Source organism: Molothrus aeneus, chromosome 1 (assembly GCF_037042795.1).
Source record: "Molothrus aeneus isolate 106 chromosome 1, BPBGC_Maene_1.0, whole genome shotgun sequence".
Classification (NCBI taxonomy): domain Eukaryota; kingdom Metazoa; phylum Chordata; class Aves; order Passeriformes; family Icteridae; genus Molothrus; species Molothrus aeneus.
This window is the reverse complement of record NC_089646.1, coordinates 63,197,734-63,262,243: the sequence shown is the minus strand read 5'-3', so window position 1 is coordinate 63,262,243 and position 64,510 is coordinate 63,197,734. Positions and strand designations below refer to the sequence as shown.

The 64,510-nt window shown below is 39.8% G+C and overlaps 1 protein-coding gene across 1 annotated transcript; it reads left to right on the top strand.

Annotated features, from left to right (window-relative positions):
- The first annotated feature begins 32,143 nt into the window (after window positions 1-32,143).
- MCUR1 (mitochondrial calcium uniporter regulator 1) lies at window positions 32,144-47,474 on the top strand. Its single transcript, XM_066558171.1, has 9 exons — window positions 32,144-32,497; window positions 33,527-33,637; window positions 35,083-35,186; window positions 37,293-37,394; window positions 38,105-38,146; window positions 39,768-39,839; window positions 43,325-43,378; window positions 44,542-44,656; window positions 46,000-47,474. Exons 1-9 carry the CDS (start codon window positions 32,266-32,268, stop codon window positions 46,053-46,055), a joined length of 888 nt encoding a protein of 295 aa, XP_066414268.1. The 5' UTR covers window positions 32,144-32,265; the 3' UTR covers window positions 46,056-47,474.
- The last annotated feature ends 17,036 nt before the right edge of the window (window positions 47,475-64,510 follow it).

Sequence of the window (64,510 nt, the reverse complement as noted above, 5' to 3'; positions counted from 1 at the left end):
TTTCTCTGACCGTTTTTCTCTCCTTGGAAAGTAATGGCTCCTGAGGTTGTAAAATACTGCCTGCACACCAAGGCAATTTCCTTTCAGTGGGATTTATTCCTGCTATGCCCAGACATGACTCAACCAAGTACAAAGTGCTAGAAATTCATTACTCCAGGATTAATTTAGACCAAATGAGATATTTTTGTTTTGTTTTTAATTCCTGCTTATCCTGTGGATGCAGATTCTATCCTCTCCAGCTGCCCATGTACAGTATGATATTGTGGTATCCCCTGAGGGCTGGGGCAGGATGATGCAGGAGCAGCTGCTGGGCACAGCTTAGGAAGGATGTGCTGGGCTGGGCCATCCTGTGAGCAGGATGAAGGTGAGGGATGAAGCTTTGCAGGTGTGGCTTGAGCCCAGAGCCGAAAGGGCAATTAACAGCGTGTGGGTCAACAGAGTCTTGTGGGCTCTTACATAGGAAGTGGGGCTGGGTTGGGCTGACTGAGAAGCTGAGCAAAACAGAGAGGGGAGGTTAGTCTATGCTTGGGACAAACGGGCCGTTTTGGATAAATATTTTGGGGTAGAGCTGCTGCAAACAGTTTAATGCTTTCCATACTGACCCTTCTGGGGTTTAAAATTCCTTTGGTAATTAAATTAACTCCTGCTGTTATTACAGTTGAGTACATTTACTTTCCAAATGGCAAAGCATTGAACTTCATTCTAATTTAGATGGATCCTTAGATTTGGGCATACTCCCACTGTTATATTAACTATTTAAAGCTACAGGACTGGCCAAAGTAAGGGCTGATGTCTCTGATTTAGCCGCATTGTGAGCTTTGGTAGGTCCTGCTATATTGATTATAGGCCCACAAAATTGTATATGCTAATATGATAATTGTATATGCTAATATAAAACTCTTATCCTGATAACATTATTGGCAAATTTCAGGATTGCCAGTATTTAACAATGTACCCAAAAATAGACCCTTCCAAACAGACTTGATTACCTGAAGGTACTGATAAGTTGGTCAGAGCATGATGCTGATAACACCAAGGTCAAGGCTTTGATCCCTGTATGGACCATTCGCTTGAAAGTTGGACTCCGTGATCCTTGTGGGTCCCTTCCAACTCAGAGAATTCTCTGGTTCTGTGGAGTCCAGCAGCACCCAGCCAGATAGACAAGCACAGAACAGGAAAACACAGCTTTCCACCTAAGTGGCTACACTTTAACCTGAGGAAGAGGAACTGAGGAGGTTCACAAGAAGGTAGATGTTGTTTTCGAGGGAGCTCCTTGTTATTGGGTACAGGGCCGTTTTTTTTTCTTAATTTTAACCAGTTCTAGTGGTAGATTCAACTCACTATTCCTCTTACTTTTCTGCCCCCTCTCATGAAACAAGTCTACATGAACTGTGGATAAATAGTATTTTGTAATAAAGCAATCTTTTCTACCACACTGAGTTTGCAGCCCAGTCCAGCAGGGCAAGGCTAATACAGAAAATATGGCAAATTGCTGCCAGGATGCAAGAGTGAACAGGGTGCAGAGGGTAAACAGCAGCATGCTGTTGAAACAGTTTTGAAGTCAAAGCAAGGAAAACATGGGGCTTTGTCTTGGCTGGTTCAAAATTACTGAGAGGCTGTCCCAAGCCTGAGCACCTGAACTGTCCCAAGCATGGCTCAATACCCACCCCTGCATTACCTCTGGGACAGTTGACTTCAGCTGTGCATCTTGATTTCTTGCACAGGAGTTTTACATCATGATTTCATCTTCCTGCATGGATGGCAGGCAGAGTGAAAGATTCTCAGTGTTACACTTTTAAACATTTTGACTATCCTAAGGTTTCTCAGGGTTGGCGTTTTTTTCATTTCTCATATTTATTTCTACAAAGCAAGACAGTGCACTTTATTTTAAACAGAGTAGTGCCTTCAAGGATTTAAAAAAAACCAAAAGAAAACAAAAGAGAGAAAAAGAAAAAATGTGGGGAAGAAGAACTGAGAATTTTGAAATAATTTTAAGATATTCAAAGTGATAGAAAGAGACTGAGAGTCTTTTTACTTTCATACTAGCAGACTAGATGTTATCCTTTGAGTGACATCAGTAAATATTTAGTGCTGGAGATTCCTGAGGGAGTTGATAAGTCTGCCAGACCTTAAGCACAGACCCCATACTCCACTACATTTCTGTAAAGCACCATTCTTCTTTTGCATCAACAACCTCTGTCAAAGTTGAAACATCACAGTTCACAGAGAGTTCTGGCACAAAGAATAAATCCCCAGTCTGGGGACAGTAAATCATCTTTGTAGAGACATGTGTGACAGTAGCAAAGCTTTCAGTGTTAGACCTTAAACAAAGAGAAGTCATCTTGCAGTCTGAATTGCTAGCATAAATTTAATTTTAAATCAAGTTTCATTGTGCTGGGCAGCACTACAACTAGAAAACGTTTTTTTGTTTTTCTGCCTTTTGCTATCCAAATGTGGTTTACATTTTAAAAAATGTATTAAATTGTAGAAATCAGAGATGGATAGGAAGAAGCCTAATAAGTAATTTTATCCATTTCCTTCGCCCCTGTAGAGATGAATGCTTTGTCTAGTCTGGTTTTAAATATCTAAAGTGATGAGGCCTTCACCTCTTCCCACAAGGGACTTCTCAGCCATTTAATAGGCTTCTTTGTTAGGAAATACTTGCTTCATACTGATCCCATTTTTTTTCTTCTGCATAATGTAGTCCCTTTCTTCTGTGCCCACTATTTTAACTTTTATGAAATCTTGGAAATGTATCATATTTATCCATTTCATACTGTAGCTGAATAATTCATAATCCTTGTTATTCAAGTAACAAAAGATATAAGCAAGCAGTAGCTGAGCAGCTAATACTTCACTGAGATGGTGTACCATATACCAGTGGGTATATTTCCTGGCAAATCCTGGCTGACACTGCTTTTTGTATTAGGGAGTGAAAAATGTCAAGAATGTCAAGCGAAACTGAAGAAATGCATCTTCCAAGTGCATGCATGGCAATATTACTGAAATTTCAAGAGGTGCTGAGGCAAAGAGCCTACTTCTTTGCATAGAGCTTTTCTCTCTAAAAGTGGATGATTTTATTAAAAGTACGCTTTCAAAAAGCATTTGAATTTTCTTTTCATAAGAAAACCTCTAAGATGAGAATCACACTATGTCAAAACTCTTTAACTTGTTGAGAGACAAGGCTGGATTGATTGCCACTCACTGCAAAGCAGTTTTTGCTGACAACTTAGCTCAGAAGAAAAAATGAATCCAGAGTTTGAAAAGATGCCTTTGCAACTGTGTCACTGGAGTCAGATCTGTGCATGAAAAAATGACTCATGTTTTGACAACAGTAACTGCATTTCTGATTTAATTACAACATATTAGATAATCCTCTGCCTCACTCAAAGGACAAGAAGGAGCAGTGTGACTAAGGAAACCCTAGGTGGACAGCTAGATTTTATGTGGTTTTGCATTCAAAAGCTACTTACTTCAAAAAAGCAGTGCTATGCTTTATGCTGACCCTGGGCCAGGTGGGAGGTCTGCTGGGTCTCTCTAACCTCAGAGCTGTAGTGGATGCACATAAAAAAGGTATTTGAAGAGCCCACATCAATGTAGAGCTCCTCATATACCTCCTAATATATGGCAATCCTCAGTTTGGAGATCTCTTGAGATGGAGGTTGTGCCTGTGGGTTTCATCCTTGCCTATGGACTTCTTTGGATTCCTTTAAATGTTGTGTTTAACCCACTTATAGGTGCCCACTTGGCACCTATAAATTCCCACAGCATAGGGTCCCACAATTTAATTCTATACTTGGTGGAAAAGGTCTGCTTGTCTTAAAAACCCCTGAGATACTTCTGCCCTACTTATTCCAATAAGGAAAGCAGTTCTGAGGTATGATGGCACATTGTTTCCTCTACACTCCTCAGAACTTCCTCTATCCTTGGAGATGTTAACATCAGGGTTTTATCCCTCATACTTCTCTGCAGCTGCCTTTTGTCCAGACTGTTTGAGCTCTCCTTAGGCAGCAGGCTTTCCACGTTCACCATCAGCCACTGCACTTGCCTGAACCTTTTCTACTGCTTCCTCTTTTTTACTTTGAGGTGGGATGAATCATTTAGAAATAGATTATACTTAGTGCCATTTGTTGATAAGCCATGTGACCACATAAAGTACCTGTACTCCTACAGCCATGGAAATGACTTTGTCATTTTTATTGGTCCTGACAGCACATCAGTTACATTTGATTATTGTTAGTTTATATGTTATATGGATATGCATTGATAAGTTCACTAACGTGTGTTTATCCTGTACATTCTGATATCCCTGTTAAAATTGTCTGGTTCACATGGGTGCAGGAGACAGTAGATTCCAGAGAATATTTAATTTAATCTTGGCATAGACTGTATGGATTTTAGCTCTATTAAGCACATGGCCTGACGTTGCTGGACTGAGCAGCCACTCATCATCTCTCCCTGCCATAGTGGTGGCATCTACCTCATCCACTTGCTGCAGCCATCCCAAACTACAGCCTAGAGCCTTTTTTATTGCAAGAATAAGTTTTTCTTTTAAACACCTTTTACTGAATCTTTTATTTCCTTAAACCCTGTGGCCTTTCTTGTGTCCTTCTTTCTTCATTCCAAGAAAAGGAGATGCTCTCAGATAAAATTACTAGTAATGATGCTCTTTAGACAGTAAGCTCATTGCACTGGGTTCTTCATATTGCCTAGTAGGGCAAAGGTTTGAGGTCTTTTCCTTCAGAAGTCCTACCAGATATAAGCAGGGACCTCAGCATTTTGCTGTCCTGGGCCTCACAGAAGGCTCCTTGCAGCCCCTGGGGGTCTTCATGCTGATGCTCTTTACATGTGTCCCATCTTTTAGTTAGAAAAACTGAGTGACTCTAAGGAAGCGTTATTATTGCATTAAAACTAGATAGAGCTTATTTTCTTTCAGCAAAGAATGAAATTATGAGGCGGAAACTTTTTGGGGCACTTCCAGGGTCAGCTGCAAATCTCTAACGACATTTTTGTTTGTTTTAGTAATTAAACACAATAATAAAACCAGGTCAGTGAGGCTGCATGAATCATGCAGATCGTTAATGAAGTTTCACAAGTAGGGGCTGAAAATGCTGGCGGGGGAAAGGGATTTTAAAAAAAAGAAAATGGAGGAAAAGGCTTGCTCACACAATAGGGCTTGGGTGGAAAGGGCAAACAGCTGTAGATCTTCTACAAAAGATTGCAGAAATAATGCACAAAGAGAGGTAGAATGTGCAGAATGTGTGTGTATGCTCCAGTGAATTATGGACACATTGTAGAATGAAATTCTCAATCCAACAAACTTGAAAAATGGAAGTTTTAATCATTTATTGCTTTACTTTTTACTTTGCCACAAAAAAATCCATAGGTTTTAAATTCCAGATCAAGTTGAGGCTTACCAAATGTAACATGAGTTTTATGAGAGGAGTTTGGCTGCTGTAACTTTGCCTTCTATAACTGTCTTTTTTAGATTTATGAGGAAAAGTCATAGTGTGGGAACTTCTTTTTGTTTGTATTTATTTCATGAGTGGAACAATGAAATCTACCATAATCTTGCAGACAAGGAAACTATGACATGGAAGCAACTGGCAAAAATATAACCATTCCTATCTGAAAACCAATTGTTTCACTCAATAAAACTTTAATTTTTCAGTAAAGATTTGTCATGACAAGTGTATTTCTTAATGTCTGGTTTTGAAGGTCTTTCAGATTTTATTCCTGGTATTCATTGGAACAGTTTAAAAAATAGACTGAAGGGGAGTATGTGATAGTATTTCACAGTGTTTTAAACAAATAGACAAATATTTTTTGTTTACTGCACAAGTATGTAAAGTGTTTTGTGCAAAGGAAGACTGCAAGAAAACTGAATTAAAGTTAGACAAATTTCTGGATGATCACTCAACCATGTATTTTTAAAATAAAATGACAGCATGTACAAGGGAGCATTCCAGGTAGCAGCCAGCAAGTAGTTTGCAGCATGCATTTTGCATTGGAGTCCTACATTTTCTGGCCTTATCAACTGGTTATTAAAAACACAGGGCTGATTCCTGGTTTAGAGAAGGATGTTCTTGCCTGAAAATCCTTAGTGCAGGCACCTCTAAAGCCTGAGTCCACAAGTGTTTGCTGCTTTTGGAGGCAGCCAGCTGCAGGCTGGGTTGTCCCCGGCGCCGTCAGAGAGGTGTCGGTGGAGCACGGTCTCAGGGACACGGATGGGATTTGCACACATGTGCACAGGAAAATGGAGCTGCTCAGCCAACACACTCTCCCCTGGCATGAATTATTCCTTCTTTTAGCAGGACTGCAAGGAGTAAGAGTGTTGTGTAATTCTGCTGGCTTCAGGTGCAGCCAGAACACAAAAGAATGTAACTCACAGAGGTGCGGTATGTGATCCTGTAGAAGTGGGTAGAATAGGAAGATTTATTCACATTTGCCAGTATGTGGCCACTGGTGTAATTTGCATTTTGAATGGATGAGACTTTGGTTTAGTGATGGCTAGATATAAAACTCATGCAGTGCTTCTTTATTTTTTAAATTACAAAACATTCCCTGCCATGCTTTGCTTCCTTCTTCTCTGTTAAGCTTGGATGGCCCAGAACTGATCAGCTTTCTGATATCCAGATCTCATGAGCCTCTAAGCTTGCAGATCTCTGAACCCTGGATTGTAGGCCAAACCCTCTCTGAGCTGAAAGCAACCCATCCTTGGAAAAAGGTGGATGTGTGTGGTAATCACATATCCTCTGAACAGAGGATTTTCCTGGGAAACTGTGAGAAGCTGTGATAAAGCTCAGAGAAAGAATTAAAATGATTATTATCTCAATCTCTGCCCCTGGCAGGCAATCTCTGTTTGTCAAAGATGTTTACAAGAAGGAGCTGTCCCTTCTTGACCAATAGGTGAGAGAAGGTTCCTAAAGGCCAATCAGGTCTTAGGTCCACCATTGTATCTATAAGAACTCTAGATTTCTAATAATAAAGTGCCTTTTTCATCCTTTCTGATGATAGAGTCTCTGTATCACTTTTGTCTGTCCCCGACACCGCTTCGGTGATAGATGTGTACTGTCTACCCCTCTTTCTAGTGTACAAATAAAAGCTCAGATTAAAATGTAGGCATTTGTTTTGTTCCATGGTAAATTCTAACATGAAGTTTCTTTTCAACTTCTTTTTTACCACCTCAGAATTTCATCTATTTCTCCTTGTTTGTCCTAACAAAACTTTATGCATAGGTTTAGGAAATCAAGTGCAGTATGTAAACAAATGAGAGAGAATGTGATCTTCACTTGCAAGTTCTTTGTTTCTTTACTGAACAGTACTCATAAAAGCAGCATAAAAAATAAATTGGGAAAATAGGCGGCACTGGTAGATATCCAGACTGAACTTTTAGCACTTAGCCAGCATTGCTGGAACCTCCAAAGAGGAAAATAAATGAAGCTTAGACCAATATTCTTTATACGTTAAGGCTAAAAGTCAGCTCTCTCCCTCCTCAAACACAGAAAATATCAGTAGCTGCTTATGCACCGCAAAGGGATGCAAACCTGTCCCTCTTACCATTGATACATTGTTTGAAAGGAGAATTATCTGATGATCAATTTGGCTGGTGTTTTGACCTGGGACTCTTAGTCCCAGAAGCAGGGGAGTGCACCTCAACATCACCTTGTGGAGAGGGCTGGAAGGACTGTAACACCCAGACCTTGAACAATTTAGAGATGCTTCTTGAAGGATGTTACCTGCCAGCTGTGCCTGCTTGTCTGAAATGTGAATCACAGCTGTCTCCTTGACCAAGGAGATACAGCTGAACCATGTGGTGCCAGACTTCTCTGGGAAACCCTACAGAGCAAACTGAGTGGGTTTCAAAAGGGGAATTGGGAGGAAGAGCCTTGTGGGTATCTTTACAGGGCAGCAAGAGAAGAAGCCCTGTGTTCCTGTTAACAAGAGAGTGCATTTCATTCTCAGTATTGCCTGCCTGCCTCGCTGCTGGATGGGAGTGAATTTATCTGAAATGAGAATTATTATTCTTGGAGAGAAAAAAATCTTTGCAATTTTGACACATATGGAGGCTTCAGGTTCTTTTGGACATCATAAAGTGAGAAGAGTAAGGTGTATGTCCCATGTAATCTCTGCAGGTGACTATCCCAGCAGCCTGTGCCACATGTGCTGCTCTTCCTTGTGAGCACACCCTCAGATTTTAAAAAAAAACTCCCTCAGACCTCTTTGCATGTTGGTCAGTGGTGGTTTCCAAACCCAGAAGAATAAACAGGATAAGGTGGATGCTGTACTCCAGCACTTTGCTACTTGGAAAGCGTAAGGCAGCATCTGTGGGGAAGCAAAGGGATGTGGGGGAGCAGTACTAGGGGCCCCCAGAGGGGACAGTTGTCACCATGATATTTTCTGAAGAATCCTTTTGCCAGGATTTTTCTCCTGAGAAGCTGAGAAGCCTCAGAAATGAAATGTAAACAATAATTATCTGATTGCTTTGGAATGTGGTCTGGAGGTTGTTTACAAACAGGTGCATCTTTGATTGGTTCCATGTGAATTGTTCATAATTAACGACCAATCACCATCAGCTGTGTCTGACTCTGAGGGGTCAGTCATGAGCTTTCATTATCATTCTTTTCTAGCCTTCTGTTTCATTTCTTTCTTTAGTATAGTTTTAATATATCATATCATATCATATCATATCATATCATATCATATCATATCGGCGTTCTGAGATCTTGGAGTCAAATTCTCATCTCTCACTTCTTCCTGGGACCTCACAACACCACAGACAGTGATGTGTAATGAGTAGGGAAGGCCATATGGTGGGGAGGTGAAACCAGGAGGTGGAGGCTAATGAAAACTCAACCCCATCCTGAACTGAAAAGCCTACTGTAAAGACTCTTTATGCATCAGTCTTCCTTAAGGAAAATTTGTCTGTGAGCAAATGGCTCGTAAAATTAATACCAGTGACAGGTTAAATTGGGCAAGAAAAAGTGAGACCATCACTGGTTAGCTCAGAAGCTCTCCAGTCAGTCATGTTAGATGAGTTTTTCCTAGGCTAAAGATCCTGCTAAAGCTGTCTCAGACCTATCAGTGGTCCTCTTCAAAAATTTAGGAAGGATATAAGAAATATCAGGAAGAAGGGAAAAGACAGATATGTTTATATTTTTCAAAGAGGATTGGGTAGGAGCAGAGAATTAGTGACTGGTCAGCTCTCTGCAGCTCTCTGTGGTTCCCCTGTTATACTTGAAGGCAGATGCAGGACTACCCATTGCTCCTGCTATGATTGTGTCTCTGAATGATTGAAAAATTTCGTATTTGTTATGGTAAAGGAAAAATCCAAGGTGAAGGTAAAAGCATAAAGGGAAAAATCTACTATAAAAAATACGCTGTAGGAGTTGCATGCCTCTGAATCACCTAGGATTCATTTAATAACCAATTGTTTCAGTAAAACTGTAGTAAAAGAAATTTCCTATTGACATGGGTTTACTTCAACAGCTGCCAAGCATAAGTCAAGGAATGTTTACTTTGGTGCCTTTGTCTGACAGAGAAGGATTGTTTCTGGCAAGCACTTTATATTGTTTTAAGATATCAGTCAAAACAAACAAGAATGTGAAAATTGCATTTCAAAAGTAATCTAAAGCCACAATGCAGAGTCTCAAACATTAGAGGACACAGCGAGGGTAGGTGTGTTGATATATTCAAAGAATGGCAATATATTTGCCTCTTTTATATTCTTGATGTGAGTGAAACTCTTCTTGATCCATGGATCTATTCTTTTAGCACAGACAATAGTGCTCAGACTTTACAATGGCATTGACTGTTTTTCCCTGCACCCAGATATCCCAACCACCAATGTGTTTGTGCAAAAAATTTGAGTAGGTAATTTAGCTCCAGGCAACTCACAAGTAACTCCTGTATTTCCACCATCAAATACCAGAAGGGCTAGACAATAGGGAATACAGCAGATCAAAGCAGTGCCATTAATATATTTTAAATCCTTTCCAGTTAACAATTTATATGCTGCATATAGCAAATAGCAAGTTAAAAATACTTCAGGTATGTAATTTCTTCTTTCAGCTTTACATGGTTTTCTTAACACATGAGTGTTGAAAGAGATTTTCATGAGTGTTTTTATTTTCCAGTTGCTTTGCTGTACGACTTCACCTTTAAATTCTTCAAGCTGACAAAACCTTCGGTAGCTCAGTGTACCAGAAGCTCCTGCTGATGGTCCCATTACAGCATCTTAATTGCAAACCAGAGGTAATAGCTCATGTTCAAAGAGCACAGACAGAGGTAGGACCAGTGATCTATCTGAGCTCTTTTACAGTGTGAAGTTTTTCTGGGGATGCTGCAGGCTAACAGAGAGAGAGAACAAAAATTTAAAATGATGTATCAAGAGTGCACCCCAAACCAAGGGAGGGCCATACAGCTTCCTCAGGTGTGAAAAGCTGTACACTCCATCTATCCTCAGGCACAGCACCACACCAAGATGTGCCTGTATGTGAAGGGCCTGATGTTACTGAAGTCACTGATGGGGTTTTCTCCTTCCTTTTCTGTGGGTAGGGCAATGAGTGTGTAGGATGCCTCCTACATCTAGTGGATTACTGTAAAAACCCACCGGCATGCTTTAAAAACATAAACATATATGATTGTCATCATGTTAAAGGTGACACAGTCAAAGAAATGCATCTTGCAGCTGCAGCAGCAAAGGGTGAAGAATGAAGATGGAGAATGGCAAAGTGTGTTCCCAGAACAGCTTGTTAGATCCCAGCAGTATGTGCAAGGGAAGCTCTGCCTGCCACACAGGTGAGTCCTGCTCCTACCTGAAACTTCCATGGTGCTGGAAAAGGAATCTCAACAAACTGGTCTTGGGTAAACTTCCAGTTATCATAAACCATGGGGTGCATGAATGGTAAAATGAGAAATCCAACACTCAGGAAAGTATCTTAGAGCAGGCAGCAGAGAGGTAATTTAGATTTGCTGAGGGGACCTGCTGTTGTAGCATGATGACCTAAGAAGGTTTCCCAGCCTGGACATCTCTGATGTCTGCCTCCCCACCTGTACCAGGCAGCTGCAACTCAATGGATACCAGGATGATTGGCTGAAGCTACATCATTGCTCACCAGAATGGGGCCATCCCTGAGCCAGAAGTGTTGGAAAACAGGAAGCTCAAAAGCTGCAGCATGATGCAGCAACTCACATGTACAAATGCTGCATTGCAAAGTGATGCAATATAGGATCAGAGACTTTTACTGTACAAGCTGAGGCAGTAAATCAGTGAGGGCAGCACTGTAACAGCATGATCTTCTCTGAAAGCTTCCCACTGCAGTCTCATGGGATCCATCTGACACAGGTATTCCTCCTTCCTCATCCAATCCAGCAGATAAGAGCTGAACCTCAGTGCTAATGGGGATCCTTGAGCCTATGCTGTCCAACCAGCTCACCCTGAAACTGCAAAGAGAAATGGAAAGGAGGTACAGACAGATTTGGGTCTTCATGGAGACAGATTTGAGTCCTGTGAGTCTTCATGGGTGAGTCCTCCTGCATCGAGGATGGTCCCTGTGAGGCACTGAGGTTTTTTATCTTTCTAAGTTAGTTTGCTAAATAGGTCCACATACCCTGCCATTTCCTTCAGGCAAATGGTGCCCTGATTGGTCAGCAGTATTGAAGGCCCACAGCAGAATCTGCAAAGGTGTCCAGGTTAGCACTTCTTGTGGAGTACTTATTTGAATTTGGGGTTTGCACAGTCTACTACATTAGGTAATCCTGCTATTTCCCTCCAGCTGTCTTTACTTTGATGAGCTCCTCTTATGCTTCTAATTTGATATAATCAATCACTTCCTGCTAAGACTGGTATCCCTTGCCATCTTTCTAAAATACAATTAGAAGGTCCATAAAAGGCAGGGAATTCACAATTTTACAGAACCAGATCAGCCCTGAGTCTTCACATTAGTCTCTCCATAGGGCCTAAGTACACGTGAATAAAACTGACCTCCTTTTATTGGATTTGTTTTGGAGAGAAGTGGTGGTTACCTTATAAGATTCCTGTTAGTGAGGTGACTCTGAATTCTTATTTGCCACACTCATAAGGGGTTTAAAATGAAGATGGTGTCCTTGTGGCTCTAAGTCAGGAAAATATTCAAGTCTGTGCTGCTGTGAGACATGGGGTCTTAGCACAATCTATTGTCAAGGAAATTTATTTTTAGACAGAGATGAATTTAAACAGCATGGTAAAACCTGTCTTGAACTGGGACACAGTAGACAGCATTAACCTGGCTGGATTTCCCTACTGGCATACAGTTTACCTAAGTCATTTGAACCACTAGCAAAAAGAAAAAAAACATATGGTATCAAAACTTTGCTAGCAATGGTATTTGTGTATACTGTAAATGTGTCATCAGTTGCCTTTTGATAGTGTTTGTAACACTGAACTGTTAATTACAGTCTTGTGTAATCTTGAATTAGTAATTACAGTTTGGTGTAATCTAACGCCTTAAAATGTTTTTTTTATTTGTCTTTTTGTTTTACTAAATTCACTGGTGTTGCATAAGCTTTTCATTATTACTGGTCGCTGTTGACATCAAAATTAGTAAGTAAATTTAGCACAATACACTAATGTGCAAATAGAATCCTTCTTAATGAGTCTTTGGGGGATTTTTTAGATCATCCTTTTTTCTCCCCTTAAGACTACAGCAGCAATACAAAGCATCATATCTTTACCTTCCACAAGTGCTGACTGCCTTCGTGCATTCTTCAGCCTTCTGCTGTGTTTCCACAGCAGCAGCAATCTTTGCAATTCACACAATAAAATTATTAAGTAAACTGTCATAATATTATAGTAAGATAAATCCATCTACCTGGCCACAGTTCATTTGCATTTTACAAATCATTGACAAATTTTATATGGAACATGTGAAAACAAAACACTTTTGACAAGAGATGGAGATGATTTTGGAGTTCTTTATTAGTGTGGATGATGGTAATAGAAGATATGTAAATCACTGATATACTCCTGCTCATTATGGAGATCTTTAAATATAATAATAAACACATTTGAAGCACTTTGCATTGTTTAAATCAGCTCAAATAGAAACCAACCCATAGATTTCTGTGACATTCTGTCTTAGGTGCTTAGAATCAAAACTATAGAGAATGAGGAACTGAACAAAAGGTGGTTACCTAACCTCTCTGAGTCCTGAAAGCTTGTAGATTGCAGGTTATTACAGTGCCTAAATGATAGAATATTTTTTGATAAAAACTTTCTTCTACCTCACTGAAAAGCCACAGATCAAAAAGCAATGCTGGAGCATAGGGGATCAAAGCCAATTTAGGCTGGCTGCTTTGTTTATTTTTATGTCTTTGCATTTTCAAAATGGGTTCTAATTGTTTCTTGAAATGCTCTGCCTTTAGCTCTACACTTCTGAATTCAGTTTATTTTAAGAATTTGGTCTCCTTCATTCACCAGCAAACTCCCAGTTAAAAACAATGCAGGATGCAACAGTGGCTCTTTATTTCTAGAACATACAACAAATACAATTCTTAGAGAAAGGAGAAGAATATGTTTTTTCTAACAAACTGAGAGAATTATAAACAGGAAAACCACACCAAGCTAAAAGTGAGTAAGTCTGAGCTGGGTGTTATTCTGTGTTCGCAGCTCCCTCAGGAATGAAGAGGAGGAGATTCGTGGTACCAAACAGCAGGGTCTGGTCCCATTTGAACACAACATTTATAGCAGTTATCACAAATGTCTACAAAGACCAGTCTTGTGTATGGGCTCAGTGATAAAATACAGGATTCTAAGGTATGGGATCTACTGAAATAAATCACAGCTTCTCTGAACTATATTTCACATATCATTTGAAATTACTGGCTGCAAGATTCCAGTCACTGCAAGATTCCAGTCACAGCAAGTTTCTGTGCTGTGTGGCCTCTTTGGAGTTCCAGTGGTGTAACTGAGGTGAGCTTACTGTTCCTTTTCAGCACCAGACAGAAAGCCATTGCTGTCACTACCTTCATGTTATTCCATCAGTACCCATTTCTTTGTGTCACCAACATTTCTGACCCCCTGACCACTTTCTCAGAAGCAGGACCCATCCTTCCTGCTAGCAGAACACATGCACAGGCCCTCAGAGCTGTCAATTATTTAGTGTGAACTGCCTGATGAAAAATCTTGTATCAACTCACCCCTTAAGAAGTCAGTACATCAAAGTGGTTTGAACCATACCCAGACACTCTTCCAAGATGGATTAATTTGGAGGCAACTTCATCTTGAATTTCAGATTCCCAGCTCTGCCTTAATTTTTTGTTTAAATTACTGTTTTTCAAAAAAATCTTACTGAAAAGAATTGTATCACAGAGAATCCAAGGTCAACAGAAACTTCTGCAAAAACAGAGCTAGGACTTGCAGAAGCATCTACACTGCAGGGAGAGGCAGTACATGATGAAAGAGCTGGAACAGAAAATGGGGTTGTTATCTTGCATTACTGTGTAAGAAGATGGAATCAAACTCACATAAACACCTGATGGAAAAACAACAACAAACAGAAAGAAGATGCTAATGATAGGCATGAATTTGAACCATGGTTGTCTGCAGAGCTAACAAAAGCTTCATTTCTGAAATGGATAAGAGGAAATACTTCACATAAAGACCACTGAAAAATCTGTGCAATTAGCTTCTCAGCACAGATGTTACTCAATTGAATTCAAATTAGGGAGTAACGACTCCTAAACTTGCTAAGATTCATCTGAATTTGAAGTATAAGATTCAAATGTAGATGATCAAACAACAGCGTGATTTATCTGTTAGATGTATCAAGAGAACTGAGCCTGGGGTTTGAATTCATGCAGGGCTTTAAGCCACTTTGTGCAACATGGTATTTCTGCTCTCTCTGATCATTTCTTCATCTTTCTTTTTCATTTTTTTAAGATTTCTTTTTGTGTCATGAGCAAAGTACACTGCTCATTCATAAGGGGATTGCTCAAATCCCAAGTTCTTCTTTATTTCTGATTTCATTTGCATGAATGTTTTACTCAACTCCTTCCCATTCTGGAGAAAGAGGAGCCATGTGGAGACTCCTGCTGTCTACTCCAGCTGGCCTTGGATCAGCCATGATCCAAGCCTTAAACTCTCCCCTCCTGCTCTGCTCTCAACTTGCCACTCTCAGAAATGGCCAAGCACCTTCCACAAGGATGTGAGCCACTTTGATTCCTACCAATTTGACAACACAGCTTCTTCTCCCAAGATTTTGCCTTGACATATTTCTGTGTACAGAGGGCATTAGGAATGCATTAGTGTTGCAAAGTGTTCTTCCTGAGACATTTGTGGAAAGTACTTTTTAAACATATAAGGTTGTATTTCTGAATTGCAGGAAAGAAGTGTGCTTTCCCCTAAATATTTGATTATCTGTGTAAAAAATGCTGCCTCTCTTCTTTAGTGTCTTAAGGGACAAATGCCTTTCCTCATGATAATTATTTATTATAAACAGAACTTCCCAGAGCATTAGAGAAGATGAGAAAACAAACTTGGACCAGATGTTAGTCACACTATTTAATGCATTATTGGAAGGTACTCAGATCTTTGGTGATAGCTGTCATATAAAAAGCTATGCAGAACAGAAACTAGCAAGCGAGAAGCTTTCAAGCCCAAAGGAAAATAGAGTTAAATTGTCCAACTGTGCAGCTCTGGTATTCTACTTTGTTGTATGTAGTCTGATAGGCTTTGTTCTGATCTTCAGAATACTTCATTGGGCTAAATTTGTTTGTGTGCAACTCCATAGGCTTTAATACGCTCATCGAAGAGTTTAGTTTGGTCTGTTCGATGTTGGGTGTTTTGTGCATGCAGCATCATTCCTAGGAGAAGATTACTTAAAGATAAAAATATTACCTACATATCAAGACATGGTCATCTGCTACCTGAGACCCAAGAGAGAAAAATAAAAATTTCAACAAATTAAGAGTTGGCAGTTGTCCAGGAAAATAAGTTGAAATGCTTTTCAAATTTTTTTTCCATAGTTCCTTGAGAAACATTTCTATGATGTTGGAGAAAAAGATGTTTTGTGTGAGGGTTTTGTTTATCCTATATTTAATTCATTTCTATCTTCATTATTTAAACCTTAAAGCTACAGAGACTAATTAGGCAATGCTATAACAAGGATTACTGAACTGTAATTATTATTTATTCAAATCAGTGGAAGAATTACCAGGGCTTATGTTAAAGACAACAGAAGCTAATGGAGGAAGAAGCAAAGGAGGCCAGTAGTGATTTTAACTGCATATTGTAATAATCTAACTTTGTATTGTCAGCCACCCAGCAGTGCAAAAGTAGCCATCTAATTGACACCCTGAAACCAGGGTCTGCTGATGTTGGCTTGTGAGTTATTCATTTCAACCATAATTTTTTCAAATGACCTCTTTTTAAAGAAAAATCATTGGGAAAATTTACATATAGGGTATGAATACTAGTATTACTAGCTGGTTGATGAAATAAAGTGCCTGGGAAAAGCTGCAGAGATATATTTGCCTGATATTTTCTCTGTATTTAAAATGTGTGGTTCTTTGCTCATTCTCTGAAAGACTCCAGACTGCTTAATGGCTGCAAGTGCCCACAGCTTTTCATCTGCAGTTTTAACCCACAAGCTACTTCCCAGCTGCATTTCTAGCATTCAAAAAGCCAATTCCAGCTTCATTTTAATTTCACTGAAAATTTTCAACAGTCCCCAAATGGAATAGTGCCCAGCTGAACTGCCCAAGGGTCTCCTTCCTCCCATCCCCTTCCCTCCAAACACACTCCAGCTAACAAACTTGTCAGGACTGGTGCAGTCTACAGGCACATTATGGTATAGTACCAGGGTTTAATCTGGCAAAGATCCTGATCTAGAGATAAACTAACTGATGCAGAACATCAGTATTGGCAGCCCAGATATGTTCTCCTCTGATCTAGCATGAAATACTTTGGTTCAGTGGAACAAAAACATTCTCATTCTGGTCAATCCAAAAATATTCCCATTTTACCCAATCAGGTAAAAATTGAGATTTTGTGTAAACTGTCTTGCATTTTGTTGTACTTTCTGGAAATGGGACCCAATGTCACTTGGAACTCTAGGTGCTAGTAGTGAAAAGAGAAGAGGAGGCCATTTAAAGCTGCATTTCCCATTCTAGTTCTTCCCTACTCTCAATTTCCCAGATCCCAGAATCATTTCTCTGTGTCTCTCTGGAGTCAGTGTTACTCTCCCAAAGTCAAATGAGATGAAAGCAGGACATGTGTGTGTGTGTAATTTCAACAATGTGTGCTTCTTGCCAAAGGAAAATCAATATGTAAAATCACCTTATAAGAGATTCTTTTTTCCATTTGATAAAGAAGAAATGTGCTTGCTTTCCTCCCATGCAGCCTCAGGTCATGTGCATTTCCCTAACTTCATGTGCATACAGAAGGAAGGGCATGTGACAGGGCACAGTCACAGCCTGGAAGGGTATCACAAAAGACCTGAGATGTAGAAATGGCCATGGCATGACTGCATGAAGAAAAGTTCAGTGTATAGAGCCCTGAATCTGCAAATGTGGGGACTGGTCAGTTGCCACAGGGATCCAAGAGCTAAAATCCTTTTCTCTCAATGAAAGCACAGCTGTCACTTTCAGGCTAGTGAAACCTTGGGGCTCCTTGGGGCAACCACAACTATGGGATTTGAGAGATGAGTCTGTTTGCCTTTACCTACACAAATATATGTCCTCACTGTCCGTTTACTGGAACTATGTGGTGTCTTCAGTACTAACCTAAAAATTTATAATGATTTCCTTGATCCTAGCACACTTGCTGCCTTCAGTTCAATCCTGAAGATAAAGGTGATAAAAGTTAATGTCCAGATGGGTTCTATGTATTGGAAACACAATTTTTTTTATTGTTAGTTTCATATAATGTGTCTGATTTTTTGTGTCTGAGCTCCAAATGCTGCAACAAAGATATGGTTTTGCTAAATAATCTTCTTATTTGTTTTTTAAATCTTTCATTCAGATTTATGCAGATGTTCAGTCTGCAGCTATGCAAAACTTCAGATGGTTGTAGACATAGAAAACACGATCACAAATGTGTACATAAGCAAAATGCCTCAGCAATGCTGACTTGAAAACCTGAGCTGACTGTCCCCACTTCATCTCTACATAGCTGGCTGATTAGCATTTGGTTTTTAACTTACCTCTTCAAAGTACATCAAGTGTACAGCTTGGTTCTTTTGAAGCATTTCCACATGAGTTTTTACACGGCATCTGAAATGGAACTTCAGATGTCATCACACCTACCCCATCTGTCCTCAAGCCGACGTAAAAAGAAACTGCTGACACACACACTTCCACACTTAGAGAAACGTTCCTGGGTCTTACTGACAGACATTGCTCTGTTTAAACCACTGCTGTTATAAAAGCCTCTTGGAACAAAGACATCCTTTTCATTTTGGTGTGGCACTTAGCATTGCAATGTCCCAGTCTGTAACTAGGGTCCTGAGATGCAATGGGAATAGAAATAATGTTGTAATACAGGCACTTGGAAAATTCTGCTCAGCTGGCTTTCTGGTGTGAGAATTTGGCTTTGCTCTTGATGAGGTCATGTGAAAGGAGTATTTATTTATTTATTCATTATTTTTGCATATGTACAAAATGGTTCTGGAAGTGCATCCTCAGCACCTTTTACACAGCTACAAATTATCTTTATAAAAATATCACTAAAGCAAAGTGCAGAGCAGCCACTCAAAAATAAATAGTTAAAAATACACTTGGCAAATGAAAAGCTGGAATCACATTTCTGTATCAGTGAGATTCTTCCCCGAGCGCAGTCCTGTTCAGGGAAAAATGAGGGTCTTTATACTTAACCCATAGAGTCAACAGATAAGATGTCTTTCAGAGTTTGAGACCTCAATGAGTTCCAGAGCCTAAAGGTCAGATGTAAACTCCATGGAAGGCCTTCAGATTCCAAGTGACTTTCTTAACACAGCAAAGATGGGTGGCATCAGTGTGTGTGAGATTCCCCTGATTTTCTGTGTTTCTATCAGTCAAGAAACTACATCTATTCTTCCAGCTATCCATGTCTTCAATATTATATCAAAATAAGAAGAACAAGACTCACAGTGGATAGAAAATATTGACATAATTTTCCCATCAACAGCTGTAGGAAAGTAAAGAAATAACAAAATATGCTGTGTCCTTACTAGGTTAGGGTCTCTCCTAAAACAGAAATTATGGCTATCAGCTTCTGTTGCATTTAAAAGTGTTTATTTGAATTAGAATTATACAAAAAAATCTAAATACTTCATGGAAATAGTTCTCCTGAAAGTTTTAAATCACCTTCTGGGTGATATGGTGAACACAGCATTGTAATCTGGAAAGATGTAATGATTTAGTCATTTGGGCCAACTAGTTTTGTCAGGCACTGCCAATTGAGTGAACTACCTTAGGAGCAGTATTTAGGGTTTCTTTGTTTTAAGCATAAATTCTGGTTTTTAAAATATAAAGTAACTTTTTACCTTGTTTTGTTAAAAAAATGCACATACATCATTTAACATTCCTTCAGGAGAAAAGCATATAAAGCAAAAAATGTCAAACTTTTTCAGACATTCACAGTAAGTTTAACAATATTGAGATAACTTAAATGTGTAATGAGTTTCTACTTGTCCTACTGAATTGTAGGGGCTTTTCCTTGTGGATGAAAATATATGAATAAAAAGTCAGCAACAATATTTTAGGGGCTTTACCTCTGCAATACAGAAATTATAATAATATTTCCATTTCTCACAGCAGTTCCAAAAAGGATATTCATTAGTGTTTAGCAGGCAGAGTACATATCTACATAATACTCTCAATAAAAAGATGTGAAATGAAAGTCTTCTGTGTGTATAAACTCATAAAAAGCTCTTCCAAAAGCCAGAGCACCTTGCTTATTCAGATGGCCAAGTCATAACTGAAGTAATTTCATCTTTTTAAAATCTGTTTTTTTCATTTTGGTATTTCACATCAATTAGGTACTCATTTCAGCAACTGTACCTTACCTAAATGTATTTAGATGAATTCAAAGACTATTTTTGTCAGATTTTTACAAAATCAACCAGCTTAAACCTTACACCAACAACATGGATATTCTGTAGGGTTTCTGCCAATTCTGGAAAAGGTATTTTCTGCTGACAAGCAATCAGCTTTCTGCTATTATTAAAAATTATTCAATGGCTTTTTTGTCATCTGTTACGATGTGTACTCTTTTCTAATGTAATGAAATTTGACTTAAGCACGGAGTAGAAAAGTTTCTACATAAGCAAGATCTATCTCAAAACAACTAGGCACCCAGAACTGTAATCTCTTTTCACATGTTGCCAAAAATGTTTCAAGCAGTTATGTCCCCAAATGACCTTACTGATGCAAAATCTTTTATTGGACTGCTTTCTTTCATCTGGAAATGCTACAAAATGTTATAACCTAGACTATTGTTCAGTAATTAATGGAAACATGTTACTTCCTTCAGCCACAGTATTTGTTTATAATACTTTGCAGTTAGGGAGTGAAGTTTTATTTTTTGAGTGATCTGCATTTTATTTAAAAAGGAATTGTGGTCTAGCAGAATCCTCAAGAAATGGGGGTTCACTCTTAGTTGGTAATTTCCTTTCTCTTTCTGAATAGTTAAGCAGATATCTATCACAAGTTAAAGATGTCTTCTTCCAGGTCTTTTGGCCTCACAATATTTATTTTTGGAAAGCTTTAGGTGATATTGACATTTTAATGTTTTTTTTCCAAATACACGGGCTTTTATTTTATGCAATTTTTATGGTTATAAAGCTAATTGTATCTCAGTCCTCCCATGAGTGACTCCAAGTGCACCCCAGCAGAGATCACTCTTCATGTCAGCTGTAGAGGGGAACATTCCCTAGTTTTAGATGAGTCTACAGTGCTCTGTAGAGAAACCAGTCTCAGCCCAGACACACAGTCAGTTTCTGTCATTTATATCACTTCCTCAGGGAGTCTATGACCAGGTTTCATATTTTAGCCATGATTAGAAGAAACAAAGCATTAGATAACATCTACGGTATTTTAAGTAACTCATGCTTGCATCTGTCTCACCTATGCACCATTCCTTGCACAGACTGTCTTCTCTGAGCCCTCACCAAGTCTGTGTGACTTCTACAAAGACAACTGACATTTCAGAAAATACATCATGGACCTCTTTGGCATTTCTCAGAGTTTGTAGAGTCACTGGTCATTCCTAAACAAATAATGCTTGCAGGCTCAGAAGGAGTTTGATTACATGTCCTCGAGGACATTGAGTTGGCCGTGTCTTTATGGGTCTTCAGTGTCAGTTAACAGGCATCTGCCTAGAAGCTAAAGTTTTCTGAATTGAAACATTGCAGTTGTCCAGAAAATGCTTCCATAACAAGTTCAGTCAATCAACCATTCCTATAGAATATTACACAAAAGAGAAACTCTTCCTCTCTGAACTACAGAGTTTGCATTTTTCCATGGAGGCAAAAAGAATAATTTGTACCCAACAAGAGAGTACATTTAACAGTATCTTCCAATTCATTAATAATTATCAACCACAGAGCCTTGGGTCCACAGCCAGCCTCTAGTCTAGATGTACTAAAGACATCTATAAATACTGGAGGCTGCTAGGAGGCAGGTCAAAGTTAAGAAAAGCAATTTCCTAAAGTGCAACTACAGCCAAAGGTATTGCTTGTTGTCAAAGGATAAAAAAGCCCACTCAGGAGTTAAATGAAAGGAAACAAGGTGGCTTGTTCCCCTTTGTCCATGTTTTTGTAAACAGGATCATGAGGTTTTCTTCTGATTAATGTTGGCAAAATTTCCACCCTCTATCCACACCTTTAAAACTCTTTGAACACTGATCAGTGTTGCCAAAGAACAACAGTGTTACCTAAAATGTCAGTCATCGCTGTAACTCAGACTGATGGCAGACATTCGGGATTTCTGCATCTTTGTCTTGAGATGTATACATAATTTTCAGTTTTAAGCACCTTAAAACATCATTTGGCACAAGAAACAAAGAAGGTTTAACACTAACATAGCATTAAACCCATAACATGAGATTAAATTCAGCCAAACAAACTCCATAGTTCTAACAGAAGATAATTCTAGGACGGGGATGTTTGGAAGGAAAGTGGCAGTGAAAGAAACAAAGTAATCGTGTTGAAAGCCCATTTTGAAAGCAACACCCAGTTTGAGCCATTTTGCACAGAGCATGCCACAGGTTTGCCCTGCTCCCTAAAACTGAGTTTCTAGCTGAAATGAAAATGAGGAAAAGTCTGTAGGAACCTTAAAAAAAACCTAGAGGCCCAATGAAAATTCCATATGTAGATGCTAAGACCAACAAAGAGCATCTGTGTGAACAACTGTTTAATATTGATTCCAGTTTTCATACCTTAAAGGGAAAAAAAAGAGGAAATGTTTAGTTGTAACTGGCAGCTTTGCCCTAGCTCATTCCTCCAAACTAAAGAAATAGTACAAGCAGCAGACTAATGCATCTCTTGCCTTTATAATTTCTACATACTTTCCACACAGAAAAAAATTTCTATTCATGTGTATACTGTACCTGCATAGTGCCCAGTTGCATGGCTGGGTGCTTATAAAAGCAGTGCTAATTTCAGCATCCCTGACCCTCCGCATAAAGGTCTTGTCACATCACCTTAAGAGATAATCCTGTGCAATTAATACCAATTGCTGGTGCAAGATTTGATTCTGATATGCTGCTCCAAAATCATGACAGAAAGCCACAGATAGGAGCAACTACCAAGAGCCGAAGCTAACATAATCTAATTCAGAGGAAAATTGGAGTTTACAGTGTTTTTAACATGGCTGAACAGAAATAGAGTGGCATCATATCCAACCACATCTCTCTGCTTCTTCTTCAGCAGATACCACTTTCCTTTAAACTTACTTTTATGTCATATTTTTCTATTTCACATATTTCTTTATTATGCTTTTTAACAGTATTGGCTAATGTATTAAGAAGTTTCTGTTACTAGTTTCACAATAGTTTTGCTAAAAACAAATTAATAGCTATTACCATGTTTATATTATTATCATCAGAACATACCATGTATCTTATCTGTCTAACCAACAAATACAACATCAAACCTTGTTGGAAAAAACAACAATTGCTTCAATTGAACCTATATATTTTTTGTGTGAAAAACATGTTTTAGATATGAATATTATGTGCTTGCACTGCAGCATTGGCCAAAGGGGAGGCTATAGGTTTGGTTACCTATAGACAGACAGACCTCTTCACTACTGCGCTTCTGATCTGTAGTGAGAAATAGCAACCCTAACCTCAGTGGGTCAGGGGAATAGGAGCAGCAAGAGTGGCTTTTTGCCAGCCATCTTAAGAATCCAACTAGACTTGGAACAGATAATAGTTGGAAGAATCTAGTATAGCATTTCTTCTCAGCTGGATCCAGGAGTTAAGCCAATCTATCACAGGATGGAAGTGTTGTCTAGGTAAAGGGTTTGAGTGCTTAACTGGTAAAACCCATTGCTCTCTCAAAGATTTTACAGAATCCTTTCTCTCTTGTAGGGTTTTTGGGGTTTAGCTTATTTAGCTGGGTTTTGTTTGTTTGTTTGTTTGTTGTTTGGGGTTTTTTTGTTTTGGTTTTTTCTTAAAGATAAAATGATACAGCATATTGTGTCCCCTGTATATTGAAACCACAGGAATGAAGACTTGGAAATTTGTTTTCTGCCACCTTAGGGTCTGTCTTGCATTTTTATCTGTTTAAAGTAAGACAGATGTCTCTTGAAGCAGGATCCTTACACTTGACACTAACGGGGAGAGTAGTATCCAAAAGGTTGGTTGTTTTTCATCCAGCTGTAACTGCAAAGACAACTGACAAAATGCAAACATTTCTCTGCTGATGGTTGACACCTATTTTTTAGAGGTGGAAATCAATGTAAGGTAGAGGAGAATCCAGCTTTCAGTCTCTTTGGTAGAAAGTACAGTTCGACCCTGAGTAATCTGGGGGCCATGAAGAACCCTGAGCCTCTCTGTGCTGCTTAGATGAATCCAGAGACCATGAGCTCCTTATACCTGTCACAGCCAGAGTCATCTCTGAACTTCCTTTATCTCATGTCCACATTCCCAGTGAAGGGAGGCTTGGTGGAGAAACAGGCTCCCTTTGCTCTGCTTCTGCAATGGCTTCAGAACCTACTGCAACACGGGTTAGTCTAGCCCAAAGAGACAGATGAGAGGATGTTACAAAGGCTCTGACAACTGGTGCAGGACTTGCGTCTTCGTTAGTTTTGCACCTGTTTTTATGAATTTTTTTGGATTTTTTTCTGTGCATGAAGCTGCCTCAGACATCCCCCTTATCACAAAGGAAGATTCTTCATAATTAATTATCAGCATTATGGTCCCACTTGATAATTAATTCATTCATTCTCTTGCTGTATAACTGTTTCTCTTCTTAACCGACTGACTTCAGTAATAGTTCTCTGCATAATTGATTCATATTGCTGTTGATTCTCCCCATTTTTATTTAATATCAGAAATGATTTGCTGTATAACTGCCTCATTGCTTAACTCATTATCTACACAATTGCTTGGTATCATAATTGATTCACTGCTTAACTGTCTCACAAAATAATGAAAAGCACGAAACTGCCGTCCACTTTTCACCTCCATTTCCCTTCCCTACATCTGCCTCTTCCCTTCTTTACGTGACAGACCAAATCTTGCCTGACATCCATTTTAGCCCCTCAGCCCAGTACAAAATATCACTGCTACCATCAGTGCCCTGGCCCATATTCAGATTCCTCCAACCCCCTTTGTTGTCTTTCCCTATTGTTCTCCCAGCTGCATCACACAGAGCTAACACAGCTTTAGCTCTGGGTCTGTCATATACTCTCAACATATTCTCAGCCTGTCTTTCAAACCATGCTGGCACCACTTGAAACTCAGGCTGGTTTGACAGTGCCAAGTGGCTCCTGCAATCTGCCATCAGGAACCTGGGATGGTGACTTTTGTTTCCCAGGGAAAAGGGCCGGCGTTGGTGTACAGATTGTGGCCCTGGGCAGCCGGTTGTCTGCTGAACTTCCACATTGCGCACGATGCCTCCAGACCCAAGCTGGCACCAGTGTTGACTCAGGCTGCTTGCCAGTGCCAAGTGGCTCCTGCAATCTGCAATCAGGAACCAGAGGCTGGTGACTTTTGTTTCCCAGGGAAAAGGGCCGGGGTTGCTGTCTGGGGACCTGTGGCCCGGAGTGGCCGGCTGGCTGCTAAAATTACACATTGTGCAGGATGCCTCACAGACTCAAGCTGGCACCAGTTCCAGCACAGTGCCAACACTGCTTTGCCATGCCAAGGTGCTCCTGCAATCTGCAATCAGGAACCGGAGCTGGTGAGTTTTGTTCGCCAGGGAAAAGGGCTGGCATTGGTGTTCAAGAGCCTGCGGCCCCAGGGGGCCGGTTGGCTCCTGAACTCCTGCCTTGTGCAGGATACCTCCCAGACCCAAGCTGGCACCACTTGTAAGTGGGGCTGGTATGACAGTGCCAAGTGGCTCCTGCAATCTGCAATCAGGAACCTGGGATGGTGACTTTTGTTTCCCAGGGAAAAGGGCCGGGGTTGCTGTTTGGGGGCCTGTGGCACAGAGTGGCCACCTGGCTGCTGAAATTACGCATTGAGCAGGATGCCTCATCTCATCTGTCCTCCTTTCACCACTTCATGTCTGTCCCCTCTACAGACATTTTTACCTACAGCTATCTCTTCTAATATTTCTTTTGCACATTCACACCTGAAGACACCTCTGGACTACTCCACAAAGCCTCTTTTCTGCCTCCTCCTTAAAATCTTCCCTTAAATCCATACTTTTTGCACTGCACACAATGCCTGCTATACCAGAGGCTACTACAGTATTGCTGTCCTCATATGACAGTGGTAAATCTTTAAAACTGCTGGCAGCACACACAGATTTCTCATGCATCCTTGCACACACCATCACACGGCTCCTGATCCTAATTCTCTTCACAGCATATCATGTCCTTCTTAAAAAGCACACATAGGCTGCTGACTTTGTCTTGTATATTTGCACTGCCCTGCCTGAGATACCTGGGAAAAACTGTAAATAATAGATGCATTTCCAGAAAGTTAAAAAGTCAGTGCACAATAATCCCTAGGGAGGAAAGGTTTCACCAGTAGAGATGAGCCCCAAATTCCAATCTACTCTTTCCCTTTTCACTTGCCTGGAATTTATATATTTTTTTCAAATCTGCCAGAATGAATCAGATTTCTGAGGAGCAATTAAAATGCAGCACAGAAAGTCCTGCCTGGCAATCCCACTGCAGGACTCCTTTAGGAAAGAATTAAGTCCAGGGTTGTGGAGACATGAAATTCTTATTTGCAACTTATATGATTCCCAGCATGTAAAAATAAAAATAAGAAACCCCTATGGATAATAGCATCCCCTACTTCTGTCTTCCTGCACACAGCAGTCAGAAGCAGCTGCTGCTGCCCTTCTATATCATGACAATTCCTCCTGCCTTTATTGAGTCAAAGGTGGTGAATGCATAAATATTTTGTATACAAGGTAATTCTTGGGTTAGCAGGAAGGGATATTGGTCCAAATTGTCCTACATTGTAATGGCACTCAGTTTTGATAGCTTTAAACACAGATGGTATTTATCTGTTCATTCTACAGGAAAAACACATCCGATGAGAATATAGCAGGATTTAATATTCTAATATAAATGCCATTTCTTACTCTGATGTCAACCACATCACTTGAATAAATATTATACCTCCTTCCTTCAAGAAATCACAGCAGGGTTATTTCTGGCAATTGAACTAGCTTCCAGGGAGATACACTCTGCTGGTGGTTTCTGCAAGGAGTTCGGTGCATGACCCCATTTTAAGATCTGTGGAGTAGCTGTTTAGCGACTCAGAGGATCAGGTCAATTGGTTTAAACCTCGTCTGGGTCCCAAGGCTGAATTGGAGCGGCACTGACAGGCAGCACCAGCAGCAGTTACTGCTGCCACCTACGGGTAGCATCCTTTTGGCTTCATTCCTCAGCGATCCTTTCTTCCTTACAAGCCATCTATACCCGACTGTGTGCATAAACAAATATAACGGGAGAAATCTCATACTCACCAGTTCTCCCCTAAAAAGAGAACAAAATAACAGAGAAACTTCACTTATGCATCCCCCTGAAAAGAATCAGAGAAGACTTTGAGCATTTAAAATTATTATCTGTGTAGGTAAGGAAAACAATAGTATCTTCTTATTTTCTGCCTTCGGTGTTTTGGGTGCTGCCTTCACTTTAAAATCACTGGAGCACACTCATTCCTGACATAACAGCACTGAAATTACTCAAAATGCACCTTATCTTTTGCATATCATGTGAAAGCTGTTACAGTACTTTTCTTCCATTCAATGTGGGAAAGCATTCATGCACTGGTGACTTTCATTCTTTTCCATGCTGGGAGGTTTTTAGCTTTCCCATTTAGAATTAAGAATGGTTTGGGGCATTCATCACCCCTGGCAGCTCTTAGTCCCCCTGAACTCTATACAATTACTGTGTTAAAATATTTTAAGTAGGTGACAGTACTAGTTAAGGCTATTTTGGATTGCACTTGTGGTACTTCTAGCTCATTAGTCTGTCTCTGACAGTGGCTAGTCCCAGATGCTTGAGGTGCAAAGTGAAGAACCTCAACAGTAGAGAATTTATGCAAGGGTACAGGAACCAGTCCCATGCTATTATAGGGAACTGTATGGTAAAATCCCTTTCCCAAGCAGACCACACTCATCTAAGAACTGATTTCAGGTTTTGATCCCTCCTGGTTCCTATGGAGAAGCTTTTCACAAGCTGTACTGCTGAACAAAAACCTATTAATTTCCAATCTACATTTTTTTACAGCCATTTTACACCAAATGTTCTTTTACCAGTAATGTACTTTCACATAAACAGTAGTTCTTCTTTTATTTTTTACTTTCACTCACCTGTTTTGCTTACAAATGCAAACAAGAACCCCTCTCAAGCTTTGTTTTGCTTAGTTAAACAAGCCAGTTTCTTTTTAATCATCTGTGACTGAAATGATGCTTCACTCCCCTTAATTATCCTGCTTACACAAGGGTCTCAGTTTCAATTGGATTCATCTTTACTGAAGTTACCAGAACTGTATTTCATACTTGAAATTACATTATACTCAAGGGTTAATGAAACTTTCCATGTGAACCACTGAAAATATCCAACTTGATACACCTTGGGGTTACATTTGCTTTCCTTGTAGCCATAGCACATTGCTGGGTCAACTAATAGGTCCCAGAGCTCACTTTACCTCCTTCAGTTTTCACCTAGAAGTACAGAAGATGTTGTAATTAGTCCTTATTTTGCACTTTGCATTACTTTGCCACTTCTGTTACCCTGGTTTCTAAGGTCATTCACCACTTGTTCTTTCTCTGCAGATCTCACTTTTACAGCCGAGGGGATTGTAACTCCATAGAAGAGTGAATGTTGTGTGCCTGCAGGGATGAAGTTTTCAGGACACAAAGCATTTGCTTCATTTATAGTCTTTAAGCAGGGTCTATTGGCTATCAAGGGGTAATGGATAGATTAAAGTCAAGCATTAAGCAACTTACAATCATGAAATACCAATAAGTTTTTTGTCCTGTTGACTCTCCTGACTTGCAACTACACCATTTCTGCCTTTTCATGCAGAAATTAGTTCCCAGTGCTCAGTTACCAAAACTGATAATTCTGAAGCTACTATAACCTCCTGAAGGTGCCTCCAGAATGCAGGGAATCTATCTGCTCATAGTACACAACAGTCTCCAACATGCAGAAAATGGTCAAAAATAGGATGTGGAAATCATAGAATCATGGAAGGTTGGAAGGCTGAAAGGCATCTGGTTCAGCCCCCCTGCCATGGGCAGGAACATCTTCCATTAGACCAGGTTGCTCAAAGCTCCATCCAACCTGGCTTTGAGCACTGCCAGGGATGGGGCGTCCATGGCCTCTCTGGGCAACCAATCCCAGTGCTTCACCACCCTCACAGTAAAGAATTTTTTACTAATATCTAATCTAAACCAATTATCTTTTAAATTTAAAGTCATTCCCCCTGTCCTGTAATGCCCTTGTAATTAGAGTCTCCTCATCTTTCTTGTGGATTCCCTTTAGGTACTAGAAGGTGCTACAAGCTCTCCCTGGAGCCCCCTCTTCTTCAGGGTGAACAATCGCAATTCTTTCAGCCTGTTCTTATATAGAAGAGGTTCTCCAGCCCCCTGATTGTGTTCATGACCTTACTCTGGACTAACTCGGGCAGGTCAATGTCCTTTATCCATTGGGGACCCCTCCAGGTAGGGTTCCACAAGAGCTGAGTAGAGGGAGAGAATCACCTCCCTCAACCTGGTCACATGACACTGGAAAGGGAAAAAAATTAAAATGTTGATCTCTGACACAAAGTCATCTGCCCTAGGAGATCTCTGTAGCTCGTGGTAGTGACTTTGCTTTCATGAGAGAAGATGAAAAGCAGCACTGTGTGATAGCCAGCATGTGTGGGTGCATCTGACCCTGATGGGGCTGGCTCCAGTTGCAGTCGGAGCCTCCATCTGTACAGCACTTCTTGCACCCATTATCTGCCATCATGTCCAGGCACAAAAAACAACTGCAAAATGCAAACTGGCAAATTATACAAAAGAAGATACTTCAGCAGTCATAGTTTTGCCTTCCAATTGTCATAACAAGTGCAGGGCTTTGAAAGGGACCATTGAAGAAAGCATCAAAGAAAATACACTGCACCAGTTTCTGAATCATCTATAGAATGAAAAGACAATTGCTTGCAGACTCACAAATGTCAGCAATCAGTGCTGTGCTACTGCCAGGCAGTGTTCATGGAACAGCCAAGCACATGCAGTGAACTTATTAGGCACATTTCTGCTTTTGCTTACAATGAAAACAAACACTGCTGTGTGAGTCGGCCCAGTGATGTCCCTGACCATCCACAGTGCAAGTGGTTTAAGACATGGCTGTTCATGCAGCCTGCAAGCATAATGATATCTCTCTGTGTCCTGGGTTGGCTATATGATGCTTGTATCCCCAATCATCTGTTCTGTTTATGCTGAATAATAAGTTTTGCACCTTTAAGATTTGTCCCAGAGAGTGAAGGGGGGAGAGAAGAAGCGCGCAGTTTTCAGACACTGCACTCACTCCTCCACATTCCTGCTCCTGGTCTGTGTTGTCTGCGGATGGATAGATAGTGGGACAGAGCTCTCCTTGGCTTTTAGGTAGTTTTAGCTAGCTGAGGCAAAGAAGTTCCCTGGATTTTTTTCCCTTTTATTTGGAGTTGTTTAACCTGCTCTGAACTGAACACCCAGAAGAGCACCAGCAGCTCACACCTGTGGTCCACTGGGCGAGGCCTAGGCCACAACATTTCTAGAACCAGAGGGACTGATAAGAGAATGAGTGAGCTGAGCTACAGCCCACCAAGGGGACTTTGCTGAGTTTGTCTCTCTTTTGGAGTGGCAAGAGGTTTTATTTTGAATGTTGTTTAGGTTTTATTGTTTAATAAACAGTTTTTTCCATTTTTCTCCAAGGAGGTGTTCTTTCCCAAACTGGTTGGAGGAGGGGCTGAATCTGCTTTCTAGAGGAACCCCTTTGGGAGTTCTCTCCAAAATTTGCCCTGAACCAGGACAGTGACATGCAGAAGTAATATTTATAGTTTGTTTTGTAAGAACACCAAGGGCTTCTACTGTTCTGCTTTATCAACACAGCAGCTGGAAGAGGGTGCTGCTGAAGACCTGCTGGCCTTGTGTACATGCACTCTCGGCTGCAGAGACACTGCTGTGCTGCTGTGATGCTGCCATGTGCCCTGGCAAGTCACCCATCTTTGTGTTTATATAGACACACCTGAATGATGCCATCTTCATGCTGATTTGCTGTAATCATTGATTCTAGTAGGAAGAAGAAAAGGTGCCACGTGTTTTCTTTTGTGAATTTGTATTTAACAGGAAAACTATCAGCTTGCTCTGAAGTAAGTGCTGCCTGGAGAAAATGGCAGTGGGATGAACCAACTTCATCTCCTATTAATTTCCTACAAATATTAAGTAATGTGTCTTAACAACAGCACATAGAAAAAAACGTGTTTTCCCATATTTCCCAGAAACCTGTATTTTTGGCAGAACCAAACAAACAGCACGCCTGACCCACTCTAGTGCTTACAGTACCTGTTCAGTTGTTAAGGCTCCAGACCCACCAAGTTGCCCAATCCCAGGCTTTACTTGGTAAATAACTTCAAGCCCCAAAATCTCAGTCCCATTGCAGAGTGACAAGTTCTGTCTGAAATTGTTTGTCTGGTTTAGTGGTTTAGGGGTTACAGCAGAAATCCAGCACTGATGGTAGGACTTGTCAGGAAAATTAATCCACAAACACCAGAGGTTTATGTCCAAAAAGGAGACAGAGGAGTCCCATTACTTTATTCTAATAAAGGGAGAGGTCATGGGGCATTTCCCCTGGGGTCTCCCAAATTTTTGGAGGGCACTGCCTCCTTTTAATCATAATTTCCCACCTGCATTTCCCTCTTTCTTTCCCCACTGGCTGGGATACTTGAGAGGTACAGATTCCCAGAAATGCCTAATACCTAGGACCCCCTTCTAATGTCTTCAACCTCCCCTTTGTCTTTTCCTTGTGTCAATTAGTGGAATTCCTTACGGAATTTATGCTTCTTTCCATTGTTTCTTTTATCTCTCAGTATTCCATTTCATTCATCAGCAGACCTACAGTTTGTTTGTAAATACAAATCTTTCATTCAATTTATCAATAAGTGGAATCCTTCCCATTGCTTCTTTAATCTCTCAGTATCTAGCTTTATTTACCAGAAGGTCCACAGCTTGTTTGTAAAGACAAGTCCTGCATTCCCTTCAGACTGGATGATCTCAAAGGTCTCTTCCAGCCTTGCCGATCCCACGATTTCATGGTTCTGTGAGCGGGGGAGCGTCCGTCTCCACCGCATCGAGCCCGCCCCGCCCTCGCAAGCACCGCCCCTCCGGAACCCGGCCCGCCCGCGCCGCTCTTCTCGGCGCGCCCGCTCCGTGAGCCGTAGAATCAATCACCGTCCCTGGCAGCGTCACCTGCCGTGTTTGGCCGCGTCCCGGAGGCGGAAGCGGGACGGCGCCTGTGGCGGAAGTGAGCCGCCGGGACGGCTTGTGCTCAGCGATGGCATCCCAGTAGTGGCGACGACAGCAGCGGCAGCAGCGGTTTCCCTCCTTCCCGTCCCCTTTTCCGCCGTCGGGAACGGGTGGTGCGGCTATGGTCGGGGCCCAGGCGGCCGCGAGCGGCGGGGGGCGCGCGCTGCTGCTGCTGCTGTTGCGGCCGCGGCCGCGCGGCTCGGACGGCGCCTCACGTGACGGCCGCACGCCCGTGTCCCCCGCGCGCCGCTGCCTCGGCGACTGGCGGTGCCCGCCCGTAGCGCAGCCGGGCCCCGGTGGCAGCGCCGTGTGGGGAAGGAGCGGCGGGAGCCGGCGGCAGCGCGGGGAGCGGGGTGAGCCCGTAGGCATGGGGCGTTCTGAGAGCACAGGGAGTTCGGGCACCGGGCGTGGGGAAGGGTCCGCAGAGCAGCTGAGGGAGCTGGCGCTGTTTAGCCTGGAGAAAAGGAGGCACAGGGGGGACCTGATCGCTCTCTAGAGCTGCTCGAAACGGGGGTGTAGCGAAGTGCAGGGCAGCCTCTTCGCCGAGACAGCCAGCGACAGGATAAGAGAACATAGCCTCAAGCTGTGCCAGGAGAGGTTTAGGTTGGACATTAGGAAGAATTTCTTCACAGAAAAGGCGGCTGGAGTATGGACTGGGCCGCCCAGAGAGGTGGTGGAGTCACCGTCCCTAGGGGCGTTTAAGGACGCGGCTCTCAGTGCCATGGTCTGGTTCACAGCGTGGTTGGTGTTGGTCAAAGGTTGGAGTCGATGATCGCGAAGGTCTTTTCCAACCTAATTGATTTTATATTCTGCCTCTTGGCAGATCAGCTCATGCCCCACCTCACGTTCATTCTGTCAGGGTTGTTTATACACTACACATCCCAGTGGAAACAACGCACTGTCTTAGATTGGCTTTCAGTGTTGAAAGTATTTTCTTCAAAAACAGTAAATGGTAAATTGTGAGTGATTACTTTTCTCCTAAATGGCAAGTGATGAAAGTTCACTTCTTTAACAAAGAAGGGACAGAGTGTGTGGATTTAGCCCTCCACCTTTGAAGTGCTCACAGGTCCCACCTGCTGAGGTGATTCCAGTAAAAGAACAGGTGCAGGACCCTGTCAACTGGAGGGATTTTTTTCCAGAATATTGTATTCCTGGAGAGCTCTTGTAAGGGGAGCAGTAGTGTAGTATCCTGTTTTTCAGCTCTTGCACATAGAATTTATTGATCAGATGTCTTTTCACTTCCAAGCAGGCTGTGGTAGTCTCAACACAAATTATTTTGTCATAAGTGAAAAACATTCTGGGTAGTAAGGAAACTCCTGGAAAGCAAACGTTGATAAAATATTCTTTCTTAAGAAATAACTTTTTTTTTTTTCCCCCCACAGATGCAAGCATCTCTGTGTCATCTTTACAAGGCAAAGAGAACATTTCCTTACTGGGAAATAGGAGGCTTTATTTTGACACTCATGCACTGGTATGCCTCTTGGAAGAAAAAGGTAATTTGTTTGAAACAAGTAGCTATTTTTAATGGCTTTTTTGAGTGGTTTTTTAGTTTACAAAGTTTTTTATTTTTCCTTGACATGCAGTGTTACACCTTGATTTTTATGGATTTTTGGAGGCTTATCTATATACTAGGTAGGGACATAGGGGGTTTTCTTGGGCTTCAAAAAGGAAACAGTAAGCTTATATAACTTTGTTTGGAATAATTTTTACCCTATTGGTACTTGAAAATGCTAAGAAAAAATGAAATTTTAAGAACTGAGAGCAAAAAATCCTAGAGCCTTCAAGGCAGTGATTTAAAATGTTTTAATTGGATTCCTTCATATTTAGGATCGTACACCTTGAATATGCACCAATGTGTTACAATTGGATGGAATATGGACTACTTTGTACAGTGCAGCTTTTAGGATAGAGCATAGAATACTCTAAAAATAGTATTATGCTAAAATATAGATAAGGGAATAGATAATTTTTAATTCAATGCAGAGGTGGGAGAGGTACCCTAAGGTGAAGCTCAGTACAGCTGAAGTGACTTGTAACAGTTCTTCATTCCTAAAATGGAGATCCCAGTCCCCTTCCCTGCCAGGTGTTTTCTTCTTTTTCCATGGGCCAGGAACTTCTCAGGAAACTCTCCAGCTCTTTTTCTTGTTTGGTATTCTGAAACACTAGTTTAATGAGTTGCTGGATCAGTTGAGTGAGCACAGGTCAGAGTGTCAGGAGGAGGGATAAGGGGAGAGGGAGCCTTTTAGTGGTAGTAAACTTTTATATCAGCTCAGCTACTGAAAGTGACTTGCTTTCAGCTGTGCTTGCTGATGCTGAACTGCTGGTGAGTTTTAAATAATCACGCTTTTGCAAGTGTTTCTTTTCATAATGATTAACTCTTGTTCGTGACACTTTTACTCCTACATTTTGAGGGTGGAAAATGTGAAGGTATTTTTAGGGACAGTGTTTTAATATAGTTTCCAGTATATTCAGTTCAAAAAGTTTGTAATAGGCACTCAGAAGCTGGTAGACCTAAAATCAGGACAGCTGGCTGTGGTTTTAGTTGTTGAGTTTTGTACCTCTTCAGTGGCATTGAATTTTATAGTATAATGAAGTAGCTGCTTTTCAGAGTCAGAATTCTTGCTTGCTCATGGAAATAACCACATGTGAGAGATGGCATTCCAGAATAACTCTGGAGAGCTCCCTCTTTATCCTGCTGATAGTATAATTGTGCTGTACTTGGAAGCGGTCATCCTATGTCACAGACATGGTTTTGGGGTGGGGAAACTTGCAGGTACTGACTGTGTTCTTTTTTTAGTGCTGGATCAAGAGTTCTGTGTTTTATTATCTTTCATAAGTGACATTTGTTGTAATTTGGTGCTGATTATGAGCAAGTGGCATTTCTGTAAACTGTCCAGACTTGGATCTCTCTCTGAATGTCACTCTTTGTTTCGCTTAGGGTTCACCACTCAGCAGTCGGAGGTCATTGTATCTGCATTAGTGAAAATCATGAACACCAACCTGGATATGATTTACAAGGACATGGTCACCAAAGTACAGCAGGTTAGATCAGAGGCAGTGGTGGGGTTAAAATAAATTAAAGCTTTGTATGCCTACTAATGAAATATGTGTTGCTATTTATTACTGTTATATACTGCATTTTAAAAGTTTGAAGGTGAAGAGCAAACATTCCTCTGTATCTGTTGACTGGTTCATTTTGTCTTGAGTTTATCAGGTAGTTACCAAAGTGTTGTGATGGACCTGGATATTTTAGTACTGTGGGTTGGTGTGCAAACCACAAGTAGTTTTTTACTTTCAACCTTACAGTAACAGGACACAAAGTTACTGAGAACTCTTAGACAGTCATAAGAGGTATTCAGTGCATGGATTTGAATTTCTACATTTCTTTTGTAGACTTGTAAGAAGGAAGTACAGATCCCCTCAGTTATTTACCATCCTCTATAGTACTTGTTTGTTTATCTCTGTCTCCCAGTGACATTTATGTTGTATTAGAATACAACCTCCTGAGGCTGCTCTGTGAGCCTGGGGTCACAGCCCCAGGTCACCTTCCGAGCACAAGCTGCAACTTGTTTCATAATAACCAGGCTGCTGTCTGGAGACATGAGGAAACAGCAGCTGCTCTCTCTGTAGTGTAACAGTCTTAGCAGAAGGTGTCTCATTAAAAACTGGGATATTGCAAAAGTGGATTTTGTGGAACTTTACACCTAGGGAGGTTTCAAGTCAGTCTTCCTACCTTTTAGATTGTAGGCAAACCTGCAATTCTCCTCTTGTGCTGAATTTGTTCCACAGTTACTCAGGGAATGCCATGTTGAAGGGTCCTTTTCTCCCATGGTTAGTTGTATTTTACAACAAGCAGTCTCAGCCTCCTTCTGTGCCTAGCTTTTTTGAATGAAAGTTGGTTTGTGTTGGAATTAATGCTGCTACTGATGGTAGATGTTTATTAGACTTAGATTTGACCTCAAGTGACTTTCTGCCATTAAGATGCAATGTGTAGGTTTGTACGGCAGCTCAGGAATTGTGTGTGCCATCAACACTGGACCACATGGTAAATTTTTACTTCCCTATAGCCTTTGATTGCACACGGTCTTCTGCAGAAAGAGAACAAAAAATTGGAAGATTTGGAATGTTGTGGATGAGCTATTATCAAAGTATTACCTTGGTTAGATAAAACCTTAGGGAAAAACAGATTTACATGTGTGTATATGTATAGGCATGAAGAAGAGAAAGAATATGGAAGATTCTGGTCTCTGTTTGCTGAGTCCACTGAGGAGAAGAGAGAACAAGAGCAATCTGGAGACACTGAGGAGTAAGAAAAGAGGTGTCCATGCAGTACTCTCTCTGTAGACCTTTTGTAATATGTCCAGATTACTGACCAATATTTTAAGTCTCATGGTCAGGTGGCCTGGAGAGGCATCTTTAGATGCTACTTAGAAATAAAATGTTGCAAGGTAGAATTGCATTTTGTGACAAAACTGAAGTTAGAGCGCTGAGTCAGATTTGTAGGGGTCTTAGTCCGGAACCAAAAGCAAGGGACTACTTATTAGAGGAAGATCTTTAGTAGAGAAGGCAGTTCTTATATGCATGTGTGGGTAGTGTAGGTTCTAAAACAATGTCTACAGACTTTTCCATCCTTGAAAGTTGCAGAGAATTCTTGTTTTTCTTCTGTCAGTTCAGTGTAATGGACTGAGAAGAGCAATTCAAAGCATCACTGTGTGATTCTGAGCAGTGAGGCAGAGACTTCCTTGCAGGGAGAGGCAAGAAAGGAGGTAATTACAGAAGAGTATGGTTGTGCTGAGGAATTTTGGTCTGAAGGCCAGCTTTCCTCATTTGGCTCAGAGACAGCTCTGCCTAATGCCTTTGCTAGCTTAAGAATTTGATGACTTGGAAGCAAATGTTTCCTGGGCTAATAATTGAATTATTCTGATCTGTGTTAGCACTGCCAATTTTGTCAGACATTACCAACGTTTGAGCCTAACTTGCTTATTTTGTCACTGTCACTCTATCTTGCTTTCTGAAACTTGGATAATCAACCTGAAATTGCTGAATTAAAAATTTCAGGGCACCAAAATAGTCCTTCATATTTGTAGGCACAGATGAGGAATATTATAGTTGTGATATGTTCTGAGGGTCTTCTTCCTTCTTTTAAAGGAAATTGCACTTCAGCAAGTTATGTCCCATATTGCTGGTGTGAAAAAGGACATGATTATTTTGGAAAAAAGTGAATTTTCAGCACTTCGTGCAGAAAACGAGGTAAAAATTACTGTCTTGGAAAGTTCTATTCTAGAACTTGCTTTTTTCTTTTTTTTTTTTTTTAAAATAATGATGTAGAAAAGCATCTTGTACCAAAGGAGATGACTGGGGCTGGGATGGTTTGGCACCTTCATTAATGACCTTGTTGATGGAACAGAGCAGAGGGCACTTTTGACAAGTCTGCAGATGATCCAAAGCTGGGAGCAGCTGCTGATACACCAGGCATTTGTGCTTCCATTCAAGGGGACGTCAACAAGCTGGGAAAATGGGATGACAGGAATCACGTGAAGTTGAACAAATGGAAGTGCCAGTCGTGCCCCTGGGGAATACCCTCAGGCACCAGGACAGGCTGCGGGTGACCAAATGGAAAGCAGCTTGGCAGGGAAGACCTGGTGGACACGAGGTGCACCATGAGCCAGTGATGAGCCCTTATGGCAAAAGCAGCCAGCACCCTCCTGGGCTGTGTTAGGATGGCTGCCAGTGGGACACTGCTGGTTTCCGCCTTGTGCTGTTGTTTGGAAGGGCACAGTACTGAGTAAACATGCATGGGTATTCATCTGTACACATACTGAGGACATGCAATAGGGTGCCTGCCTTTTCATATTATGGATTATAGTCACTGTTACTGATGATGCAAATTCTGTAGATTTCTAGATAGTGTGGTTTTATATACAGTAATAAAGTCTAAAATTTTTTTCATACTCTCACAGAAAATAAAACTTGAGCTCCAACAGATAAAGAAGCAAGTCACGGTAAGATACCGTACCAATATAATTAAAAATTAACACCTGTCTAATTAGCTGGAAAAAATAAAAAGTGCTACTTTCAGAATTTCATTTTCTAAGCTGTGTTTAATTGTTATGATACGTGTGATACTGAAATTGCTGTTGACAGTACACTGTGATCTGCAGCAAAGGCACTTTCATGCATACCACATTTATGGGGACAGGAAACTGTGACTAGTACAAGAGGCAAACCAAAATATAACTGAAGATATTTTTATGTCCTTAATTCAGATTCAGAAAGTAGCTGCTATGTCACAGTTAAGGCTGAGTGAAGTTCTGCATTTAGGGCTGCCTGTACATTAAAGATGCAGCATACATTTAAAATCACAGTACTTAGTAATTGTGGGGGTTTGATTGTTTGGTTTGGTGTGGGTTTTTTTGTTTTTGTTTTTTTTTCTTCAAAGACTTTCCTGTTACCTGTCCAGAATTTTAATGGCTTTTTAAGGCCACCAAGTTTGGGACCATTATGTTTGGTCCCATTTGTTTGGGAGCAAATGATCAGTGCAAGAAAATAGGCTGTGTAGAAAGCTTACTCTGTTTTAAAACACATTTGGCATCTAAGTTTTGAATTGTAATTTATTTTATGGTTTTAGTTGCATGTAAATGAGTTATTGTAATTCACTAGTAGAGCATCAAGGATCTCAGTCATCTTTTCTTAAAAGCTAGATGTGTTTATATTTTACTTTCAACTGTAAATTCAATTCTCACAAGGGTATGTTATATGTTTGCTCATACAAAAAGACACAATATAAAACTTCAAGAAAAATTTTTATTTTTTGATTTATTAAACTGTAATGTATTCTGTTGAAATGACAACTAATAATAAATCAATTAAAGTTCAAAATTCGAACACAGAAATTGAGTAATTATTGTTAATGCTAACCTAATGAGTTGGCATTGGCCTACTTGAGAAATGCTTACTTGGTTCTAGCAGTAGAATCTCCCAGAACATCAGCAATCTTTTGTTTCTGCCACATATTCATCTGATCAGCAGTTTGCCACATGACAAACTGTCAGCTGGTTGAAATTCCTGCCAGGAGGTTGCATTAAAATGCCCCCTGTCACTAGGAAAAGCAGGACTCACAGCTATTGATAAAGTCAAATGCAAGTGTACAACTTAATAAACTTAACATCAAACTTTTAAAAGTTTGATGTTTAAAAATGCAGTAAACATTTCCTGACTTTTCAAATATCTATAGCTTTTTCTAAAAATCACAGATGTAGTCTTTGGAAACAGATTTTCTTTTTTACACTGGGAGGTGAGAAACTGCTTTGAACATTATTTTGAGCATCAAGATTGCTTCATGGAAGAAATCCAACTTAGAGGTGTAGCCAGACATGGGTTTCTAGATATCAGAGAGAGTTACAGGATATATGAAACATTCTCTGCATTTATAGAGGATGTGCTCTCAGTATAAATACTTACTTATAAGTATTGTAAATACTTAATACTTCTGAAAATTATATACCTTAATTGGAGATCTATTAATGAGATATAAAAATAAAGATAAAATGTATTTGTCCAATTCTTTCTGCTTATGATAAAACAGAAAATCTTGCTTGCTGCTTTATCAATTTTTCCCATTAGGATGAAATTACCAAAGTTCATGCAGATAACAAGTTAAACCTAAACCTGGAGAAGAGCAGAGTAAAAGAACTGGTAAGTTTTGGTTACTTCTAGAAACATCTCAACACTGAGTAATCTCCAAATTTGGGTAAGAGCATCTCACCCAAAGAGCATTTTCCTGCTAACCTATAGTATCACTCAGCTTCACGATGGTAATAATCCAAGTTTCTCGTCCTTATGCTGGTATATGCAAGGTGCCATGTTTAGGTCTGTATGTCTTACCTGTTTTGATCTTGTTTTAATATCAGGATTAACACATTACAATTAAATATATTAGATATTTAATCTAATATGCTGGCTAGCTGCCTAGAGGGTTTTCTGTTTTATATTTCTTTATCTATTTACATGCTTACTATTGCTTACACATTTTGTTGAATCATCATTGGAGATATTTCATTTCCCTGTATCTAGTTTGTCAAAAAATACCTATTGTGGAACTAGTTGTAAATTTTATTTTTTTAATTGTAAGTTTCCTGGTTCATATTGCTTTTGAGCTTTGAAATACCTGGTAGATCTGAATTTATGTAATCTTAAATTAGGGTAATGTAGATGTAAAATTAGAAGATTAATGAGTTCTTGAATTATGCACAGCATTCTAGAGTTCTATTCTCATAGATTCTTTTTTTTAGTAGCTTTTAGGATCTCAATGAAATGGCATCTTCTAAATTGAAGGATCTTTTAATAACTTTTTCTAAATTATTATTTCTTTCTCAGTCCTTATTCCTAGGTGTGTTATAAGGACAAGTTTATGTAACTTAAAATACTTATCTTCAGTGTAGGCAATAAGAACTGTTCAAGTAGATATCATCTTCTGTGTGTGCCCCTAGAAATAGTGAGTGATTAGTTTAGGTAACGGCTGTGTTGATATATAATATATCTGTTTAAATAGATGCAGTTCAATATAATGACTAGATGCACTCAATATAATGACTAACAGTCTGTTAGCTCATGGTAGATGCTTGAATAAAGTACAATTTGAGCAGGTAGACTTCTTGTTTAAAGGTTAATACTTCATGCTAATACTTTTAAAATCATCATATGAAATGTAGTCATTGTGTATATGATAAGCTTTGCAACAATTTGGGCTTACAAAACTTATATGACACCACAGCAGTAGTGATAAATTAGGCAGCAGTGTTTTCTTGTGTATTAATGTAGGGAGGATTGTGGAATCTGGACTTTGGTCTTTTGTGTAGAACACAACTTTATTTTGCCTCCCAGGAAAGGCAAACTGCATGTCAACTTTCTCTTAAAAAAGTTGACCAACTTTGTAATCTGTTGTGCAACTATAATTTCATAGTTTCTATGGAAACTGCTCTTTTCTTTTTTTTTTCCTCCCTCACCATTTAATCGCAATGTGTGAACAGAAGAGGAAAAAGGCAGCTGAATAGGGAGCAAGTTGTGGCACTTATGCTGGGTTGGGGGAAAGATGTAATCCAGTATTTTCTATAGTAGGCACAGCATCATTGTTATATTTACTTCAATTGTAATGTGACTAAGTACTGAATATCCAGCTTTCTGAGAAAAAAAAAAAAACTAAGGATATTTGAAGGTTACAGTGCATTCTTACTAAGTCACTTTTCAGAAGAGAAATGTCTGAAGTGTTAATTGTTTTAACTTGAAGCAATAAGTAAAATGTTCTTATCCTTCAGTTTGATGTGGTGTAAGTGCTTAAAGAGAATTTCTTAGTTTGCCTACACTGATATTGGCAGTCCTTAATGTTTCAAATTTTAAACACTTTATCTTTTATTTTCTATAGTTTATTATTTTATAGTCTCTTCTACTTTATTTCTCAGAGAATCCTACACTGCTTAGTGCACATCTCTTTATGTTGTAATTTGTCTTCAGATATGTTTTAAAACTTGAAGTACAGTACAAAAACTTGTATATATTTATGTGTTCATGCATCACAGTGTCTCTAAGCTTGGTGTTAAAAGCCTCAAGATGTATCTGACAAAATTGAATTTTTGCTGCACTGTGAAAAACAAGGACTTAAGGGGAAAATCTCCCTGTTGAATTTCAGAGTGGGAGGTTTAGCCTTGTCCTTTCTTCTTTTTTTTTATCCACTATGTTTATGTTGTTACAGACGTGATGATGGCTTGCACTAAAAGGCCAATTTCACTGTCTTAAACCTAAGAGTAAAATCCTTGAGTCTGACCTAGAGAGTTCTAAACACAAAACAAAACTTAAAGAAACATCCAGAAAGCTTGTAGAATATAAATAATTCCAAAGATGTGTATTTGGCTAACTGCATCTATTTAAACAGATTAACTATTTCAGTCCATAAAATTATTTTAATTCTCATAGTTCTTTTGAGAGTGATCAGTTCCTTGATGGGAGGTCCAATTCTTGCATTTCTACCAAAACATAATTTTTTTAGATTATTTTATAAATATTCTGCCATTTTGACACTTTCAAAAATGGGGATTTATAAAAAATGTCTGAATTTCTTTTTTTTATCTCTGTCTTCATTTTGCAGAATCTAGTGACTCCATTAATTGTAGACATGCTGTTATTTGTCTTTATATAATTTTCTATGTTTGTAGCAGCCTGCTGTCTTTTAACTTCAACTTGAGAAAAGTCAAAAGTGCAAACAGAGATCTAGATCTTTAAGGAATGTTTTTCAGTGCTGAAGCATTTATGTAGATTAATCTGATTTTAATGTTAAAATTAGATCACCTTCCAGAGTGAAGGAAAATAAAGGTGACTTTCCACGTGGGAATGTCAATAGATAAGGTTATTGCTGTTTAACTCAGGATTCTGAGATGGGTGCCTGATGACCTTAGTACTCTTCACTGGAAGCTGGTGCTTTATCAGTTGTCTGTGAATAATTTATTTTCTCCAGTAGTGGGGCAGGAACCATTATAGGTGTCAACGTAAATCAAGTTCATGAGTCAGAAAGGTAGCCTGCTTTAAAGGTATGATTCCTTATTTTGGATTTAACTTCTCCTTGAACCCAAATAGCCATAACTTAAAAATAAGCCGCAGCTTCTGGTGATCCACGTACAAAAAGCTTCACATGCGATACAAATTTTCTGGTTTTAACAAATATACCATGGAATGACAGGTCAGAACAATTCAAATTGTGAGTGCATATGGTGCTGGCTAAACATTTCGTTGATACCTGAGTTTGGTGTGATTTAAAAGAGTTCTCCCCTTCCTGAAGGCAGCAGATGGTTCAGTCTTGATTGTGCTTGTATGCCAGAGTCACTGTTTAGAGTCATAGGTCCTTACTTTTCAGAAATGCACAGCTGCCAGCCTCTCTTCCGGCTGCTTACTAATATATACAGATTTTGTGGAAGATGAGTGTCTGAAGAACTTGTTGCACTTCACATTTTTGAAGTGTGCTTTCAAAAGGACAGCAGGTACCCTACAATGCTGTCTCCCAAGTGCTGTAAGACAATAATCTTGTCCAGATTATATGTTCTGTGTAACCTGGAAGCAAAGAAGCATGCTTTTAAGTGGGGAAAAAAAGTTTAAGGACAGTATCATGTTTAACTTCTTTTTTCTCCTTCTAGTATTCACTTAATGAAAGAAAACTACTTGAAATGAGGACAGAAATAGTGGAATTGGTAAGAACTTAGTAGCTGATTTTCACATGGCAAATCTTTTTGTACTTGTGTTATAGACCTTGTATCCTTTTTGAATTTGGTGATGTCCTTAGGCACTTTAGCTTAAGTGTCTACAGAACAAAAAGACCTTCATATATATTATTAGACCCTCTGCATGTATATATGAGCCGTTCAGTAGTTGCTTTGTTTTGAAACCTCATGCATGTAGTATTTTTTGTAGATGAAATTCCACTCACAATGTGAAATTAATTCTTTCTCCCGTGTTTAGGGAGAAACTCATTGCTAGACTGATTTGCCTTTGTTTTAGAGGAGTTTTTTACCAAGCACCACTACTTCTCTTTGTTTCCTGAATTATCCCTCGGAAGTCATCTAGCAGTAAATCATTAACTGATTCACAATGTTTCACTAGTGCTGATTTGAAACTATCAGCAGCTGTTGTTCTTAGTTTATGAGTTGGATTTTTCAGTCTCTTCTGACTAATAATTCTATCCCATATTTTTTTAGCGGAAATCTTGTCTTCTGTCATAATCAAATTCTGAATTTGTAGCTGATGTTGTGGTAAAACTCATTGCAAGACAAAGACGTGTTTTTGTGACACAAGACCAATTCTCAGTTTTTCTAATGATCCATAAATCTCTGCTCCAGTATGACTTAGTCATGAGAGGCTCTTAAGCTTCTCAGTAGCTGTAAAAATTGAGCAGTGACTTTAGTCAGTGGGCTGAATGACAGATTGAAGTTAATGTTTATGCGGTTAGATTGAGATAAGAATGCATCCAGTTCTGCCAGTTTCTAGATTACTTTTTAAGGAACACGTAATCACATAAATTTCCTGGGTTCACCAAATTATTCAGTTCCTTGGATACAATCAGCTAAGAAGGAACTTGTTGTCTTTGAATAAGGTCTGTGTTAGCTCAGCTGGTTAGAACATGATGCTAATAATGCCAAGGTTGTGGACTTCATCCCAGTACAGGCCATTCACTGCAGAGTTGGACTTAGGATCCTTGTGAATCTCTTCCAACTCAGAATATTTTGTAACTTCTGTAAGAATGCAAATTAACATGTATTTAAAGAGGAAGCAAAAATACAACTTGAAGAGATGGGTTAAATTTCTAAATAAACTAGGAAGTGTTAAAATTGCATCACTTTGTTGCTTTGCTTTCTAGCATGCACAACAAGACCGAGCTCTGACCCAAACAGACAGAAAAATAGACACAGAAGTTGCAGATCTGAAAACAATGCTCGAAACGCACAAGCTTGATAATATTAAATACTTAGCAGGTAAGGAGTCTGGCAGTTATCTCTGGTGGTGACACTGCCAAACATTGTTAAATGTTTGGCAAACTCTCAATTGACTGTATTTATAAAGGCCCTTATTAAAAAAAAAAAACAAAAAAAAAACAAAAAACAAACTTGAAATACTCTTAGGCAAGATTAGCAGCCTTATTTCTGTACTTAACCCAGAAGAAGTTTCCTGTGATTCACAAATGTATTTTGCATGGAATTTTTTCAGGTTTTTGTCCTTCTTTGTACTGTTAATAATAATATGTGTGAGAAATCTGAAAGACTGCCTGTTAACAAGGACCAAAAAGTTCTATGCTTGAATTAATTTATGTAAGCAGTCTGCTGTATGCATTTTCTAGGATTTCTTCATCCATCTGATGGAGATCTCTGTGCAAAAAGGAACATTTCAGTTTTTCTGACTATTCAAGGCCACATATTCTTTAAACTTCCATATTTACACAAGTGCTTAGAGAAAATACTATATATGTGTGCTGACATTATTGCCCTAGGTAATTTAAACATTTTGACATTTTACTACTGAGCGTGCAGTACTATTAAATGAGGTTTGCTGTAGAAAATTATTCTGATTTAGATTTTCTGATTATTTTTTCATGGTGGGCTTTGTCAAAAGTACAGTGACATAAGCCCAATAGTACTAGTATTTCAGACATATCATTTAGAGAGAACCAATAAAATGGAAAATAAAAGGTGCTTTATTAAAATGAGAGGAAATTCTTTTCCCTAGCATTCCTACTCAAAAACAAGTTGAACTCTACATGGAAGAAAAAATAATCTAAAATAATTTGTATTGTGTTTGAAGGACTCCCATTGCAAACAAAGGCAAAAATATTTTGTGTTTATGTCTTGAAATAAAATTTTTATTTCATTGCAGTAGAAATTAAAAAAATTAAAACTAATAAGCCTTGTTTAAAATGGCTTTCATTCATTTGTTTGCTAAATACTTGACTGTGTTTTATTAATCCTATTATTTATTACCTTGTTTTACATCTGTAACTTGTTATATTGATCTTTTTGGAATGGTAAGCAAGTAAGGGTTTCTTTCAGCCTTTTGATAGTTTTCCAGCATTCTTTTTTTTTTTTCTCTCCTTCTTATTTGTCATTTTTTATACTCTTCCTACATTGAAATGGTTTGTTGTAAAGGAAAAACTTAATCTCTCACATGGAGAGAAGTGAACTTTTGGTGGGGAAGTCACTGAACTTTTAGTATTGTAGTAAGATGTGTACATTGCTTTCTCAAGAGATGTTTTGAGAGGTATTGATTTAATGTTATTTAATGTCAATATTAATGCCATTTTCCTTCCATCTTTATTTTCTTTCAGGTTCAGTATTTACATGCCTTACTGTAGCACTGGGATTTTATCGTTTATGGATATAACAAAACACAAATTTAAAGGGACTTCTTTGCGTGAGATTCTGAAAAAAGGAAGTTTTTTATCTTTACCTGAATTTTTAACCAAATCTTGACTGTTTTATTTATTATTTTATAAAGCAGACTGTGTTGAGAATGTAACCAAAGACGTGCCTAAAAACAAACTGTGCACATACCATGCCAACATTGAACCTCACCTCTGACAGAAGCGCTTCTCCTGTTTCCCTCCATTCTGAGCTGCAGGGCATCTGCTGCTGCCTTCGTGTAGGCAAAGACTGGCATTCCTGACAATGGAGTGGGCCTGCATGCTGCAGAGAAAATCAATGGAATTATGTTCCATTGCCTGCTTGGGCAGGTTGGCCAGACTCAGTTGCATGTGTTGGACTGAAGTATTTATTATTAGTGTAAAACTGAAGCTACGTGTTCTGTGGCTTGGAGGCACTCTTGTATAAGTGGAGTTTGTGCTAACTGAATCATGCTCACTTCCCTCCCTCTAACACTTGTTCTTACAGTTACTATGATCAAATATTTGTTTGGCTATTTTTGTAACATAGCTATCAGCTTTTTTTCCAGATGGCTGCCCAGTCGGTTGTGTTCATGAACGAGTCCTGTGTAAAGATAGCAGTGTTTGCTGCTGGTTTTGTTTGTAAGGTATTTCTAGAGGTTTTTGTGACTAACTTGCCTTTGGTAGATGTAAGTATCTGATACTCATTCCATATGCTAATTGCTTACCTTACCGCTGTAACTGGAAGTTGAAAATGCAGTAACCTACACTGGTTGTGTTAATTTGTCCTTAGGTGATACAAAGTGTCTCAGGTGCTGCCTTCTTGATGAAAAGGAATTGATGCTTCTAGAAAGGAAAGAGATTTTAAATGGTGGTTATGAAGCAGGCTCTTAGGCAAGAGAACTGCAGTACCAACAGTCTTCTGGGGGTTTACTGTTTCATTTCTTAAAAAATCATGTTGATTCTTCAAATTTGGAACTCTGATAGTAATGACAATAATTGAAGCAGCAGTGGATACCTGTAAAGATGTTAAACCCACATGAATCAGGAAGTGCCACTGAAAGCAGTGAAGAAAGATGTCCAGTGTATCCAGGTATCTGTCATTCTTCCACTGATGAAATGATTGTTTTAGTAGCCGAGCTGCCATCTGTGTTCCTTCACTTAAGGGAAATTTCCCTTTCTGCTTAGGGGAGGAGGGGAGCTTTTATGCACTGGTGATAAATGCTGTTAGAGCACAATAATGGCTTTGCTTAATGAAAGTAAAGCTTTTTGGCTACTTTGTGCCTGTATTGTAATAACCATTTAACATTTTTGTGGTTGGAAGTGCCGACTTTGATCATGTGCAAGTTCAGAGGAAGAGATGGATGCCTGTAACAATACTGTACTGGCCTGAAATAAAGAATTTTGAATATTTCATAGAATATGATGTGTTTTCATTATAAAAGCAACTTTATTTGAAAATTGCCTCTTTGGCTGAAGGTAAGTCACTGCTCATATGAAGTCTTTTAAGATAAGAATTTGCAAAGTCAACAGCTCCTCCAAGACGCTGAAGAGAAATAACATAAGGAAAATTATTATTGTAGACTAACTTAACAGCCCCTCTAAATTAATGAATTTATACTTGAGAACGTCACTTTTTTGTTTAAAAATTTATTTTTATATACTAAGTTACAGGATTTGACACCTTCTCAAATTAGAGAAGCAATAATTCAGTTTTTAGAATGACTTTGCTGTTGGTCTTATCTTCCCAAGGCAGATGGTACTATATACGTCCATGGAATCAGTACATGTTGGCCTGCAGGCTTGTGCATCTGACAAATAGTTGCTAAAATAAGTGTTTAAGACTAATTTTAAACATAGGGTCTATTCTGCTAAAAACAGATACTGTGCAAATAAATTTCTATTTCGGTCAGGTGGAAGGAGGAAGTGAAAGATTATAGAGCACCAGCATCTTGGAATTACCAAACTGTCAGCAAACCAGCACTTCTTGGTGTTTAAGCAAGGAATAAAGTCAATGTGTCATTCAGGAAAAATACACTATAAATAGAACATAATTATTGTCTCCTAATCCATAAAGTCTTCAAGGGTGTGTAAAAGCTTTTTATTCCCAGTCTTTGTGCAGCACACAAAATCTTCTCTCATTTACTCTTCTTACCACTGTGTCATCATATATACCACATGTATTTATTGGCTTTCCAAAAATTTAGAAAAATCCCTTCATATATTTCCAAATACAAATCTTACAAAGAGATTTAAACTCAAGGAACAAGCATTTTGGTACAGGTAAGAATCTATTACAGAATCACAGAATGGTTTGTGTTGGAAGGGATCTTAAACATCATCTTGTTCCACCTCCCCTTCTGTTGACAGGGACACCTTTCATGGATCAGGTTGCTCAAAGCCCCATCCAACCTGGCCTTGGAAATGGCCAGGGATGGGGCATCCACAGCTTCTCTGGGCAGCCTGTGCCAGTGCACCACCATGCTCACAGTAAAGAACATTTTACTAATACCTCATCTAAACTGCTGCTCTTTGAGTTTAAAGCCATCACCCCTTGTCCTGTCACTACATGCCTTTGTACAAAGTCCCTCTCCAGCTTTCATGTAGCCCCTCTTCAGGCACTAGAAGGTGCTGCAAGGTCTCTCCAGAGCCTTCTCCGGGCTGAACAGCCCCATCTCTCATCCTTTCATAGGAGAGGTGCTCCAGCCCTCTGAGCATCTTCCTGGCTTCTGGGTTTGCTTGAGTAGGCCTATGTCCATCTTATTTTGGGACCCCAGAGGCGGATGCAGCACTCCAGCCTTGGTCTCACCAGAGCAGAGTGGCAGAATCACCTCCTTTGCCCTGCTGGCCATGCTGTTTTTGATAGAGCCAGGATACAATTGGCTTTCTGGGCTGCAAATGCACAGCTCTTGAATGTTGAGAGTCAAATGATCACTGAAGTCATAAATAAAAGCTCTAAGTTGGCAATTTTCCAAATTTGTTTCTGTAAGACTGTATCATGCTGTATGTTGTGTCTAATTGGAATCATAAGCAATTCTAAATGTACAGAAATTTTTCTGCTTTGATTTTTAATTTTCAGAGCTCTGTCAAAAGATGCAAGTGAAAAATAAACGAGATTGTTTTACCAAAGAACCACTTCAGCTGTGAAAACCTGCAATAGCTCCCCAGTGATTCAGAAATCGCAGAATATTTGCAGTTGGAAGGGACCCACAAGGATCATCAAGTCCAGCTCATAGGTGAATGGCCTGGATGGGGATCAAACCCTCAACCTTGGCATTATTAGCACTGTGCTCTGACCAACTGACTTAATCTCATCTATCTGTTCATTTCCTGCCTGGCATAAAAAGAAATAAAAAATAATTTTAAAAAAAATCCAGAAATGTTAGATCTCTCCGGTTCTCTCTTTAAGTCAAGCTGAAGCTGAGCTCCGGCCCTAATTTGCTTTCAAGAAAAGTCCATTTCTATTGTGAGCATGTAAGAGTAAGGGTCTGTCTGTACAAACACTAGTTGTGAGATTTTCTTGTGAATTTCCCCATTTACATAGCAAAGACAGGATGTTCTTTAAGAATTTTTTTCTGGAGAAGGAAATTGAGAATCATTTCATTTGATGGAAAGCCCGAGTTGCACCAAAGCTTCTTTGTGTTTTGCAGAACAAATTGAGATCCAGAGTTCTTACAAAACTGTATTTACTTGTGATATGTTACTGGGAGTATCCTGAGTTTGTCCATTTTGTTTCCTTCCTGTTTTCAGTAAAAGTCCACAAGGGAGTGGTCTCCCTTTCACTGGTATGTATTAGACAAATTGTTTACTTCAAGTATTTTTTTACTATTAAATCCCATGCAGTCTAGCCCCTTCTCTATTAGAAGTGTTTCTTGCATCATTCATTTCCCAGAATGTTGTAGAGTTGTACTTAAAACCACAAGTTGACAAATGGAAACATATTTTTAATGTAGATAGGAAATCTGCTTCAATTTTACCAACCACAAATGTTTTGGTTTACTAGAATAACACTTCTCCTAGTTGTGAATGTTCACTTAAATGACCTTTCCAAAAATGGTGAAATCCTGTCTCCAAGCAGCTATTAACAGTACTTCAAGATGTTTTGAGTCATACTGCTTTAGTGGACTTTTCTCTTCTTACTCTTGCTACCATCTGCAGACCTTGCACAGGAAAACTGGTGAGGTTTTTCATGTGGTTTGGGATTTTGGGGTTTTTTAAATCTGCAAAGTTAGGTAAATTCACATAACTAGTTCTCTTGAACTACTGCAAGATGTGAGCAAGACTTAGTTTTGCATCTCCGCATTGAGTTTCCAGGAATCAAGTAAACTACTTTTATTATGATTTCTAAAAATTATCAGAACTCTGTAAGACAATTTATTGTTTTACAAAACTTCTTTTTGAAGTCTCTTTAAGAAATAAGTAAACAGTAAAATAATTTTTTAATGTTTTAATATATTTGAAAATTATTTATTAGTTACAAGTATGAATGTTTTCTTTTAAATTGTTTTTCCTTTATTTATATAGATCTTGAATTTAAAGGGTTGTTTGTTGTTGAGGTTTTTGTTGTTGGGTGTTGGGTTTTTTTTTAATTTTAGAATAAAGATTTCTGTATAAGCAATACAGTTCCTTTAGTCTCTAAATAGACAGTTCATTTACAATCAAATATGTGCCTGGAGTTTTGGGGGTCACTTTGAGCAAAAACAAATGCATACTCCCTTGAAGATAGATGGCCTGCTGTGTCTTTGTTAGGAAAGCTTCCTTTGGCTTAAAACATATTTTTTACCCTATTGCTAAACATTTTAAAGCTGTGGTGTTGCTTCTTTATTTCAGGCTTATGTTCTATGTCAGAGGAGTCACCCCTGATCCTCAAACATGCAGTGTGAGAGGATCATAGAGATCATAGAGGAAAACACCCAGTGTTTGCACAGTGTTCCTTTGAAGTCTGCCCCTTCCAAGGAGGAAGATTCTGGTTTTCTTGGGAGGGTGCCTAGCTGGTATCGAAAACAAAAGTACTGGAAATGAGTAAGAAAATATTGCAGCAAATAAATATCAACCTTGAGCCAATGTTTACCCAAATAGTGAGGCATGTCAATGTGGTGTAACATTTCAAATACCCCACGTCCCCCCTGTCAAACTCTTGGAAGTTCATTCGGTTCCCTGGTGTATTCTGAAGTTATATCAGCTTGATTCGAGTCATGACTAATACTACTCATGAACAATCTCTTCTTGTTGGATGAGTAAAAATGTAGTAAGGGGAAAAAAGAAGGGTGGTGTGTTGTTTTGGTTGTGGTTTGTTTTTTCTTTCCCTGCAGGGAAGTGGCACATGTTCTGTGAGAACTTTAAAAAGAGCTGTGTGGTACATGAATATAACAGTGGCATATTTATAGCAAGCAACTGAATCTGGTCAAATGCAGCTTGTATACAGGGCTCCAGGGTTTACATCAGAACCAACAGAGAGAGAAATAGTTGTCTTGGGTGGGGGGGGGGGTCAGGAATGGAAGCACGGCAGGTTTCTCAGCTTGAAGGGAAAACTCAGCATTTATACTGCTTGCACTTCAATCTCCAGCATGCTTTGGTCTTTCTCCATTGTTAATTCTGATTTTGTCCAGAATAATGGGTCACTCCAAGTCATTCTCCTCTCTTTACCCAGGATCTGTTTTCTTGTGGCAAAGGTATACTATGTTTTATACACTCACAAATTCTCACAGCAATGCAAGAAATGAATAAATACAAAGGCCACTTGTATTTAAAGAAATGAATGCAAGAATGAATAAATACAAAGGCCACTTTTAAAGGCTACTTACCACAACCAGACCCAGATAGTGGCAGGAGATTTTAAAAATCTTTTATATCACAGCTTTAACAGAAGTCCATTCCATTGCCTCATGATTTACATGCAGAGTTCCCTTGTGTTCCTTGACTCCAACTAAGCCAAGGACCTAACCACCTAACCAAGCTCTTCACTGAGCATTTGAAACCAAATAAAGTGACAGGCCGGTGCCTATTAAAAAAAAGACCTCTGCTGGTGCTCAGAAGAGACTGAGCACACCTACCATGGATCTTGCACATCGATTTTACATTTTTGTTCAGTTGGTTTTTTGATGTAGTTAGTTACCTTGTCTCATGTGTTACATTGCACCACCACTCAGAAGGACTGGGATCTGAGAAGTTTTTTAAGAAGGAGCTCAAGCTATATGGAAATTGCGGGGGGGGGGAAAGTGCATAATATGGCTCACACTTCCAAAGGTCCATAAGAAAATTACAGCAGAAATGTTAGTATTTTCATTCCCTCTAAAAGGAACCGTGTTTAAAAATAAACTGAGTTGATTTTTTTCTTTAATCCTTCTAGCCACCTTCCAGTCTCTGCACTGCAGCATGCTCCTGTATGTGAATTGTTTCATTTTTAATAATCTGGTTTGGGCATGCCCAAACTACAGCTCTTGAAAAAAGCTATGTTGAGATTACTCTCTCTTTTTACTACAGTAAAAATGCATTCAAGACTTCAGCACATTTAACAACATATTGTCTGCTGAGCTGCTTAAGTAGTTAACATGTCTTGTTTGCAACAGGGTCCCAGTTTGCCCTGAGGTATCAAACCACACCTGACAAGTTATAAATTTGGTGATTCATAAGGTGCAGCTAACTGGAGGGTTGGGAATGTCTGATAAACAGTGGTAGTCATCTGCTAACAAAGCAAAAATATGCTCACTGTGAAAGGTAAATAAATGTTCCATAGAAACATCATCTCCATTTACTTAAAAGTCAGTTTTTTGAAAGGTATTTTCTTTTTCTGCTGTTACCTAGCAGGAAAAAATTAAAAAAAAAAAAAACATAGCTCTGTACTTGAGTACTCTTAGCTCATTTTCCTTTGCAGTTCCTATCTTCAAATTTTCAATATGTCATTTAATAAATTATTAGGGATTTTTTTTTGTATGCCATTTGTAGTTTCAATATTGTTTTCAAGCTTTCTTGTCCCTGCCAGGTTATAGAGAGATTTGGAGGAGGCAGGGGTTGTTTTTTAGTGTGTTCTTAATGAGGGCTTTAATGTATTTCTTAATAAAACAGTGTTCAATGCATTAAAATATGACCAAAGGCTCCCTTGCAAGCCTTTACTTGTTGACTGAAGTTAAAGGCTTATTTATATGGAGGTTTCATATCAGTCTTCTGATTGATGCTTGTTTAAGTTTTTGTACAAATTGTATTTCAAGTAGCAATTTAAATATTTTTGTACACTTTCAGTACATCACCACACGCAGCAAAACCACAAGACCCTAAGGTACCCAAATATCTCTGAATAAAAGCCACTGGATGGCATAGAAAGAGATACAAATATGGGGGGGTGGGGGAGGGGGAATTGCAAGGTGCTACAAGTCTGTGTACTGTATAAATATCTAAGATACCAAATAGATAAGACAGTAGCAACGGTGAAAGAAAACATAAGCAAAGCCAGTCTCTTTGGTCCACAAATGAAGGTTGAGGCATGCAGCTCCTCTTTGCTCTTGGACAAAACCCAGCAATGGAGACAGGCAGCTGTTCAACAACTGCCCTTGCAGCAAACGTGGCTGTCTGTTCCTGTAACTGCTGGTAGCAGTGTGTTTACCCAGAAATTTCTTCACTGTGAAGGTGGTGAGGTACTGGAACAGGTTGTCCAGAGAAGATGTGGTTGCCCCATCCCTGGAAGTGCTCAGGGTTGGATGGGGCTCTGAGCAGCCTGGTCTAGTGAAAGGTGTCCCTGTCCAGGGCAGGGGTGTTGGCAACAAATAATCTTTAAAGTCCCTTCCAACCCAACCACTCTCCAATTCTATTAAAGTGGAGTGTTATTTTGTGTACTCTTCTGCTGTCCTGGGATGAAGCACATTATTGGAAATAAGTGAAGTTTCATATAAGCTACATTAGACTTGGTGTGAAAATCATAATGTAAGCATGTGATGGGTGTTGGCTGGTTTTTAGATCTTTTACCTATGTTGCTCTAGTATACTGTGTTTGGGTTCTAATTGCTAATGACCAAAGGCTGATTGTTCCTTGCTAATTACCCTTACTGACGTAACAGCTGGGCTAAGTGATGTGGTGATAGATCTAAGACAATGAGCTGTAGCCATGCTGGTAAGATTTCTGTAGAGAGATTAGAGAGATAGCCTATAAAAGGCCAAACCAAGGAGAGCGAATTGCTTCTTGAAGCACTGTCTCGGGGAGGGGGTAGGGAATACTTGAAATATATACAGATAATGAAAGGGAAAAGCTCAAGAAATGGTAACATTAAAGAAGGCCTAGGACCAATAGCAGGAGCAAGTTAGTTGCTAAGTTACGAGGGCAATTTTGGACAGCAGCCGTGTAGGCAAGGATGGTTTAACAGGCCTGTGCTGAAGTTCCCATGTTCAGAGGTTACATGGAAGCATTATGTCAGCATCAAATCATCACACACAGAGGGCAGCAATTCTGTTGCTGGGAAAGATACCTGCACTGCCAGGGAAGGGACCGCCTTGCTTTCCACTCCACATAGGGCCGGGAGAGCTGGCCAGTGCCACCCTTTATGCCTCGCTCAGTCCCACACTCAGATGAGTCCCTCAAATTCCAGCTCCTACTGGGATAATTATACAGGGAAATCCAGCTTTTGGGAGCAGGAAGGTAGTTCCTGACTGCTTTTCATAGCACTTCTTACCAGGTCTGCAAGCACTTTGAACTTCTGCCCTCAGAAGAGATCCCAGCCTGCCTGAAGACGAGTAACAATGACCCTTGGCATAATCTTTTCTGGCAATGGGGATGAAATAGGGCCATTGAATAACAAAGAGACACTCTGCTCTTTTGCTGGGATCCCAAGGGCTGAAGGGCTTTTGTCACAGAATGGATTCTAGCATTTCCAAAGACAAAGGATGGTGAATTCAGTAATGAGTCCCTAGCTAGCCAGCATAATAGATTCGCTCTATTTAAACCTTGTCCCCAGAGACCTGTACGTGGGTTGCTTTTTTTTATTTGTGGTCTCTGCTAACACAGAGTTCAGATCGATGGAAGTGCTCATGAAATATGTAACTGGCACTTGTGATGGAGATTGATGAATATGGCTAAGTACAGCTGTGTGTTACAGAGACTTAGTTCCTTGCACTGATACTGTGGATTGATACAGGCTGTTGCCAGAATCTTTATTTGATTCTTTTTGGTATGTGATAAATGTTAGTCAGCTGGACAGACTTATGAAGCCACATTTGATCTGTATGACAATTATGATTTTGTTTGAGCTCTTTCCCTAGTACATCCAATTTCATTTACTGTGGCTTGCTACCTCCACTCATTCAGGGAGCTGTTCAAATAATACAAAGGAAAGAATACTTGGAAATGTAAAAGGAAAACTGCACAAAAAGAATAGCTTTATCAAGAGTAGATTGTGCCAGACTAATGTGGCAGCTTTCTTTGGTAATAACTGTATAACAGACTTTCTAGGAAAAAGAAACACTGTGGATCTAATAGATATTGACCACAGGTTCCACATAATCTAACTTGAAGGAGACACAAAGATAATGCTGTTAAGAAGTTACCTCATGATGGGAAGACAAAAAAGAATTCTGTTCACTGCTGTTCAAGAAAGACCAATTCAAACTGTAAGTGTTCTGAGGAAGAGCTACCAGGCTGTTCAGGAATATGATTCACTTACCCTAACAAATGAAAACTGAAGCCAAGCAGACTCTGGGAATGCTCTCACTGGTGCTATGTTAGTAGCAAACACAAGAAAAAGGAAAGAATTGTTTAAGGTGACAGGCATAGACTTGCCACAAGTACACTTAGGGTGGAAATTATAAAGGTATTCCTGACCATCAGAGAATTTAGGGTTTGGAATAGGAGTCCAGTAGAAGCAGCAAGAAGAGATGGGATTGGAAAATTTGCATGAACCAGCACAGTCACATTATACTGTGTCATGCTTATCTTAGCAAAGATAGGACTCCATAGAGAACTTCCCTCTGCTGTAGGCTTATGTAAACACTGGAGGGAAATGCTTTTTATTTTTTGGCTATCTGGAAACCTTTACCAGTGCTATAGTACAACATTATAGCCACTGGTTCAAATGTCAGGACCATGTCAGCATTTTTTTACAGTAACTGAAGTAGATCAAAAAACACATGTCATGCCCTAGTGTTCAATGAGTATGAAAAATGTGATTTCTAAAGGCTTGGTTTTTTTAATTTTTCTAATCTTCTGCCACTGAAGAAGAAATAATGAAATAATGTACTATAAAACTCAAGACATCACTAATGGGCCATTCCCCTCAGTATAATATGAGTTTAAAGGGGAAACATCTGGATTCTGAAATGTGCTATGCCTTATTTTGATCTTGAAATGATATTTTAAATTTCTTTAGAGATATTTTTAATATATATGCACACCTAATTGCAGCTAAAGATAGTTTGTACTTCAATTATCTTCCCTTCCTGCTTGGTCCTCAGCAGTTGAACCAGCCCAGAGAAAGTCTTCAGCCTGAGTGGTCTCTGCCCCATCCACACCTTGATGGATCCTCTCTCCTGCTCCCAGAAGTCCAAAGATGAAAAAAGGTAAATCTGTGTGAAATGTGTGAAATACACAAACACACACACACACACATATATGCAGGGAGGGCAGGGAAGGGCACATTTGCCCTGTTTTACATTCACTGTATCCAGTATTTAAACAGAGTTAACTTCTGAACACACAGCCCTGGTTTGAAAAAAGGAGTTTCCCACACTGCCATGAAAAGTTTCTTCTTGGAGTGTTATAATCCAAGGCTCACCAGCAATTTGGTTGTTTTACAGTCTTTTTGATCTCCCTTTATGATTTGTACATTCTCTTCCTTATTCAACCCAAAACTGCAGATGCCTGATTTCACCACAGCCTTAGTGCCTTGCCCCACGTCAGTCTGGGCACCTCCCAGGGTGCCTCTGCTGCTCCCCACTGTCCTGCTGCTGCAAAGCCTCTTGCTGGAGATTTGGGGTGCATTTCCAATAGCTGGCCTCAAGCCAGCTAAGGCTGATGGGAAGCTGCAGGCATTTTGAGAAGAGCACATGAAATGGAAGCCTTTTCTTGTGTATTGATGGCACAAGTAACCTCTGCTCCTTTTCCGTTCACCAGCTCCAGCTGCTGGTCACTATCCAGCTCTGGGATGTTGCAACACTGCATTGCAAGCCTCTGTGTTCTCATCCTTTGTTCTGAAGCCCCGTTTCACTGGCAACACCGTGTTTTGCCTCTGGCAAAATGACACACATCTGCTGCTCCTCCTCAAGGGCTGTTTGTCATCCTGCTCTCCTCCACCAATACATGGCGTGCCATAATTGAGATTTTCAGTTGTGATGGAAGAGGAAATTAAGTGGTTTTGGAGGTTCAAGCTTTCAGCCTACCTGTCCTCTGTTATTTACTTATTTTCTTAGTTTTCTTCAGGAGAAATAGATAAGGTCCTTTAAAGCATGTTCTTAGTCGGCAGCTTGGTGAAGGAGCATTGGGAGTGTGTATTAAAGAAGCTGGAATAAACAACAAAACCAAAACATAAGGTCACAATTCAAGCAAATATGCCAGAGGGAACACAAGGAGCAGACGATGCTGTTGCTCAATGTAGTCTAAAGTCCAGGCAGTGTAGGAATGCAGTCCAATGGAGCTCTCCTGAAGCTTGGAATGGAGAGGTGCACAGAGAGCAGGCCACAGAGGAGGCAGCATGTTTTTTTTTTGTAAAGGGTCAATAATGATTGTGCAGTAGACTGGAAATACTTAGTCATATAAAAGGTGTCAGTGCTAGCAGCAGAATAGAAGCTTTCACACATTTCTTTATTAAAAAAAAAAAAATTAATCAGACCTTAAGCATTAGTGTGAGACAGCAGGTCAGTCACCATTTCTTATACAAACTATTGCAGCTGAAAATGACTGTGGGAAAACTTCCTAATTAGCCCTGTTAGGGTTTTTTTGTTTTTTAAGAGAAAAGTAGCTGAACTTCTGAATCTGGTTTCCTGTGGAAACAAAGCTTACACAATCAGTGTTTGTCCTGTACCTAATAATTTTTGTAACCCTCTGGCAAATAAGATTTTGACTGAAGTTGAAAGAGTGATAGTGTTGGACATGATTATGTTTTTTTAAAACATTTTGTGAAGTCTGGCAGCAGGATAAGGACAGAGTCAAGTTACTGCCCTGCCTGAAGAAAAGGCTCTCAGCCATGATGTGCTGGTCCCAGCCAGCTGGCCAGGCAGCACACACGTGCCGTGCCGACAGTGAGTATATTTGTAGCTTCTAAACAGCCCCAGTTTGTTGTCTCTTGGTGGTGGCAGCGTGATTGGAGGCATGAGGAGAGCTGGGATTATTGTAGTGAAGAGAAAGAGATGTGGGACAAAGGACTCAAATCCGTAGGAAATCAGGCTTCGTTAGTTGCGCTGCTCAGGAACAACATGTTTGTCTAACAATAGCTTTCTGCCCAAGCACACACGTCAGAGCCAGATTAGATTTCTATTTGCATACCTCCTTACCTTTCTCAGGAATGCCTCTGGCATAAAACTCCTCTATTTCTCTTTCTTCCTTAAGGCATATGTCTCCTGGAAAGTAACTGTAAAAAGTTGCATCTTATTTCTGAATAGATTTATTACTTTGTTTACCTAAAGTCAGATGAACTGGGTTTAATAACCACATCAAATGTTTGCTGGGGTTTTTTTTAATCCTCTTGGCTCTTCAGAAATAACATAACAGAGAGAGAGAGCAAATGAGCTGGATGCAATTACATTTTGTGCACACACACTGAGAGCAGGACCTGAAGACAGGATTGTTGTGCAATGTAAACAAGGCATAAATTTATCCTGCTGAACCCTGGTAGCTAGTGATCTGAGAGGGAAAGAATCCAGTGGATTTTTGAAGCACAGGGATGAGCCTGCAGTACTGACAGGAAGATCAGGATTATTTTGTTTTCTTTAGAACTGAACACATTTTATACTTGTTGAAATAATAAGCATGAAAAAAACACCCACAAGAAAACTTTTAACAGCAAGGGTACAAAAGAATTCTGCAGTATCCAAAAGAGTTTTTAATCTGCAGGGAGAGAGAACAGGAGCTGTGCTCTTCTTTCTGTCTTATGTAGTCTAAGAAGGTCTGCATTATGCTCATTATAATGATATCAGTGTTTCTAAATTAAAGTGGCTATGCCTAGATTCCACAGGGATGTGTGTCACAGAAAGGCATGTGCTAGTAATTAAAACAGAGTGTTCAAATATTGCTTCATGTTCAGACAAGAACTTTTTTATGCAGTTGTGTAATTAAAAAAAAAAAAAAAAAAAAAAAAAGGAAGGTAGGCCCAAACTGAGGGCAGCATTAATACACTGCACAGCCACTGACACGACAGGAGACCTTGTGCACTACTGCTGCCACAGCCACACTGAAGAAAAGAAATGTTTTCAAATACTAAGTAGCATTTCAGAAAGATTTTATGAAAGTCCATTCAAACTCCAGCTTTGTGTTCCCACTGCTAAGTAACCACTTAGAAAACTCACTCCAAAGAATGACTAGTCACCTAGAAAGCAAATGAGATACAGCTACAATGAAACAGATACTACTTTAATAAATCCTACCACTAGGCTATTCCATATGCAGCCATCAGTATTTTGTGCCCTTTCAGGGGCAAGTATTTGGCTCTTCAGGGGAAAAAAAAAAGGCACAAACCTGGGCTCTGCTGCACTTCATGGGGCAGGGGATAGTCCTTCCTGATCCCCCCATGGACAACGGGTTTGTGAAAAGACATACAGAGCAATTACCCTAATCACAGTCTTAGCAAATGTGATTAATGATCAAACAGTTTTCCAGTGTTTGGGAAAATCCTGTCTTAGTGTTATTTGCCTTTAATTCCTCCCACTGCAATCAGCTGTGTAAGTTGACAAAATGCAAATTCAAAAAGCACTACCTTTTTTGTCCCAGGGGTGCTACAGATTTGTTATACCAAACCTACTCTTTAGCAGCTGACCTAATTTCTTCTGTTGTTATAATTTTAGAAGGAAGTTTTTACAGGCTTTTTGTACATGATACGGATTAGTATTTGAAGGTACCTTGGCCAAAAAAAGATGAAAAATAGCCTTTTGTTCCCAGTACATTGTTGGCTTAACCTAGTCAGGTGTGTCTCGTGGAGTCACATTTAAGGCTTGCTCATTTTGCTCCCAACTTGCCTTTATGTGTTCTGAGGCTGAAATAAAGCTTGTGTTGCACATGTAGTGTGGCTAAAGAATTAGCTTCCCTCATCAGCTGAGCGGCCAAGGAGTTTTACACTGGGTCAAACTTAATGCATTGGCACTTCACAATCTAGCAGCTCAGATCTGCTTTCAAAACAAACACCTCAAATGTGTCATTAAAAGGCTAAAATACACCCACTGGGAAAGACCTGCATCGCAGTAATGTGGCTGCATGAGTCTTAGGCTGAGTCAAGGGGGTCCTGTGAAAAGCAACACTTAACTCAGAGCAGTAGTGAAGGTGATGGGGTTTGTCTTATACAATTTTTGCAGTAACTTGCTACAGTCTTGATTTTTGCTCAGTCACACCTGGTCAAACAGGTTTACATTGTCTCCTGCCTCATAATCTCTCCTTTCTTTTCTTTCTTTCTTTCTTTCTTTCTTTCTTTCTTTCTTTCTTTCTTTCTTTCTTTCTTTCTTTCTTTCTTTCTTTCTTTCTTTCTTTCTTTCTTTCTTTCTTTCTTTCTTTCTTTCTTTCTTTCTTTCTTTCTTTCTTTCTTTCTTTCTTTCTTTCTTTCTTTCTTTCTTTCTTTCTCTCTTTCTCTCTTTCTCTCTTTCTCTCTCTTTCTCTCTCTCTTTCTCTTTCTCTCTCTTCCTTCCTTCCTTCCTTCCTTCCTTCCTTCCTTCCTTCCTTCCTTCCTTCCTTCCTTCCTTCCTTCCTTCCTTCCTCTCGTTTCTTTCTTTTCTTCCCCTCATTCCCTCCTTCCTCCCTTTCCTTTCCGAGCCTTTTTTAAACTTTTTTTAACACTTGTGCTAGAATTGTTATCAGAAACTACCAACATGATAAAAACAGAGTGGGCTTCAGAGGCCAGTCCTGAGTTCAGACTTAACTGCCTGAGATCACTTGCTTATGACAGATGTTCATTTAAGTAATTAATACATATGATGTTCATTTAAGTAATTAATACATATGACTGAGTGCAGAGCTTTGGAGTCTTCCCAGCCCTCCCCTGTGCAGTTCAAGTGACTACATTTTTCTATCATGGCGCATGCCTAGTGAGAAATCAGAAAGTGGTTTTTGCATGGCACAAGCTGAAAACTTTCCCCTTGCTCCCAAGGGGAGAAAGGCTGACTTGCAGCAATTTTTAATCCAGGAATACAAACTCTGTGGAGATGAACTCTCTCGAAAAGCTGTCACAGCAGGGCTAATTTGGAGTAAAGCATTTTTGGACCAAATAAATGGCAGGGAGAGTAGGAGGTCTGGAAGGAGGCTGCAGAAAGTGTGGATGAGTAACCTAGGTTATTGTACTAATGAGATTATGTTTTGCTTTGAGATCTACTGTAGAGAGAGCCTGAGTCATTTGGTCTTGGCCTGTGTCATGAGGAGGGGGAGGCTGAGATTTAATGACCAAAATAGCTGTAATGCTGCCAGGGTGTGCCTTGGTTCCCTGGGCACCCCCTCACAGCTGTCCAGGAGAGTTACAGGGAACTTTTCCTTTTAGTCTTCTATATGCCACCAGCCACTGTTCTCTCACCAAGCCTCTCCTAGACCTCCCTTACCTTCAGGCCCATCCTTCAGGGTTTTTGGCACCTCCATTGATGCTTGGTGAGATTGCTTTTTTCTGGAATCCAGTCTGGGAAGTGTTTGACAGCAGGGACCCTCCTGCCTCCCACCTCACCTTTTCTGGGCTGGGACTTCCCTTCCCACAGCTGGGACCTCCCCAAGGCCCCTGGTACAGGGGAGCCTCTTTGCACTGCTGGGAGCCCCCCTCTCCAGGGAGCACAGCTTTCCTCTCCTTGCAGGCATTGCAGTGCAATCAGCCCCTGCTGAGCTGGTTTTTGATTTCCCTGGTTTCTCTCTGAGCACCAAACAGAGCTTTTCATATCTACAAAAATGTGTATATTATATATCCTGTTACAGTAAAATAACAGTGGCTGGTGTAAGTCCCTTTTATACACTTTATCAGACTCCCTCATAGGGAATTATTAGTTGTGTTTTAATTATATTGATGTAGTTGCAGCAGTACATAGTTCTCCCTGTAAAAATAGAATGAGAAAAATCCCTAGGTAAGGGAAATTCTGCTGGTTAGTTTTAGAAAAACCTTCACATGCCTAACTTCTGTTTCAGGAATCCTGTGATTTTCTGTATGTGTTGATGATAACTTCCTTCTCCAAGTGACAGAGGAGCCACCAAGGAGAGGCGCTGTTCTGGACCTCATTCTCGCCAACAAGCAGGGTCTGGTGTGGAATGTGAAGCTCAGGGCCTGCCAGGGCTGCAGTGAACATTGAATGGTGGCATTCAAGATCCCTAGGGCAGCAAGCAGGGAGCACAGCAAGCTCACTGCCCTGGAATTCAGGAGAGCAGACTTGGGCCTTTTCAAGGATCTGCTTGGTAGAGTATCACAGGATAAAGCTCTGGAGAGAAGAGGGGCCCAAGAAAGCTGGTTAATATTCAAGGATCACCTCCTCCAACCTCAGGAGTGATCCATCTCAAAAAAAAGAGGAATTCCAAGAAAGAGGAAGCAAGGAAAAAATGCCAGGAAGCCTGAACCAATGAAAAACTTGGTCTAGTAGAAGGTGTCCCTGCCCATGGAAAGTGGTTGGAACTCAATATTTAAGGTTTCTTCAACCCAAAGCATTCCATGACCCAGCTCCATGCATGACTAAAGTAACTGCATAATTATATTTCTGTAACTCCAGCCTCTTCCACTGCTCCCCTTTCCTTGGTTATCTCCAGTCTGCCATCATTCAGACTCTGTGCTCCACCAGCACAAAGTGCAGTGCCCAAGGCCACGTTTGGTCATGGATGTGCTCTGCATGGATACACTGCACAGCTCCCTTTTTCTGTCAGACCTCAGGGGTGAGGTTGAAGTCCTCCTTTTCTGTGTTCCAGGATTTCCATGGGGATGAATTTTGGCAAGCTTTGGTCCATGTCCCTGCACTTGATGGCATGCCATGCCTTTTGATGGCTTTGACTTTGGCAACGATGTTTTTTTTTTAATATCCATGCCATGTCTCATATCTTCCCCTCAAAGTTCTGTCTTCCTCCTTGATTTTTTTCTCCTGCTTTTGCAGCATCTGTGAGCTTAGTTTTGGCATGTTTTGGTCCTTTGCACTGCACTTCATTTCCTCCCAGACCATTTTCTGGAAATCAGTAAATGTCCCAGTTTTCTGGGGGTTTTGGGTTTTTTTCAGTTGCATTTAATTTTATCCTATCTCCTTTCCAGAGTGTTTTAAGCCTTTCTTTTCTGGTTTGCAAGATTCTATTTCCCTTAAAATTTCCTTTAAAAATGTGAAGAAGCAAGAACTCATCTTCAAGTGTACCCAAACTTGTGTTCAGCCTTACTCACTGCTTTTAGTATTAGGAAGAACTGTCAGTAGAGTTTCTACAGGACTGGTTATACCCCAAAAATATAAGCATGCTTATGGCTTATAGTAGTGGTGGAAGAGCTGCATCCACAGAGAATCAGGATCTGGGATTCCCAAATCGCAAAATTACTTTGTTTCCCTTCCAACCCAAACTATTCCATGAGTCTGTGGACATTAAGGGAATTAAGCACTGTGCAGAGGATGAAGCCCTAAATTAGAAAGCACTAGGCAGAAATTCAAACAGACTGTGGAATTGCTGGACTGGGCAAAAAAGTTGTTAGCCTTGTAAGTTCATCTTATTCATTTTCCTTCTTCCTTTCTCAGTGCAGTGAAAACACAATTTCTATCCCCCATGTCAGCCTTTAAAATATTTTAATGTTTATGTCAGTGCACTCCAGGCAGTTAATAGATTCTTTCATATATTTGTAATTGCTTGACTTTCATCAATTTACATTTATTTGTTCATGGTACATTGTAATCCCTCAGTGGGTGGAAGTAAAAAATCAACAAACACTAAAACCATTTACATCAGTTTTATCAAATTGTTCTTTAATCAATATTGGGTGGGTTTTTTTCTTTAGACTGCTAAAAAAAATCCAGTTTCCTAGCTAATTTCTTCAAGCTTACCTGAAAGAGACAGGGTAGAAAGGGGAGATAGATTGCCCAACTTTTATATTTGTATTATAGCTATTCAGGTGGAATGAAAATAAGTATTTAAAAAGGAGTGGCAATAGATTTTTCAAGGATTAGTGTTTATATCACAGATAAAGCAGAAAAAGACAGACATGGCATGATAAGAATTAAAAGTGGTTAGAAGTGGGTGTGACTGTGAAGGAGGAAGAAAATTAAGAGTTGAGTGATGGTAAAAGAGAGAGTCAGGGAAGAAACTTAAACAATTGAGAAAATGGGCAAGGATAAGTGTACCAACTTTTGTTTGTGATAGG

What these genes read in the sequence shown, in the direction of transcription:
- MCUR1 (XM_066558171.1), top strand. Translation starts at nt 32,266, where the DNA reads ATGGTCGGGGCCCAGGCGGCCGCGAGCGGCGGGGGGCGCGCGCTGCTG. An exon ending in TGGTCACCAAAGTACAGCAG is followed by an intron (nt 35,187 to 37,292) that starts GTTAGATCAGAG and finishes CTTCTTTTAAAG; the next exon opens with GAAATTGCACTTCAGCAAGT. An exon ending in AGAGCAGAGTAAAAGAACTG is followed by an intron (nt 39,840 to 43,324) that starts GTAAGTTTTGGT and finishes TTCTCCTTCTAG; the next exon opens with TATTCACTTAATGAAAGAAA.